Below are 72,089 nucleotides of genomic sequence, written 5' to 3'. Positions count from 1 at the left end.
TTGCGGAAAGGAAAACTTTAAAGAATAGCCTGTTAAGTTATCTGCATTGTAAACTTCGCATGGGAACAATGTACATCCTAAATTCTGCAATGTGTGATACTGTGAAAGTAAATAGATAATAACAGTGGAAGGAGATGTATATTAATTTAATTAATTTAGTAATGCTGCTTGATCATTTATATATATATAACTACCATCAGTCTGCTTGTCTCATCTAATTTTAATAAAATAAAATAAATAAAATAAAATAAAAATTTCGTCTATAATGGGTTAACCTATTATAGTTGTGTAATATTTTATTGTTTGGACAGAAGCCTGGCATTATGAGGACGAGCAAAGTGATGTAATGGACCCTTTCGTGTTTGGCTTTGAATCTGTGCAAGACATGCACCATTTTATGGCAGAGGTGCTTGACAACTTGTGAATACCAATCAACTGTAAATTGAACAGTGTTTAAAGAGGGTAAGCCACGGGGCTTTTGCAAAAATAAAGTTCTAAATGGAAATCTTTTGTTTGTGTTTTCATGTATTTCTACCTGAATTTTATCTGCAAAACATTAAGTTTAATGTGCATTGAAGTTTTCAAATCCTTTGCAAACATCCTTATAATGCCATATGGGATGTTTCGTAAATACAAAGAGTGAAGGTATAACTAGTATATGTAGTTATTTATGTAGAAACGGTAAATGTGCTAAAAAAAAATATATATATATATATATATATATATATATATATATATATATATATATATATATATATATATATATATATATATATATATATATATAATACAATTTTAAGGTTCTCATTTATTACTTTTATTTTGAAATTCCTATCAAATTACGCGATACTATAACGGAACTTCACCAGCGCGGTGCAGCCAGGATGAGAGAGCCATGGTGAGAGAGTCTCCCAGTCTCGCGCCGTATAAGCCCATTCCCATGTAAGTGAACGGGCCGGACGAGAAACTTTGAATTATTATTACACGTAAAATAAGTTTTTTTGAGCAATTATATTTTGTCAATTCTATAACACCTCATTGCGTTAGTACTTCTCCGAGTGTTTTTCTCTACGATAAACAGATTTTATAGAAGTTATTAAGTGTTACTTAAAAGGGTGTGGCGATAAGGTGATTGACAGTTAATAGCTGCGTTGATTGACATCTAATTCGCTCTGTGCACAAGGCGGAGCCTCCTAACTTCCGGGTAGCGAGGGGTAAGCATACTTGTTTCCGGTTGTAGTAGTTTGTGTAGAGAAGTAGAGAGTGATAAGAGAGTGATAGCGATCATGAGTGTTTTTAATAATAATAATAATAATAATAATAATAATAATAATAATAATAATAACAAGTTAGACTTATATAGTGCCTTTCTAGTACCCAAGGACACTTTACAAAAATCCTATGAGAGAGAAAAAAATAAAAAATCAGGAAAAAATAATTAGAAATAATTAAATCACACTATGACTAGGGGGAAGGGAGAAAATACTGAGAGAAGAGGTGAGCTTTAAGCTGAGTTTTGAAGGAGGAAAAGGATGAACAGAGGCAAAGGTGTTGTGGGAGGGCATTCCACAGTCTTGGGGCCATTACGCAGAATGAGCGCCCACCAGCAGTAACAAGTTTGTATTGCGGAACCACCAGAAGACCTGTGTCTGCGGACCTAAGTGTTCGGTTTGGGATATAGGTGTGTAGAAGTTGCGCTAAATGATCTGGAGCCAGACCATTAAGGGATTTATATGTGAGGAGCAGGATTTTAAACTGTATACGCAGGAGGATGGGTAGCCAGTGAAGCGTGATATAGGCGTGATATGAGCCGATTTTTTAGTGTGTGTAAGGATACGAGCAGCTGAATTCTGAACATATTGGAGAGACTGTATGGATTTTTTAGGGAGGCCAAGAAAGAGTGCATTGCAGTAATCTAAACGAGATGAGACGAAGGCATGGACCAGGATTTCATCGTCTTTATCTGACAGCACAGGACGCAAGCGAGCAATGTTCCGCAGATGGAAAAATGAACTTTTAACTAAAGACCTCATGTGAGGTTCAAAGTTGAGTGAGGAATCAAATAAGTAAACTTTTTAAAGTAAAGGAGAAAAGATTAACCTACCAGCATCAAGAGAAAATAACGTCTCTTCATTGTTATGTGCCTCTGTGTGCTAATTCTTCACGGTACAACTCGGAGATTAGCTTCCACAGATTTCCAGCAGATCCAGAAGTGCGAGGTCAGTGGCTTATAAAGATCCGTAGGGACAACTTCAGCCCCATTGCAAGTACTCGTGTCTGTAGCAGGCATTTCAACATGAGTGACTTTGTTGTGACGGCCGCGGGAAAGAGAAAGCTCAACAGAGGAGCGGTGCCTTGTCTTTTTGCCTGGAACAATTTTAGCACACCCGCGCCGAGGCTTAACGTTTGGAAACGCCGGCCGAGATGCCCTTCCACGGCTTTAGCAGCGCCGGACTCCGACTCTGAGATGGACGTGCAGATAGCGCCTGATCACGACTACTGTCTTACTCCAACCACCTCAGCAGCGGCAGATGCTTTAGCAAACGAGAACGAAACACTGAGGAAAAGAATACAAGAACTGGAACACCGGCTTGAAACGTTACAGCTGCAGTCCCGCTTTGGGCTTCATCGTCTTGCAGGATCAGATGAAGACATTCGTTTTTACACAAGGTAGGTCCATGTTTTTTGAATAGTATTAAATTAACTACTTTGTGTATCAGTTCTATTTATATATCTTTTCAACTTAATAAGAATGTGTATGAATGTGTTGTCATGTCTTGTGCATTAGTCACAGTAGTGTACAGTACCGATAAGTCAACAGTGATTATCATTTTATTTTTAGATTTGCATCATACAAGCATCTCCAGGCCTTTTGGCAACTGGTGGAGCCTGCTGTGAAAACCAGGATGGTCCGGATCACCAATTCCTGTGCTGCCTCTGCCAACGTTGGTGAGCCAACTCAACAAAAAGCAACAGTCAGTTATATATTCAAGATCACAAAAAAGTTCAAAATGTAATGTGCTGCAGTTCTCACACACACGTGAAGTAACTGCAGTGCACTTCAGATGTTTTACATGTAGAACAACTGAAGTACACTGCAGTTATTTTACTCACACACACACACACACACACACACACACACACACACACACACACACACACACACACACACACACACACACACACACACACACTAAAGAACAGTGTAAAATAGATTAAATATGCACAGTGTACCTAAAATAATGCCTACTGATAAATTTATCTTATTTCTTTTCACAGAAACTTGCACCGATAGACGAACTACTGCTCTTTCTGATGCACCTGTCTGTGGGCCTACCTCTCAGGGATCTTGCCAACCGCTTTGGTATTCACCGGACCACAGTCAGCAGAATTATTGCAACATGGACACACTTTCTGTACCATCTACTTGGTTCTGTTCGCTTGTGGATTCCAAAAGAAGAAGTGAAGGCTCACTTACCACCCAAATTCTCAGCATTTCCTGACACACAAGTGGTGCTTGACTGCACAGAAATTTTTTGCCAAACCCCCTCCTCTCTTGTTTTGCAGTGTGAGGTATTTTCCACTTACAAATCTCACACCACATTCAAGGCCATGATTGGCATTGCACCCCACGGTCCCATCACCTTTGTGTCTGCATTATATGCAGGCTCTTTGAGCGACCAGGAAATCTTTAAGCTGTTTGGAATCACCAAACTCCTCACTGCCGACACTGCAATTATGGTGGACAAGGGTTTTCTCGTGGAGTCTGGAGACACCATGGAGAGCGATCTGCTGCCTGCAACATCCTTCAGCATGACCGGTTTGGCAGTGGGTCAGTAATGGTGTGGGGTGGCATTTTTTTGGAGGGCCGCACAGCCCTCCATGTGCTCACCAGAGGTAGCCTGACTGCCATTAGGTACCGAGATGAGATCCTCAGATACCTTGTGAGACCATATGCTGGTGCGGTTGGCCCTGGGTTCCTCCTAATGCAGGACAATGCTAGACCTCATGTGGCTGGAGTGTGTCAGCAGTTCCTGGAAGATGAAGGCATTGAAGCTATGGACTGGCCCGCCCGTTCCTCAGACCTGAATCCGATTGAGCACATCGAGGACATCATGTCTCTCTCCATCCACAAATGTCACGTTACACCACAGACTGTCCAGGAGTTGGCGGATGCTTTAGTCCAGGTCTGGGAGGAGATCCCTCAGCAGACCATCCGCCACCTCATCAGGAGCATGCCCAGGCGTTGTAGGGAGGTCATACAGGCACGTGGAGGCCACACACAATACTGAGCCTGATTTTGACTTGTTTTAAGGACATTACATCAAAGTTGGATCAGCCTGTAGTGTGTTTTTCCACTTTAATTTTGTGTGTGGCTCCAAATCCAGGCCTCCATTGTTGTTAGCACATTCAACTTTGTACAGAACAAAGTATTCAATGAGAATATTTCATTCATTCAGATCTAGGATGTGTTATTTGAGTGTTCCCTTTATTTTTTTGAGCAGTATATACAGTGGGGAAAATAAGTATTTAGTCAGTCACCAATTGTGCAAGTTCTCCCACTTAAAAAGATGAGAGAGGCCTGTAATTGACATCATAGGTAGACCTCAACTATGAGAGACAAAATGTGAAAAAAATTGAGAAAATCATTTTGTCTGACTTTTAAAGAATTTATTTGCAAATAATGGTGGAAAATAAGTATTTGGTCACCTACAAACAAGCAAGATTTCTGGCTGTCACAGACCTGTAACTTCTTTTTTAAGAGGCTCCTCTTTCCCCCACTCATTACCTGTATTAATGGCACCTATTTGAAGTCGTTAACAGTATAAAAGACACCTGTCCACAACCTCAAACAGTCACACTCCAAACTCCACTATGGTGAAGACAAAGAGCTGTCGGAGGACACCAGAAACCGAATTGTAGGCTGGGAAGACTGAATCTGCAATAGGCAAGCAGCTTGGTATGAAGAAATCTACTGTGGGAGCAATAATCAGAAAATGGAAGACCTACAAGACCACTACTAATCTCCCTCGATTTGGGGCTCCACGCAAGATCTCAGCCCGTGGGGTCAAAATGATCACAAGAACGGTGAGGAAAAATCCCAGAACCACAAGGGGGGATCTACTGAATGACCTGCAGAAAGCTGGGACCAACGTTACAAAGGCTACCATCAGCAACACACTACGACGCCAGGGACTCAGATCTTGCAGTGCCAGACGTGTCCCCCTGCTTAAGCCAGGCACGTCTGAAGTTTGCTAGAGAGCATTTGGATGTTCCAGAAGAGTATTGGGAGAATGTCATATGGTCAGATGAAACCAAAGTAGAACTATTTGGTAAAAACACAACTCGTCGTGTTTGGAGGACAGTGAATGCTGAGTTGCATCCAAAGAACACCATACCAACTGTCAAGCATGGGGCTGTTTCTCTGCAAAGGGACCAGGGTGACTAGTCCGTGTACATGAAAGAATGAATGGGGCCATGTATTGTGAGATTTTGGGTGCAAACCTCCTTTCATCAGCAAGGGCAATGAAGATGAAACATGAGGAGATCTGCATGGAGGAATGGGCCAACATACCAGCAACAGTGTGTGCCAACCTTGTGAAGACTTACAGAAAACATTTGACCTCTGTCATTGCCAACAGAGGATATACAACAAAGTATTGAAATGAACTTTTGTTATTGACCAAATACTTATTTTCCACCATTATTTGCAAATAAATTCTTTAAAAGTCAGACAAAATGATTTTCTCAATTTTTTATTTCACATTTTGTCTCTCATAGTTGAGGTCTACCTATGATGTCAATTACCGGCCTCTCTCATCTTTTTAAGTGGGAGAACTTGCACAATTATTGGTGACTGACTAAATACTTATTTTCCCCACTGTATATATATATATATATATATATATATATATATATAATATTAGTGCTGTCAATTCCAGGTGCCGCGATTAAAAGTCCTCACCAGGATTTTGGGATTTTGCTCAGGCTTCCTGGATTGTGTTGATTCCACTAATTTTACCTGGATTGCTAATTAGAAAATCTAGCAAGCTTGAGCAAAATCCTGGTGAGGACTTTTAATCGCGGCACCTGGAATTGATAGCACTAATATATATATATATATATATATATATATATATATATATATATATATATATATATATATATATATATATTCATATATATATCAAAAATCGATTCTCATTTACTACGATTCAGAATCGATTTTAAATGTCCCAAAATCGATTCTAAGTCGCGTTACGTAATTACAAAATTATGCGAGACTTTACGCAGCAGGTTCTGGGACACACTCGTGTGCGGAAAGGTTTCAAGACAGATGGAGGAAAGAGATATTCAACCTGTTCCATCTTCATATAAGGCAAAAATATGGGTTCATTTTGGTATTTACAAATGCCAGGGAAGACCGAACTTCACACAATGTAGCTCGTGTGCAAGGCGTGTGTAACGTGGTGAGCACGGGAACGTACACACAGCGTGAAATAATATAGAGAAGGGTGGACACGAGTGCCGGCTCGCAAAAGCAAGACATTTGACACTCGTCACATGTATTAGCGAGAGGGAAACGCGCACAGCGACCCAGAACGAACAAACAAAACAACACGGGAGACTCAACGCGCAAGCGAATAGAAACCAAAACCGTGAGGGCATGGAGCAAATAGAAACAAAAAGCAACGCGCAAAATACAACGCGGAAAAAATAAAAGTTAACCGTAGTGAGACGGGAGAAAGAAACAAAATAACAACAGTAACTTAAAAACAGCGCGGATAAATGCAACGCGAAAACGAAACCAAGCCCGCCACATACACATTTCTGTCGCCCCCGCCCGCAATCCTAATATGAATTGAATTAATTAGATTTAGTACTTGAAATTTTCTTATATATTTATTAAAACAGCAATATAGTGATGGATCGCGCTGTCCCATTTCTTACCACAGTCCAAACACATGCAGTCAGGTGACGTACACCAACACTTTCTGATATCAATCACAACAAGCCGATTTCCCTCTCCATTAATTACAATGGAATATGACTTCCATACATCAGACTTTCCTGTAGTTGGCTTAATTGTGGTGTATTCGCCTGTTTTAAGTGAATTTTCCACAGCTGAAACTGGTTGACCGTCTACAGCAGGGGTCGGCAACCTATGGCACGCGTGCCACCATTGGCACAAGGCATAATCACTGGCACGCAACACGCTGGACCAGCATCAGCAAAAATATATATAATTTAATATAAATTATTATATTAATGGATTATAATTTCAAGTAAAAAGTATCGCCCCCCCCCACGGTTTGGAAGTATCGGTATCGGTATCGGCGATACTGACCAGTATCGTATCGGTATCGTATCTATACCAAAATTCCGAGTATCGCCCACCCCTAATGGTTACACCACCTATAGTCTGGGACTGACTCTGGTGCCCCTAGCCACGGCTGGGGGAACAGCATCCGAGCCAGCCCTGACAGCTTGTAAAATGAAGCTCAAGAATTTTGGTAACAACAAAAAGCATTTTATTTTACCAAAGCACATTATTTTTGTTAATTAAATGTGAAATTGTGAATTTCCCCATTGCGGGACTAATAAAGGCTTATCTTATCTTAAAGACTTTGTTTTCTGTATTTGTCATTCTGTCTTGCAAAGCAGACTGTAGTAGATCATGTAGATTTTATAGACTTAAGCAGAAATTTTTATAAATCAATTTTGAATTGAATTGTGGCCCCCAAAATCGGAATCGAATCGAATCGTGAGATAGTAAACGATTCCCACCCCTAATATATATATATATATATATATATATATATATATATATATATATATATATATATATATATATATGTAGCTGGTCTAATCAAGGGCTACTTTTTGTGTCATGTCACTGATTGGGGCAATGCCGGTATTAATGAGGAGGTGTGCTCTTGCAGGCACATATAGGGACACCTGTGGGGTCCTAAGGAAGTAGCGATTTGGTGGCTAAGCTAATGTTTGGAGCAGTGTGGCTGGAGACGCTTCTATGACGGAGTACTCAGGAATTCTCAGGGGTGAGCGGCTGTGAACGGCGGTGTGGCTAAAAATAGCAACGGTCTGCGTGTTGGGCCTGATGATGTGACCTGAGAGGTAGGCAGTTTTGTTTTTAGAAGCGGATTGTTCATATTCTGCTATGCATTGATTTGCACCATTTGTTTCTTTTAATTGGTGGTTAAGCAGCAGCTTGCACAAGTTATCCTGGTTAACCGTGAGTGTGTTTTTATCAGATTAGAACCTCCATCCTGTCCACGGGCGAAGTTAGTATCCGAAGACCACTGCGTCGGTGGTTGCCAGCTGCTGTTTTCTTATTAGTTTTATATACCTTTGTGATTTCTTTTTAAATTCTACCATAACAAACATTTTTATTGGGAACTGCTCTGGGGTTTGTTGGATGACAAGATATTTTTATTAATCATTTACTCTGCACGGATTATTTGTAGTTTTTAGAGTCGAACCTGAGCTGCAGAGTAAAGTACTTTTTGTTAATTGTATTTTGGAAATTTTCTATTTAGTATTGTTACGATTATTTTCTTTTTATTCAGCTGTGGCTATGAACTGTGGCAGATACTGGGGAACTTGGGGTCAACCATAGTTGGTGTGTTCACCGGTCATTGTACTCCTGTTTAGTTGACCCCAAACTGCCTCATAAACTGGGCTCATAGCAGGTCGCTGAATAACTTATGTTTCTGCCTCATTGAATGTGGCTTGATTTAGCTTTTTTAATAAAGATTGTATTTTGTATGCACTCACGTTTTATGCTCACCTTCTTTTAGAGTTCCCTTTACTCTAAAATAAGTTATAAATCTAAGGGGTGGCGTAGTCTAGTAACCCCTGGCTAGGGGGGCGCTACAATCTGGCGTAGTCGGCAGGATCCGAACTCTTTGTAAATTGTTTTTTTATCTTTTCTGTCCATTTATTTATGAAGGTTTGAGTAGAGGTTGGAGCAGTGTTAAGTGCAATTTGTTGTGGTAGAAAACAGCAGCTGGCATTCCAACAAAGAGGACGTCACCAGCAAGGACTCCACATGGAAGGAGAGCTGCAGAGGCTACGGGAGCAAGTGGAACAGCTCCAAACCGCAAATGAGAGACTTTCCAGGGCACAAAATGGAGGTACTGGGGAACATGTTAGAGAAAATGAAACACCACCTGTACGGCAGGAACAGGCCTTTTTCCTACCTAGAGAAAAAAAAATGCCCAAAGTTCTCTGCGTCAGCAGCTGCAGGAGCCCTTTCGGTGGAGGAATGGGTTGAGGAAGCACAGAGCTGTATCAGATCCAGACACCTATCTGTTTTAGATAAAGCTATGTTTTTATATGATCATTTAGAGGGTGAGGCCCATAACGAAATAAAGTATCGACCTGCTGTAAGTAGAGAAAACCCCGAGGAGATTGTTAGTATTTTAAAGGAAGTATATGGGTGTACTAAATCTTATGTGTATTGGCAGCAGCGTTTTTTTTTATCGTAAACAAAGGTAGAATGAGTCATTGTTTGAATTTTCTCATGCTCTAATGGAACTCATGGACAGAGTAAAGCAGTGTAAAAGTGATGCTATCCCAAATTCTGATGAGGTTTTAAGAGATCAATTTTGTGAGAATGTCAGAGACCACGCTTTACGTAGAGAGCTCAAAAGACAAGACATTGCGGGACAATGGGGAACTGTCTCTTTTAGGGGTAAGGCGGGAGGCCATTAGGTGGATGGAGGAGGGCCAGCCAAGTCATGATCGGGGTCAGCGTCCTTTGTCACGCAGTAACGAAGTTCAGTGTGTGCCACAGTGTGAGGCTACTATTGCCCAAACCTCTGAATTTGCAGAGTTAAAGGAGATGGTCTTGAAACAGCAAGCCCAGCTTGATCTGTTGGTTCAGCGCTTTTGTCCCTCTAATAGCAATGTTTCCGGCCCTTCATCTAGAAGCAGTCGCTTTAGGCGTACTCCAGATGGCCAACCTATTTGTCTTAGGTGTGGTGGGCCTGGGCATATTGCCCGTTACTGCCAGGCTGCACCTCTTCCAGGTACTAATAGGCCACACGCCATAACCCCTTGTCGCAGTTCCACTGGGCAGCCGGAAAACTAGAACTCCCCAGTGTGCAGAGCCACACACTGGGACTAGAAAGGCCCGGCTCAGCCATACACCACGCTGGGTATAGTCAGCTAGTTGGAAATTGTCCAGTATTATGTGTGCACATGGGTGGGGTAGCAGTCTCCTGTTTAGTCGATACAGGGGCAATGGTTTCTACTATGACCGAGAGTTTTTTTTATGAGCACTTTTCACATCTGCAAAAGAAGGACTGTAGATGGCTAGGCCTTAAAGCAGCAAATGGGCTAGACATCCCATATATAGGTTACCTTGAGCTTGACGTTGTGATTTTAGGGCAGCACATACCAGGGAGGGGAATTTTAATAGTCAAGGATCCTAGGGATGTTGCTCTTCAGGGTCGTAAAATAGAGACACCAGGCATTTTGGGTATGAATGTGCTTAGAGAGTGCTACCAAACCCTTTTTGAACAGCATGGTCCTCAGTTGTTTTGTTCCCCTCCAGTGCAGTCGGTGGTCCCGGCGGTGCGGCAGGCACTACGCCACTGTGAAAAGACGGAAGCCATTCTGAATGCTGCCAAGCCCTTCAAGGTTCGTGTTCATGGACAACTACCTGTGCGCATTGTGGCTGGTACCTTATCAATGGTTGCTGTTACGTGCCCTCAGTTGGAATCAGTGGAATTCTTATTGGAGCCGTGGGCATGGAAGATGGACACCTGCCTGAAGGTTTGCTTTTGTCCTCCACTCTGGTTTCTGCAAAGAGGGGTCTGCTGTATGCCCCCATTGTTAATGTCAGCAATACTGATGTGTGGCTTCCCTCTCGTCATGTAGTAGGCACAGTGCAAGCAGTTTCAGCAGTACTTGTGGAATCTGAGCCAAGTATTTCTGTTGATTCTTCTTGGGAGGATGGTTCAGCTTTCATCTTCACACAAGAAGTTTGTATGTCTAATGGTTCTTCTGCTGACCAGATTAGAGTTGATCTTGAAGGGCTGACTGAATAACAGGCCTCTCAGGCCAATGTCCTTCTTGCCAAGTACAGTAATATCTTTTCCAAAGGTGATGGTGACTTGGGTTGTACTTCTTTGATTACCCATGAGATTCCCTTGGTAGATGAAGTGCCTGTGCGTCAGCCTTACCGCCGGATTGTCCCTTCCCAGTATGAGACTGTGAAAGCCCACATCCAACAGTTACTGGACAGTAAAGTTATTAGGGAAAGCTGTAGTCCTTATTCTTCCCCTATTGTGCTAGTAACTAAGAAGGATGGAAGCCTTAGACTTTGTGTAGACTACAGGCAGTTGAATTCCAAGACTCGTCGGGATTCCTACCCACTCCCTAGAATAGAGGAATCCTTGGATGCACTATCTGGAGCAAGATGGGTTTCTACTCTTGACTTGGCCAGTGGATACAACCAAGTTCCAGTAGCTGAAAGGGACAAATTCAAGACAGCTTTCTGCACTCCCTTCGGTTTATTCGAGTTCAACCGTATGCCGTTCGGACTGTGCAATGCCCCAGGCACCTTCCAATGCCTCATGGAGCGTATGTTTGGGGACTGTCGTTATCAGTCTGTGCTTCTTTACCTTGATGATGCCGTTGTCTTTTCGGCCACTGTGGAACAACATCTGGAAAGGCTGGAGGAAGTGTTTGCTCGTCTTCAGAAGCAGAAACTGAAAGTGAAACTGTCAAAGTGCCACTTTTTTCAACATCAAGTGAGCTACTTGGGGCATGTTGTCTCTGCTGAAGGTGTGGCAACCGATCCTGCTAAAATTGAAGTTGTCAAAGGGTGGGAGCGCCCCCTCCATCTTGCAGAACTTCGTTCATTTCTTGGTTTCGCAAGTTATTACCAACGTTTCGTGGAGGGTTTTTCCAAGCTTGCAGCACCCCTACACCATCTGGTCGGGAAGTTTACTGGACCACAACGGAAAGGGAAGACCCCAAAGATTTCGTTGGCTACAGCTTGGAGTGAAGACTGAACAGGCATTTCAGTTGTTAAAGGCAAAACTTACCTCTGCTCCAGTTCTGGCCTATGCTGACTTCAACAAACCATTTATTCTTGAAGTGGACGCTAGCCATGGAGGCCTTGGAGCAGTACTCTCACAAGAGCAGGGTGGGAAGGTGCGTCCAGTTGCCTTTGCGAGTAGGGGCTTAAGGCCAACTGAGAGAAACATGGACAATTACAGCTCTATGAAGCTAGAGCTACTTGCAGTAAAATGGGCTGTGACTGAAAAATTCAGAGAGTATTTGTTGGGTAACCACTTCACTATTTTTACTGACAACAATCCCTTGAGTCACTTGCAAACTGCTAAGCTTGGGGCAGTTGAGCAACGCTGGGCTTCTTAGTTAGCCTCTTTCAACTTCACGATCAAGTATCGACCCGGGAAAAGCAACCAGAATGCAGATGCCTTGTCCCGTCAGTACATGGAGCATTTTGCAGTGGGGACAGGCATTCCACCTCAATTGGCGCTGGCCTCTGGGAATGAGCAGCCAAGTGGCTCCAGAGCCCAATGTAGTGAAGTTGTCGCATTCCCAGGGCGATCACCTCGAGATCTTTCTTTGTTGCAGAAAGCTGATCCAGTGATTAAACCAGTGTGGAAGTTCTATAGTGAAGGACATCATCCAACTGCAGAAGAACGCGAAACTCTGTCCAGTACCAGTAGAGCTCTGCTTCGTCAATGGGACAGATTGACCGAGAAAGAGGGTCTATTGTATCATTCAGTTCATCCCCCAGGTGGTGGACCAGAATACCTCCAGCTGCTCCTTCCCCAGTGTCTTCAAGAAGAGGTCCTCCACAGTGTCCACAATGATCATGGAAACCAGGGTACTGAGCGAACTCTCCAACTGCTACGGAGCCGGTGTTTCTGGCCCAATATGGCCCAGGACGTTGAAAGATGGTGCCATCAGTGCCAAAGATGTATGCTGGGGAAAGCGGTCCAGCCTAGGGTTCGGCCATACTGGGGCACATTGCAAGCATCAGAGCCAAATGAGATCCTGGCCATTGATTTCACAGTCCTAGAACCGGCAACAAATGGTAGAGAGAATGTACTGGTAATGACTGATGTTTTTACAAAGTATACACAGGCTGTCCCCACGAAGGACCAGAGAGCAAGTACAGTGGCCCAGACCCTAGTACAAAATTGGTTTCATCGTTTCGGCCCTCCAGCCCGTATACATTCGGACCAAGGCCGAAATTTTGAAAGCGCACTGATCCAACAGTTGTGTAAACTCTACGGGGTTCAGAAGAGTAGGAGCACTCCCCACCATCCTCAGGGAAATGGACAATGTGAACGCTTCAACCGCACATTACATGATCTGGACATCATTCGATGCCACTACGTCGATCAACCAGAGGAGACTTGCACCACTCTCAAGCTCCAGAGGAGGAAGTGAGGCAGAGACCAAATAGCCAACTTACCTATGAGGAAGGAGAGGCCTTAGTGCCGATGCCACTATGTCGATCAACCAGATTCAATGCAGGCCAACACTCGAACCCTCACCGGCTCCCCCGAGCAGCCATAGTTGCTCTACAGCAACAGTTGCAGGCTGAGAGCCGTTGGCGAATGTCAAAATTGCACGTACATTTTGATATTTATAAAACAACATTGCAGAATTACAACAGTGAAGTGAAATCAGCAAGGAAAAACTATTTCTCTACCTTAATCAATTCATCCAATAAAACCTCAGCTGTCTTGTTCAGAAGCACAGATCAGCTAGTAAACCCCACCTCCTGTGGCTTCCCTGAGACTGTTTCAGTTGAAAAATGTGAGGAGTTTGCTATATTTTTTAGGGACAAGATTACTAGTATAAGGCAGAACATAGCAACAAGCACTAATAGACCATCAACCCTTACATCAGTTACTCAGCCTAACTTTAATATGTCTTATTTCCAAGAAGTTGACATGGTAACACTACTTGATGTGATCTCATCACTAAAATCCTCTACTTGTGAACTGGACCCTTTACCAACATGCTTTTTCAAGCAGGTGCTGAGCTCATTAGCAAATTAAGTTCTAACGATTTGTAATCAGTCTCTGCAATTGGGTGAATTCCCTAAAATTTGTTAAACTGCAATGGTTAAACCACTATTAAAGAACAGAAATCTTGATCCCACAATTCTTAATAATTATCGACCTATATCTAACCTTTCATTTCTTAGCAAAATAATTGAAAAAGTAGTGTCAATCCAGTTGAATGACTATGTCAAAGTAAATCAAATAAATGACACTTTTCAATCTGGTTTCAGAGCTCTCCACAGCATTGAAACAGCCCTAGTTAAGGTAGTAAATGACTTGAGATTGAATAAGGATGCAGGCAAACTCTCAGTCCTTTTTCTGCTAGATTTAAGCGCCGATTTTGACACCGTTGATCATGAAATACTTCTTGATCGACTACAGAGCTGGGTAGGCCTTAGTGGCTTAGTCTTAGACTGGTTTAGATCGTACCTAACTGGGCGTGATTACTATGTAGCATTAGGTACCTCTTCCTCCACACGTCAAAAAATAACTTGTGGCGTCCCCCAAGGATCAATTCTTGGGCCGTTACTATTCAACCTATATATGCTTCCGTTACCACACATCATTAATAAACATGGTATTAGTTATCATCAATATGCAGATGACACTCAACTTTATATTTCGCTAGAACCTAAAGCCCTAAAATCAATTTGCTCACTGTTTGACTGCATAGATGATATACAGACATGGATGTCTGACAATTTTCTGCAGTTAAATAAACAGAAGACAGAGGTTCTTGTTCTTGGCAGTGATTCACAAAGGAATGATGTCCAGACTTATTTAAATCAAATGAATCTGAATGCCAGACAATGTGTTAAGAACCTGGGCATCACCTTTAATAATGAGCTTAGCTTCAAATCACACATCATGACATGCAAGACAGCTTACTTTCACCTTCGAAACATCGCTAAGGTCCAAGATATGCACTCTCCTGCTGACAGTGAAAAACTTGTCCATGCATTTATCACATCAAGGCTAGATTATTGTAACGCTGTTCTATCTGCTCTTCCAAAGAGCTTTATTTCGCACCTACAGCGAGTTCAGAACGCGGCTGCAAGGGTTCTGACCCGCAGGAGAAAGAGAGATCATATTACACCTGCACTCCACTCACTGCACTGGTTACCTGTCAGCTTTAGAATAGATTTTAAGGTTCTAGTCATGGTTTTTAAATGTCTTTATGGTCTTGCCCCTCTTTACCTCAGTGAAATGGTGGTTAGATATGTTCCAGTCAGATCTCTCAGGTCTTCAAACAGAATACCAGAAAATTGATATTCTATGTCTAACTGAAACGTGGATTCAATCTGGTGACTATTTATCTCTAAACGAAGCCACTCCTGTGGGATATAGTTATATACATAAACCTAGATTGTCAGGCAGAGGAGGAGGAATATGTATAATATATCGTGATTGTTTAGAAATTCATCAGAAATACTTGGATATCTTTAATTCATTTGAGATGCTGTCTATTAATGTAATTAGTCCATCTGAAAATAAAAGTTCATTTTCCCTAACAAATGTATATAGACCACCAGGGCCTTACTCAGATTTCTTAAAAGATTTCACAGATTTTACAGCAAATTTAGCAGTTAGTAGTGACAAAATAATAATGGTAGGAGACTTTAACATACATTTTGATAATGCGGAGGATCCACTGACAAGGGCTTTTACTTCTATATTAAACTCTGTTGGCATTACACAAAACGTTGTAGGACCCACACACTATCAAAATCATACCCTAGATTTAATCTTAACGTTGGGTATTGACGTAAATAATATAAATATACTCCCGCAAACCGTAGCTATCTCTGATCACTATTTAGTCAAATTTGAGATTCATCTTAACATAAATACCCGCCCGTCTCCTCGGCAGTGTATAAAGCGCTCGATAAATTCATTAACAGCAACACAGTTTATTGAAGCCCTCCCTGATTTAACTGCTCTAGCCCACTCGCCATCCTATCCAGGAGAGTTAGATAGTCTAACCAACTGCATAGAGAATACCTGCAGATCAGCTCTAGACATAGTAGCTCCACTCAAATATAAAAAGACTAGATCTAAAAAACTCGCTCCGTGGTACACTGACCAAACTAGAAACTTAAAACAAACAGCACGTAAATTAGAGCGTAAATGGCGATCCACTAAGTTGGAAATATTCTACTGTGCCTGGAAGGATAGCATCATTGACTACAAACGGGCACTCGCTAAAGCACGCTCAGCATACCTAGCCTCACTGATAGAGAAAAATAAAAACAATCCTAGATTTATTTTTAATACTATTTCCAAACTTACAAAAAATCAAGCAGGCGCAGAACCTCAGATTCCAGTAAACCTCACTAGTAATGTATTTATAGATTTTTTTGATAATAAAATAGAGTATATTAGACAAAATATAAAACCTTTTATTAGTAATACAACTGGTATGTCATCTGGTTTGGTTGACATCGATTTAAATCGCATACTGGGAGAAAAACTTGATGCTTTTCATCCACTCCCACAATCAGAATTAGAGAAAATAATTTCTTCCTTAAATTGTGCTACCTGCACACTAGACTCGGTTCCATCAAAGTTATTAAAAGAGGTATTACCAGTGGTAACTGAACCTCTTCTAACTATAGTTAACTCATCCATTACAATAGGTCACATGCCCAAACCATGTAAATTAGCAGTTATTAAACCTCTGATTAAGAAACCAAATCTTGATCCTACTGTACTATCTAATTATAGACCCATTTCAAACACATCATTTATATCTAAGATCATAGAAAAAGCTGTTGCCCAGCAATTATGCCTATATCTGCATAGGCATCACATATTTGAAAAGTTCCAATCTGGTTTTAGGCCCCATCACAGTACTGAAACAGCATTAGTTAATGTAACAAATGACCTCCTCCTTGCTTCAGATCAAGGTTATGTATCGCTGTTAGTGCTTCTTGATCTTAGTGCAGCTTTCGACACAATTGATCATAGGATCTTGCTAGAAAGGTTAGAACGCTGGGTTGGAGTCTCTGGCACAGCCCTTTCATGGTTTCATTCTTACTTAACAAATCGCTATCAGTTTGTAGAGCTCAATAATATTCCATCCAAACGTACAAAAGTTAAATATGGGGTCCCGCAAGGCTCCATTCTAGGACCACTATTATTTACATTATATATGCTACCATTGGGCACAGTTATAAACAAACATGGTGTCAATTTTCACTGCTATGCAGATGACACTCAACTTTACATATCAGCCAAACCTGATGACAAACTCAGTTTAAGAAAAATTGAGGCCTGTGTAAAAGATATTAAATGCTGGATGTCTCTAAACTTCCTCCAACTTAATGAGGACAAAACAGAAGTTCTCCTTCTGGGCCCTAAGGCCTCAAAACAGAAAATTCCAGATCTAATGCTTAATCTCGCAGGCTACCCCATTACACCTGGCACAGTAGCCAAAAACCTAGGCGTCATACTCGACTCTGACCTATCATTTGATAAATACATAGATAATACTACTAGGATAGCTTTTCTACATCTCCGTAACATTGCTAAATTAAGAAATGCATTATCACAGGATGATGCGGAAAAATTGGTGCACGCCTTTGTTAGCTCTAGATTAGACTACTGCAATGCACTACTGTCAGGATGTTCAAATAGGAATCTAAATAAACTTCAAATAGTTCAAAATGCCGCAGCCAGGGTTCTGACCAGAACTAGAAAATTTCAGCATATCAGTCCAGTCCTATCAGCCCTGCATTGGCTCCCAGTTAAATTCCGTATTGACTTTAAAATTCTTTTATTAACTTATAAAGCATTGCACGGGCTTGCTCCTGAGTACCTTCAGGAACTTATTTCCTATTACGAACCCCCACGCCCACTAAGATCACAGGGTGCTGGTCTTTTATTAGTTCCAAAAATTAATAAGGTAACAGCAGGGGGAAGAGCCTTTTCTTGTAAGGCCCCCCAGCTTTGGAATAATCTTCCTAAATGCGTCCGGGACTCCGACACAGTCACAATCTTTAAGTTTAGGTTGAAAACCCACTTATTTAGTTTAGCGTTTGATAATTAATATCCCCCCTTAGATAAAAGTACAGATCCAGGGGTTCATCCAGGGGCGCTGGTGCTGTCGTCCTGTCACTGCTCGTGGTCACTCAAGTTTGTTGACAGTGCAGTGGACGGATGCCATTGTCTCAGAATACCCCCAAGCCTATGTTACCTTCTGGTTCTGCCTTTTTAGCTAGGCTGTAATAATTTAACTAAATGCCGGAGTTGCTGCCACACTCCGGAAATGTTTATAATTTTACCTGTCCTGTATATGTCCTCATACAGAGCTAATTTTCCCTGTTTCATTTCTCCACATGGCTGCCCGCCTGCTTGAGGAATAATGAGATGAGGAGACCAGTGATCCATCCTGAGCCAGCCACCTCCTGCCTAACCGGATGCATACATCATGATGGACATTATTACATATTTTTCCTTTTCTTTCTCTTCTTTCTGTCTAAATTGTTGTTGTTGTTGTCATGGTGACCGGTGTCGGCCAGAGGAGGATGGGTTCCCCCCCTGAGTCTTGGTTCCTCTCAAGGTTTCTTCCTCATGCAAAAAACTAGGGAGTTTTTCCTTGCCACTGTCGCCCTTGGCTTGCTCACTGGGGGCTAGGACTCGGCACTTGTAAAGCTGCTTTGTGACAACAACTGTTGTAAAAAGCGCTATATAAATAAAATTTGATTGATTGATTGATTGATAATCTACTGGTGATTCCTAAAAGCCGATTAAAGATTGGCGAGGGTGCTTTTAGCCACTATGGCCAGCCCCGTCGACAGGGGGGGGACAACCGGGTCTGTTGTCCCGGGCCCCATGGCCAGGGGGGCCCATCAAAGAGCCCAGCAATTTATTTTTTATTTAAAGTCTATAATTTTAAATAATCTTGAAATCTTTCATTAATATAAAATTCTGTACTCAAAATAAGCTCAATGGCTAAAAATATATGTTTTTTACCTATCTGCATATTTTTCCATTAAGTGCATACACCCCCGCCTCCCATTGAAAAATGGTTTGATCCAGCACTGACCTGGTACCCGCCCAACAGCAGGAAATACAGTGGTGGATAGTTAAAGAAAATACAGAAATCTGGAGCGCAGAAAAGAAAAATATTTACCTGACGAATTTTAATGTTGCATTGTGTTCCAGGTTTGAAAAGTGCTAAAGTACTTGAAAATACTTGAAACTGTAACTACTTCGTTTCACAACAAATATCTGTCTGACTGAACAGTTCTCTTGTATTTAGGGTTGCAACCTAGGTCTAACAAAAAACAAGGACACACTGTCATACGCGAACGTAAAATGTTACCGGGGGTGTAAAATGGACACAGCGAGAAAAAAAGACGGATTTAAAGTGTGCAGAAACATTCTAAACAGTCGTTTGAACTAACGTGGTGAAAACCGGGACATTAAATGATTTTTTTTTTTTTGCCGGGACCGAATGTTAAAAAATGTCCCGGCAAAAAAAAAAACCGGGACAGCGACGTGAAAACCGGGACAGTCCCGGGAAAACCGGGACAGTCCCGGGAAAACCGGGACAGGTGGCAACCCTACTTGTATTACGTTAACAAATACGAGCCTCTTGTAATTCCAGGACGAAACATGAGAGAACGTGAAGACGTGAAGATTGGGCGTTTTGAAAATGAACAACCATTAAATAATGTGATTAAAAAAGCTAATCATTTCGAGTATTGAGAACAGGCTCAAAACATTCCTGTTTAGATCCGCTTTTAGTTAAGAAACTCTCAATCTTGACCTATGGTTGACTCGCGGCGTGTGAGGGTGAAAGACCCCGCGCTGTGGAGGAAAACATATGGGAGAAGGGGATTTTCATCTAGAGAAATTTGAAATATAATCTATCGATGTGATAAAAGGATAGAAGAAACACCAGAGCATCTTCCAAGAACAAAACCGAAAGTTTATTTTTAACTACAGCCGAAACTGAGCGGAACTTCAGCGGCGCACCGGTAAAGCTGGGTGTACACTGCGATTTTTGGCCCATTTTCAGCCGATTTTTCACTCGTGCGACTATTTTTCGATCGGGCCGAGTTTCGGTTCAATCGCGTGTCGTGCATCGTATAGTTTACACAGGTAAACGAGGAGCGATTCACACCTCACGACCAACTCCCGATCAGAAATCGCAGCGTCGCAAGAATATCAAACATGTTTGAAATTCAAATCGCTCCTCGTGAGATCGCATGAGAGCGTCGGGTCGTATAGTGTGAGTATATGAATCGTGAGCTGTGAATTTTTAAACCCTGCGATTTAGTCGTACAGTTTGAGCTGGAGCTGAGTACACGATTTAAAATATCGTACAGTGTACGCCCAGCTTAAGGCAGAGCAACGGCTCTGCGTTTCTAACGGCAGCGGAGTAGCGGCGACCGGACAGTTGTTAGCAAGTGCTAACACAACAAAACAACAAAAACAACAAAATAACGGTGCCGATACATACAACTGACAACAGACAGACAGATGGTTAAGGACAACATCACCCAAAAATGAAAAAAAAACGGTTTCCAACGGCCATTCGTTAAGTAGAACTTGCTTCCCTACCTACCAAACCAATGAGACTGTAGTGGAGACAGCTAAACGCCATTTCACTGTGACACCCAAAATGGAATCCTTTCCCACTGAACTGAGAAACTGACTCACATCTCTTTGGTTGCATGTAAATTTAAAGACTGATTCTTTACACAGCAACAGGCCCCAAAGGACCCACATCCATAGTGGTGTTTACCTCCCAAAAGCCTACAATGCTGACCTTATGATCTCCTGAGCTTGGGAGAGAGGCCATCTAAGAGAGGCTGGTCAAAACCAACCTTCGTCGAAGGACACTGGGACCACAGTCAGGAAGGACCATAAAACTCTAAATTCCAACCTTATCTGATCACCCACAGTTTAAACCCACTCTATGTCCTGTGTTATAATCCAGAGCTGAAGATACAAATATTTCAGAGATCTCTGTAACTCCAAATCTGATCTGTACACAGAATTGGGATTCAGCCTACAGGAACCAGCTCGGTGAATGCAGTCTAGAGACACCGAACTTGACTACCTTCCATACAAGGAAAGATTAATTATTCTTGAAACCAGTATTCAGCATTCCAGCCTTAAGAACAAAGGACCACAAGACCATTTAAATGTGAACACTGTGCCATGTGGTTGATATAAAGACACAACTTATGATCTTTCATGTATTCAGTATTAAGTGATCTTATTAGAATACGTGTTACTGTATAAACACACCACATTGATGCATATCTATGTATTAGTTTGTATGTTACTCATCGAATGTAATCATTCTCATGTGTACGTATGTGACCTCACATTTATGCCTGTCTGTGCATTATGTCATTTGTTGTCCAAAAGTGGAAATTGAGAATGGCTCAATGTGTAGACTAATAGAACCAAATTAGTTCTTGTTTAGGCAGAGTATGTAAGACAATTTATTTAGGATTAGTTTACTTTGTCTTCGAATTGTGTTAATCTGTCTTCTTTGGTTAAGTCATTAACTAGACCTGGAAAGACGGGCACTCCTCGCTCTCCCCCCCTCTCTCTCTCTCTTTCTCTCCCCTGTCTGGGCAGAGGTCATGAATATTCATTAATAAAGGCCAATGGTCAATGGCCTGATGAACATGAAAGCGCCTTACAATTACGCCCCTAAAACTTGTTTTAAAAGCCCTAGCTCGAAGCGAAACAATGAGCTTGGCAGCCTGGTAATTTGGGAAGACTTGGAGAACTTCGCCAGAGTCGCCGAGACTCAAAGACTCGAACACGCCAAACCATCGCGACTGTTCGCTGGACTCACGCCGAACACCCCAGTGTCCAGAAGAGCGATGCCAAAAGACCGCAACTAACGCTCTCACAGAGTCCAACGGAAGATTCTTCTTTATTTTCTTTTATTTTCTTTATTCTACGTTTCGTCGTCAAAAGTACTTTTATTTCGTCTAGTCGTTCAAGTCAAGCTCATCTTCTTTCTCAGTCAAGTCATCTGCACAAGTTTGTCTGCGCCCTCAAGCTTCGACTGTGACGTCACCGCTAAGCCTCCGCGACCCGAGCCGTCTCACGTGACCTGCTCCGCAGACCTTAGCCGCCTCAAGAAACGAACCGTGAACGCGCACCGGTTGGTCCGCGTAACCACGTCTCTCCTTCGAAGTAAGACGCTCAGTTCATATGCTGTTTTGGGGTTGCCAGCTGCTATTTCTCCCGGAGTCCAAAATAGTAAATACTGTTACCATTAACCTGCCCAAACTTCCTCTTTCTTCTTTTCTATTCTCTCTCTAAAGACCTCGTGTCCGTCCCTGGGTCCTACGCTAGTTAGGCAAGCCTTAGGATAGTTAAATAAATAAATCTCATGATCCGACAGTTGTTTATCACTCGCTATTGTTGTTTAATTTTATATTCTTTGTTGTTCACTATTATATCCCTGGTTTAAATTAGTAGATTCACATATAGGTTTAGTTTCAATTTGAGCCAAATCATTCATATGCTTTGTATCAATTGTAATATTAACCATTTAATAAATGTGGACATTTATTCATCTGGTCACGGTGGTAAATGCATATTTTGGTCGATGGTATTAGGTCACTGCGCGGAACCAGAACTTAACCCTTTAGTAATGAGACTGATCAAACCATATTCCACCTAACTCCGTTATCACAATACTGGTTCCTGAGCAATCAGGATGGTGCCCCGTTCATAATCCATAAACTAACATATGTATCCGCTACATATAATGGTGCTGCCCGTGTGAGGGTTCCGTTGTCATATCTAGCTATTGGTCAGAAATGTACTGCTACCGTTATTAATTATTTCCATAATCCCGTGTCTTTACTGGTTGAATGTGAGCAAATGACTTGTGTTTTATGTTAAATGTTTCACGTCGTGTTTATGTCAGTGAAGCGTCCTTTAAGATCAGCTGCCCTAGTGCAATTCTGTAGGAAATTTGAAATTTTCTGTAGGAAAAGAGGTAGAAAATTGAAGTTGCGGTTACCAACTTTAAGTTTATATCTCGGTCATAAGCTGAGTTTACGCGGGTACCGTAAATTCTGTCTGAAGTGACCAAGCTCGATATTTCGGGGACAAGGTTCGGCCCTAGCCTGACAACGGACGAACCTTGGAAATACGAGTTAAAGGCGAGAGATTCTTCTTCGCGTTTATCCGAAGTTAATATCTTGTCTTGACGGACAACTTGAGAGGGCTGCGTGTTCCAGCATCTCAAGTCAAAGCCCAAGAGCCACAAATTGCAATTTAATCCTTTCAGGTGGCGCTTAGGCGCACGGTAAATTGTGTATTTGTGAATGCCACAGCGCGGTCGTTGCTCAACGATGAACCCATGGCAAATTAAATATTTATGAGTCTTAATTAACCTTTGAACAAGTAGTTGATATTGTGAAAAAAAAAATTAACTTTGATTGTAATTGTGGAAACGCAGCGGTGCTATTGCTGTTGCTGTTTTTTTTTAAGTGCTTAACTAACGAAAAGATTAAACTAAACTATTGCATCTCTAGACGCGGTCGTCTGAGATCAGTGTACCTCCTTCTGAGGTTAAGTTAAACTGAACGCAAACTGAAGCAGCGCAGAGACCAGCTTGGGTAGGCGGTGCTAAAACACGTCACCTCTGACGTTACTCGTTGCCTAGCGGAAAGGGAACCTGTTAGCTGAACTAGCTAGCTGGCCTGCTAAGGCTAGCCTACTGTGTTGTGAAAGCGAACTCTTTGACTCCCTCGCGTGGAAAGCCACACATTGTTAATTAAGTATAATTGTTTAGACAACGTGTAGACACGTCACTGTTGACACGCTCCCCAGTAGGGAGGAAACAATAGCTAAACTGGTTAGCTTTGGAAAGCTAGCCCTCGCCTTTTGAAACGTAGCCTTGTGTCTCCATCGTGCGGCTGCACATGGAATGTCAATACAAGTGAAGTGTTGAAACCGAAATTGCTTTAAATATTTAAATGCCACATGCTGTTTATGTACCTAGTTAAAGTAGTATAATGTATTATACTGTACCATATAAAGCCATTGTATAGAAGTGATTAATATTGAGTTATTAATATTATTGTTGTTTAGATCCACTTTTACCAATTAGTAATAAAGTGACTAAAGTTAATCAACCCCACAATCCTAGACCAAAGACAGCTCAACAGTTCTTGTTTTATAGTATTAAGTGAAATTTTAATTTTAATTTAAATTGGAACTTACATTAAATCCCATATAACCAAATACTTCCCACTTATCTAGTCTTTTAAATAATTTTCTTTTTGTATACACATTTTGTCTTATTTGTTGTTTTAATTCTTTTACTTTTACTAAGTATTACTGAAACAATCATTTAAAGCACATTTAACCATACTTTTATAATCCTCTATTTAGTCTTATACACATATCTGTTTTCTTTTGTTTGTTTTGTTATTTACATACGGGTCAGACCACTACCCACATACGCTAGAAAATCTTGCAATAACTACCTTCAAACACCATCAGATCTAGCTGACCCAATTCAAACTCTAGCAGATAAAACTTAACTCACACACCATGAGTAAGTCAGGTCAGGCCAGCGCCCCAAAGAGAGACGACACCATGAGAGATGTAGAAGTCACCTTGCAGGAACTAACCAAAGACATAGTCCCTGGCTACTTAGAGGAAGCTCAACAAGCTGAACCCACTAGACTAACTGACCTCATGACTGACTGCATAGCATCACACATAACTAAACAACTCAAGGGTCGAGAGCTCACCGAGGTCATAAGCAAGATAGCCCTCCTGACCATCACACAGTTGAAAGCCGCTTATAATGAAAGAGATCAAATGCAAAAGAAGCTCAACAATGCCGCCCAAATAATTCTCAAAATTGAAGAACAAAACACCCAATTAAAGAAAGATGGCATTGAAGCAGCCGAACTCAGAAATCAGATGCAAGCTGAAATGGATCTTGAGAAACAACAACTCATGTCAGAATTGTCAAAGACCAAATATGATTTGTTAGTGTCACAACAAAATCAGCGCAAACAAGAGATCGAACTTGCAAGCGCTAAGTCTAAAATATGGAATCCACCCCAACCAAGGGGACCCCCAGAGAGAAGTTCCACCGCTTACCGGAACGAAAGACATCATTCCCTGAACCCTGAACAGAGCAGAAGACCTGAGTGGGAAAACCCTTACCCGGAGAAACAGAGTCCCGCGTCCAGCCACCAAGGTAGCCCAACAAGGCATACAGGGCTGCCTACCACACATGCTTTCACTTCAGGACACCCCTCAGTCCCTCCAAGCAGGCCTGGCCACACAGACCTAGCCAGCCTCGGGTCCTCCATAGAAGGCCAGTCGCCAGGAGGCTACCTGCCTCTAAGACCCTCTGACAGAGAGCTGGACAAAATAGCGCGTAACATCATCCGCTTCGAACCAAAGCCCAATAGTGATAACGATGTCAGCATGTACTTAAAAGACATTGAATACTACCTGAGAAAATTCCCCTGCGCCACTGTAGATGACAAGGTGTACCTCATAAAGGTGACATCTAGCAGGGAGGTCAGTAGCTTCATCGAACGTCAGTCTCTCCAGATAAGAGCAGACTATAACCTGCTCTGCCATGCATTGGAAGACGAATTCTCCAACCATTTACATCAGACGGGATTGATAGCCGCTATGGAAACAAAACAGCAAAGGCAGGAATCACCCCAACAATACTATTCCCGCCTCCGTCAGGCCTACTTTGGGTCTCGCAATGAACCTGAAATGGAGGAAGACATAAACTTCAAGACATTATTTGTCCACAACCTCCATCCCAATACTAGCCACCAGCTAGGAGTGGCAGCCTGTCCCCAAACACTATCTAGCCGACAGCTTCGTAATCTAGCCATTAAAGGTTTCATCAAACATACCCAAAAGCGGTCCAAACCTCCAAAGGTCCAGAACTCAGATTCCAAACTCCCACGGTTGGAGCTTGAAGAGGCCCCAGGTTTGGAGCCCTCAGGCTCGACCCTGACCCATGAGGCCAGAGGACGCCCCCAATTCCGAACACCTGACGAAGGCCACGGACACTCTCAATCCCGCTGGAGGGATCAAAACAGAGACCGGTCCAACTCTACTACCAGCCGAAGCTCCTCCAGAGAGCACCAAGCTATGTTCTCAGACCCTCAGAACGGAGAACAAACTCACAGCAACTACAGAGGGAACAACACCCTTCCAAAGATGAAATCATATTCACCCTACAAGCCACAATATGATAGTCATCCAGGTCAAACTGAGGAAAGGCATGGTAAAACTCACTGCAAAATAGATCTCCAGCCCAGAGATAAAGCCACTGACAACACCACCCTTGGAAACATGAGCCAAGAAGACCTAGAGTTCATCAAACGAATAGCGGGAACCCTTCAAGCCACTAAAGCCCCTAAGGTTGACCCACTCTCCGTCACAGCGTTGAATGAAGAAAGTCCCAGACCACAAATTCATCCACAACGTCAGAGAGCAAAACAAGAACTCTACAAAAATTCCAGTGAAACAGAGATCAGGCCTTATTGCTCACCAACTCCATACGGTGGGGGGAAGACCACTAATACCCCCCCTCAAGAAGAGGTGAACTCCACCCCTCATAAGACTAATTGTATTAGTTGTACAATTAGACCCAAAAGAAAGACTCGGCCAGGAGGATCCCTCCATCATCCAAGATGAACCTCCATTCCATCAGTTCCTAGGCCATCTCAGTGAGAAAGGAGCTGCACGCAAACTCCACCTGTCAGTGAAGTTAGAAAATTCATTAACTCAGGAAGCTCTGTTAGACACAGCATCTGACCTCACCTTGATGTCCACCACTCTGTTCCATCAGGTTAAAGCCATAACCAGGAAAGCTAACAAAGAGCTACAGCCTCAAAGTTACCCCCTGAATGTCCAACCCTACTCACATACAAGCATAGCAATGGACAAAATAGTCTGGATTCATCTGACTATTGGCCCAATGAACCTCGTTCACCCAGTTCACATTTCTCCCCTGGAGACCATCCCCTTTCTCATTGGCAAGGATCTCCTTAACCGATTCAAGCCACTGATTGATTCCAAACAGCTAAAAATCTGGGCACAAGTCCGGGAACCATTACCAGCTTCCCTACCCAGTCCCTCGTCAGTGTGCCACACATTTGAGATACAAGCCACAATACCTGGCCACCTCTGGGAGCCGCCAGGCATCACAGATATAAAACTGACTAAACCGAAGCAAGACACTCCACAGCCTACCTGGCCCCCTAACAAGTGTCTCGCAAATCAAGACACCTTTCCAGGTGACCTAAAGACAACTGCAGGAAAAGAAGAACACTTGCAGCAAATCATCAATATGGTTCCATCTTCAACAGAACTTACAGGGGGGTCCCTAGAACATCCATGTAGTCCAGGGCAAGACCTAGACGCAGATGCCACAGACTTTTCCCTCCCTCCCGACCCATCAGTACTGGTGGGTACGAGGTCACAAACAGAACCATCAATCCAACTCAAGTCTGCATCAACTCAACCTGCATTGTCAGATTCAGATCTCCTCGCCTTACAGGCCCAAGATCCGGCTGATCACAAAATGGTTCTTTACCTCTCCGATTCCCTGACACATGACATTCTAGAACCTGACAGTAAGACTGTTCCTGACCGTAGTGACTTGTTTAGTGCTCGATCCTCACTCTGTCTAGTCAAGGGCCTGCCTACGTATGTCTCCGAGGCCCTCACTTCACCTGCGCTCGTGGTCCCTCGAAGCCAAAGGGGGGAAATGCTGATCCATGCCCATGACTCTCCATGTGAAGGCCACAAAGGAGTTAAGGCCACACATCAAGCACTGCAACAAGTCGCCTACTGGCCTGGCATGATAAAAGATGGGATAAACCACATCAAAGACTGCCTGGTATGCCACCAGTTTCAGCCCTCAGTTTTGACTCACAGAGCCCCAAGACAAGAACAAGGACTAACCTCTCCGTGGTCAAACCTCCACAAACGCCGCAAGGCTACATTCACATTTGCACAACAACATCTCAGAAAGAGTGCTAGAAGACGCAAAGCTTATTATGACGTCAAAGCATCCCAACATGAGTTCCAAGTGGGGGACAAGGTGCGGTCCTCTATGTTCGTCACACCTACAGGCAGGGCCAGACAATGCACAGAGAAATTAGCTCATAAGTCCTATTCAAACTACACAGGGCCCCACACCATCACTGACGAACTCCTCCACCGAATCAAAGTTCCTCCAGAAAGGGGGGATCCAACTTTATTTGGGCTCACCACGATCAAATCAAAGCCCATAAGACCACCTTAGAGAACAAAATCTAAAGAAAGAAATCCCATAGAGCTATCTACAACTCTTCATCCATACTCTACTCTGGCCATTATGTCACCCACAATGTGTGCTAACCAAGCTGTCTTTGTGCTCTAGACACTTAGTGGGGGTGAACCCTAAGGTGACCCTTAGCCCAACATGTAGTTAAATAGTTAAACAACGTATGATATGCATAAGCTTAACGATGTACAATTATCTCAGTAGGATGACCTGGCTGAGTGCAGTCCTGAAATTCAGCTTTATAACGACCTCACTGTCTTAGTGCTTAACACCTACAGCATCGTTTTAAATAAGACCATATGAACAGCTAATATGCTTCTCTCTGTCCTACATGTTGATGATGCTCACACCCAACTGGTAAACACACTTATTTCAGACATGTGGCGTGGAATCCGCACTTCCGTTGATAGCTCTGCTAGGGGAAGAACCCCTCCATATTTAGTACCTCTCTTTTTGGTACAACACAATTTGACCAAAGCTACTAAAGGAACCTCCACAGATTTGTGGGCTCACTTTGCCTATACTTTAGGTGGTGTGGTTCTAATATATGGCAACCCTCAAGATAGGGAACCAATCTCCCTAGTTAACTTACCCATAGTGTTTACAGAAAACCTCTACCAAATTTACTCTTCCAAATTATGCATGGGTACGTAAGTCAAAGACATCCACTACCGTCCAAATCGTTTATACGTGATAGTATTAATGGTATTCGTGGCCTCTGATTTTTGATGAACAGTGCGCAGTGCCCTGTCACCGTCACCTCTAAAGCCTCCAAAGCTATACTGCATGTCGGAGATTTGGCTCTGTATCAGTTAAACCCTGATCAATATGAAAGTGAAATAGAAATAACTGACTTCTTTGCGAAACACCGCCTAGAACTAGAAACACATACCCTTACATGTATGAAGGTACCCAAGTGATTGACTTGACCCCAGTAGGAAATGTATTGAAGGAAATCGCGTCCCTACCTATCGCCCCTTCTCAACCTATCTCCTATTCCTGGTCAACCCCAGACAACGTACTAGCCACCGTTGTGGGGTTAGGATACGTGTTAGTTTTAATATAGCCTACTTCTACCTAATGCGAACTCGGATCCTGCAAACCCAGTTAGACGAATGTACCAGCCACCTAGTCAAGTTTGTCAGACGCAAAGATCCTTACCCTGGCAGTGACCAGGGGGAAGATGAGCTGGATAAGGACCTAGTTCTCCTAGAGTTACCCTTGTAGTGCAAGATAAGGATAATGTCATACTAGTTAGCCCAACCTATTACTTATATGATTTCTTTATCTTTCTCTTCTCTTCATGAGGCAACCCCAATAAAGCATGTGAATGTTGGTGTCATGTTATGCTCTGCATCCTTCAGCTCTCTCCATCTTGTGGCATGCCACCCACTATCGTGGATGCCCTACCAAGTGGGGGATATGTAGTGGAGACAGCTAAATGCCATTTCACTGTGACACCCAAAATGGAATCCTTTCCCACTGAACTGAGAAACTGACTCACATCTCTTTGGTTGCATGTAAATTTAAAGACTGATTCTTTACACAGCAACAGGCCCCAAAGGACCCACATCCATAGTGGTGTTTACCTCCCAAAAGCCTACAATGCTGACCTTATGATCTCCTGAGCTTGGGAGAGAGGCCATCTAAGAGAGGCTGGTCAAAACCAACCTTCGTCGAAGGACACTGGGACCACAGTCAGGAAGGACCATAAAACTCTAAATTCCAACCTTATCTGATCACCCACAGTTTAAACCCACTCTATGTCCTGTGTTATAATCCAGAGCTGAAGATACAAATATTTCAGAGATCTCTGTAACTCCAAATCTGATCTGTACACAGAATTGGGATTCAGCCTACAGGAACCAGCTCGGCGAATGCAGTCTAGAGACACCGAACTTGACTACCTTCCATACAAGGAAAGATTAATTATTCTTGAAACCAGTATTCAGCATTCCAGCCTTAAGAACAAAGGACCACAAGACCATTTAAATGTGAACACTGTGCCATGTGGTTGATATAAAGACACAACTTATGATCTTTCATGTATTCAGTATTAAGTGATCTTATTAGAATACGTGTTACTGTATAAACACACCACATTGATGCATATCTATGTATTAGTTTGTATGTTACTCATCGAATGTAATCATTCTCATGTGTACGTATGTGACCTCACATTTATGCCTGTCTGTGCATTATGTCATTTGTTGTCCAAAAGTGGAAATTGAGAATGGCTCAATGTGTAGACTAATAGAACCAAATTAGTTCTTGTTTAGGCAGAGTATGTAAGACAATTTATTTAGGATTAGTTTACTTTGTCTTCGAATTGTGTTAATCTGTCTTCTTTGGTTAAGTCATTAACTAGACCTGGAAAGACGGGCACTCCTCGCTCTCCCCCCCTCTCTCTCTCTCTTTCTCTCCCCTGTCTGGGCAGAGGTCATGAATATTCATTAATAAAGGCCAATGGTCAATGGCCTGATGAACATGAAAGCGCCTTACAATTACGCCCCTAAAACTTGTTTTAAAAGCCCTAGCTCGAAGCGAAACAATGAGCTTGGCAGCCTGGTAATTTGGGAAGACTTGGAGAACTTCGCCAGAGTCGCCGAGACTCAAAGACTCGAACACGCCAAACCATCGCGACTGTTCGCTGGACTCACGCCGAACACCGCAGTGTCCAGAAGAGCGATGCCAAAAGACCGCAACTAACGCTCTCACAGAGTCCAACAGAAGATTCTTCTTTATTTTCTTTTATTTTCTTTATTCTACGTTTCGTCGTCAAAAGTACTTTTATTTCGTCTAGTCGTTCAAGTCAAGCTCATCTTCTTTCTCAGTCAAGTCATCTGCACAAGTTTGTCTGCGCCCTCAAGCTTCGACTGTGACGTCACCGCTAAGCCTCCGCGACCCGAGCCGTCTCACGTGACCTGCTCCGCAGACCTTAGCCGCCTCAAGAAACGAACCGTGAATGCGCACCGGTTGGTCCGCGTAACCACGTCTCTCCTTCGAAGTAAGACGCTCAGTTCATATGCTGTTTTGGGGTTGCCAGCTGCTATTTCTCCCGGAGTCCAAAATAGTAAATACTGTTACCATTAACCTGCCCAAACTTCCTCTTTCTTCTTTTCTATTCTCTCTCTAAAGACCTCGTGTCCGTCCCTGGGTCCTACGCTAGTTAGGCAAGCCTTAGGATAGTTAAATAAATAAATCTCATGATCCGACAGTTGTTTATCACTCGCTATTGTTGTTTAATTTTATATTCTTTGTTGTTCACTATTATATCCCTGGTTTAAATTAGTAGATTCACATATAGGTTTAGTTTCAATTTGAGCCAAATCATTCATATGCTTTGTATCAATTGTAATATTAACCATTTAATAAATGTGGACATTTATTCATCTGGTCACGGTGGTAAATGCATATTTTGGTCGATGGTATTAGGTCACTGCGCGGAACCAGAACTTAACCCTTTAGTAATGAGACTGATCAAACCATATTCCACCTAACTCCGTTATCACAATACTGGTTCCTGAGCAATCAGGATGGTGCCCCGTTCATAATCCATAAACTAACATATGTATCCGCTACAAGACTGTGTCTGGTAACCGTGGCAGACATAGGAATAACAGGGCGATATGTTTTAAAAATCAAATTAAAATTAAATTAAATAATCAACATGAAGTGAGCAGCAATATTAAGCTAAGGCTAGGACTTCTAAACATTAGATCGCTTGCATCAAAAGCTGTGATAGTAAACGAAATAATCTCAGATAACAGATTAAATGCACTCTGTTTAACAGAGACATGGGCTAGAGTAAACGAATATGTAAGTTTTAATGAAGCAGCTCCTCCTGGATACAGTTATGTTCATCAGCCCCGTATCACAGGGCGTGGAGGTGGAGTAGCCACAATATATGACACAGATAGGCTATAGGTTTTACTGTAAAACCAACCACCTCTATTAACTCATTCGAAGCTTTGATAGGTGAAATAGGCAATAATCTCATAGGCAATAAAACAAAGTGACCATCTATCGACCACCGGGTCCTTACTCAGAATTTCTTAAGGAATTTGCTGAGTTTCTTTCGGAATTAGTCCTAACAATTGAAAGATTTGTAATTGTGGGTGATTTCAACATTCATTATGAAAATAAATCAGACCCATTGAAAACCGCGTTCGATTCCATCCTAGACTCAGTAGGTATCAGAGGTGGAAAGAGTACTGAAAAATACTCAAAATTTACTCGAGTAAAAGTACAAAATTACTTCATTAAAAATGTAATTTGAGTAAAAGTTACTTAGTTACTTTCAGTTATTTAATGCATGGATGAATCATGAACCAAATTCAGCACAAGTTGTTTTAATCGATTTCAAAGCGTATTTAAGTGCACATCCACACTTGCAAAAAGATCAGCTGGGCTCAGGAACATACTTCCTCACAGCACAAGGACAGTCACAACCTGTACCATAAAGTGCAAACAATTTTCAGTCCAATTGTCCGACGGACAACACTATGATAAGAATAAAGAAATTTTAATTACAAATTATTCAAAAAACAAAATGCACACAAAATTAAGTGCCCACAAGATGCCACAAATCAAACTAAAATGCAACAGGATTCCACTACTCACAATAAAATGCCCACAGGATCCCACATCAAAAATTAAAAAATGCTCATAGGATCCCACAATTTAAAAGTAAGTGCTCACAGGACCCAACTATTCAAAATACAGTGCCCACCGGATCCCACTATTCACAATAAAATGCCCACAGGTTGCCACAACTCAAAATAAAATATAAAATGACCACAGGATCCAACATCTCAAAATAAAACAAAATGCGCACAGGATTACACTATTTAAAACGCTCACAGGATCCAACTATTCAAAATACAGTGCCCACAGGATTCCACTTTTCACAATAAAATGTCCACAGGATCCAACAGAACCTGATAGATAGAAGATTTAAAGGTAGAACAATCTCATCCTTTTGGAAAAAAAAGTGCACCAGATTACGACCTGATTATGAGACAATGGAAAGGGCGCGCGCAAGGCAAGGCCACGTAATTGGCCTTCAGTTCTGGGACTCAGAAGTTTAAATTTCTGCCTGCATTTAATTTTTCACCATCAATATTTTTTTACTCAGTAATGTGAGGGCGTTCAAATGTAGTGAAGTAAAACTACTTGGGTCAAAATGTACTCAAGTAAAAGTAAAAATTACATATTTCAAAAACTACTCAGGAAATTACAAATTACTCATAAAAAGTACTCACTTACAGTAATGTGAGTAAATGTAATTAGTTACTTTCCACCCCTGGTAGGTAGGCCTATAGCCCAAAATGTGACAGGACCTACTCACCGCTGTAAACACACCTTAAGCCTGGTTTATACTCGACGCGCCGCGAGCGGCGCGAGGGTCCGCGCGGCGAAAATGACGTAATCGCTGTGGCTCCGCCCGTGCGCGAGGGCCTCGCGCGCTGTCGCGGCGCGAGGTCGTGCACCTCTCGAATTTTGTAACTTCGCGCGCGCGCCGCGCTGCAGCGCGATGGACAAAGTCATGTTTGCCGGGTTCATACACCTATACAAGGTGGAATTAAAGCACTTGTACGTCACTTTAAAGGTCCATTTCAATATTTCCCAGCACGTTAAACTTAATTAAGTTAAATATTTATACATATACTCGAAATGAATCGAAATAATTCGCTTTTTTTATCACATTAGTTTATGGTTGTTTATTTTCAAAACGCCCAATCTTAACGTCTTCACGTTCTCTCATGTTTCGCCCTGGAATTACAAGAGGCTCGTATTTGTTAACGTATCGTTTCGGACAACACTGCAAAGCCATATTTATGTTTGATGCCTGATGTGTTTAAATACGCTCTCTGGTCAGGTAAAAATGTTCTTTTCCCGGTTTTGCAGGGGGTTTTTTATTCTCCACTGCCACCTATCGCCACCTATCGTTTCGGAGAACACTGCAGCGACGCTCGCGAAAGTATAAACGCCTACACCGCTCGCGCAGGGTCGCGCGAGGTGGGCGGAGCCGCGCGCTACAGTCACTCGCGAAAGTATAAACCAGGCTTTAGACGTAATACTTACTTACGGGTTAAACATAGAACATTTGGCAATTATCCCCCAAAATGACGCCATTTCAGATCATTACCTACTGATATATGAAATAGCTTTATACGATTTACATCAGATGCGCCATATAAAAACCACACGCACCATCACATCCGACACCGCAGCAACATTTATTAACATACTACCAGAGCTACCGAGCACTATGCCATTGCAGCCCAATGAATTAGAACAGGCAACACAACAGTTTTATTCCACACTCAGCAATACCTTAGACAGTGTAGCTCCAGTTAAAACAAAATTAATTAGGGAGAAAAAGCTTGCACCACGGTATGACGACCACACTCGTCTTCTAAAACAAGCAGCTCGAGCAGCGGAGCGCAAATGGAGATCCACCTCAATAGAAGTGTTTAGAATCGTATGGAAAGACACCGTAGTCAAATATAAACATGCCCTAATAAAAGCTAGAGCCTCATATTATTCGACACTAATAGAAAACAACAAAAATAACCCTAGATTTCTCTTTGCGACTGTATCAAAACTAACAAGAAATATTAATGACGCTAGTTCTAATACGGCACTTACACACACTAGTGATGAATTTTTTAACTTTTTTAGTAATAAAATAGATATTATCCGACTACAGAGTCATAATACATCACAGCCTAACCTCCAATCCAACCCCAGTAGTATAGATATTAGTAACTACGCATCCGAAAATATTACTGAGCTAAATGGCTTCGATCCTATATCACAACACTAATTCATTCGTCTAAGCCTACATCATGTATATTCGACCCAGTTCCAACCCGTCTATTCAAAGACCTACTCCCAACTATTGCAGGGCCCTTACTTAATATGATTAACAGTTCCCTTAACCTAGGATATGTGCCCAAACAATTAAAATGCACCGTAATTAGACCCTTGATTAAAAAAACAGAATCTCGATCCGCAGATTCTAGCCAACTATAGACCAATTTCTAATCTCCCATTTATCTCAAATTCTAGAAAAAGCAGTTTACAATCAGTTAAACCATTATCTCCAATCAAATAGTATCCATGAAAAGTTCCAATCAGGATTTAGACAGAACCACAGCACTGAAACAGCTTTACTCAGGGTAGTGAATGACTTACTAATATCGTCAGATAATGGGCTCATCTTGTTCCTTATACTGTTAGATCTTAGCACAGCTTTTGATACTGTAGACCACAACATTTTGCTGGATCGACTAGAAAACACGGTAGGTATTAAAGGAGTTGCACTCTCCTGGTTTAGATCATATCTGACCGACCGCTTCCAATGTGTAAGTGTTAATAATAAAACATCTAAATCTGTGCAGGTTAAATATGGTGTCCCACAAGGGACAGTCCTAGGACCACTTCTATTTACACTTTACATGTTACCCTTAGGCGAGATTATGCATAAGCACGACATCAGTTTCCACTCCTACGCAGACGACACCCAACTATATTTATCAGCTAAACCCGAGAAGTCGAGAAGTGTGTAGAAGAGATAAAACATTGGATGGCGTGTAACTTTCTAGCACTAAATCCAGATAAAACAGAGCTAATAATAGTTGGGTCTAGGGCAGCAAGAGACAAGATACGTAATGTAGCATTGAATCTACATTCCTTTACTATAACCCCCAGCGCAGAGGTAAAGAACTTAGGTGTTACAATAGACCCAGATCTTTCGTTCGATTCACACATTAATAATATAACTGGTAGCGTTCTTTCACTTATGCAACATTGCTAAAATTAGAAATATATTAAATACTAGTGATGCGGAAAAGCTAATCCATGCATTCATATCCTCTCGCCTAGATTATTGCAATAGTCTTCTAGCTGGATGTTCTGGTAAATCGATAAACAAACTCCAGCTGGTTCAGAACGCAGCAGCGCAAGTTTTAACGAAAACTAAAAAAATTGATCACATTAGTCCTGTACTATCGTCATTACATTGGCTGCCAGTTAGATTCCGTATTGACTATAAAATATAAAACACTGCATGGCTTAGCTCCAGTGTATCTTAGTGAACTTATTGATCATTACAATCCAGCACGTTCACTTCGTTCACAGGACGCAGGCTTATTAACTGTTCCTAGGATCAAAAAGATCACAGCAGGTGGAAGAGCCTTTTCTTTTAAAGCTCCACAACTGGAATAATCTTCCTGCCTTTATTCGGGATTCAGACAGTCTCAATGTTTAAAACTCAACTAAAGACTTATCTGTTTAGTTTGGCCTTTGAATAATCTGTTACATATTTACCACATCACATATCTTTCTTCTCCGAGGTTCACTTGGGGAGTAACACTGCAGTTGGAGCCTACAATACCAGTATCATCGCTCCGACATGGAATGAAAACCTGGCGTTCATCATAAGACATTTACATTGACAATATCAACACCCAGAAATTTCATTCTAGTTACCTTATACTTAGCTTAATTGTGTGATTTATTTGTAACTTGTGTATTAGTCTGTATAATTTGTTTTTGTGTGTTAACGGGCCGCCCAATGGAGGATGAGTTCCCTTTTGAGTCCAGCATTATGTCTGCACATACCGCTTCAGTCAGGAAGTCCTTGGAAATGTTCAATTCTGTCAGGGCATCAGGTAGAAATTTCAGTCTTTTCAGTCCGTGAGCCAGAGCGGATATTGGTACCATCTGGGTGGGCACATTCTAGTAGAGAATATAATAATAATAATAATAATAATAAATCTGTTTTATATAGCGCTTTTCTTAGTACTCAAAGTCGCTTTACAGTAATTTCACACAGAAATTCACGTACAATCATACAGACAAAAAAAGAAAGAAAAACAAAACGGAAAGATAGGGTAATGACTTAAGTGTTATATGCAGACTGGAAAAGGTGGGTCTTGAGGTTATGTTTGAAGGAGTGCAGAGAATCAGAGTTTCGGATGGTCAGGGGTAGAGAGTTCCAGAGGGTGGGGGCAGCAATGGCAAAAGCCCTGTCCCCAATGGACCTGTGTTTGGTAGAAGTAGTAGGAGTGAGGAGGTTGGCATCTGCAGAGCGGAGTTTGCGGGTGGGGGCGTGACGGTGCAGGAGATCTGATAGGTATGAAGGGGCAAGGTTGTTGAGGGCCTTGTAGGTAAAGAGGAGGATCTTGAAGTGTATGCGTTGTTTTATGGGAAGCCAGTGAAGTTGACGAAGGACAGGGGTGATGTGTTGTCTGGAGGGGGAGCCGGTGAGGAGTCGGGCAGCAGAGTTTTGAACATATTGTAGTTTTTGAAGAACAGAGGAGGGGAGACCATACAGAATGCTGTTACAGTAGTCGAATCTGGAGGTGATAAAAGCATGAACTAATGTCTCTGCAGCAGAGGTGGGAAGAGTGGATCGCAGACGCGCTATGTTGCGTAAGTGGAAGAAGGATGTTTTGACTACATGGTTGATGTGAGATTTGAAAGAAAGTGTGGGGTCCATATAAATCCCAAGGTTTCTGACTAGGGGGGAAGGAGTGACAGAGTGGCCGTCAATATCGAGAGTGAGATTTTGGCAGGTGGGGAGGCTGGATTTTGGACAGAAAATAATGATCTCTGTTTTATTACTGTTTAGTTTGAGAAAGTTATGAGTCATCCAGTTTTTGATGTCTGTAAGGCAGCAGGTGAGGGTGGTGAGAATGGCAGGAGAGATGGTTTTTGTGGTGATGTAGAGTTGAGTATCATCAGCGTAGCAGTGAAATTTGAGGCCATGGCGACGTATGATGAGTCCGAGAGGAAGTATGTAGAGAATGAAGAGGATGGGACCCAGAACTGAGCCTTGAGGGACACCGTGTACGACAGGGATGGTGTGGGATTTGTGTTGGTTGATGGTGATGTATTGGAATCTGTCAGACAGGTAGGATTTGAACCAGGCGAGGGCGGTGTTGGTGATGCCGATCGATTCGAGTCGATTCAGAAGGATAGAGTGTTTTACTGTGTCAAAAGCAGCACTGAGGTCAAGGAGGAGGAGGATGGTGAGAGAGCCAGAGTCATAGGAAAGCAGAAGGTCATTTATAACTTTCAGTAGGGCCGTTTCGGTGCTATGGTGGGTGCGGAAACCGGACTGGAATGTTTCGTACAGGTTATTTGAGAGAAGGTGGATCTTGAGTTGGTTTGCAACGGCTCTTTCCAGTAGTTTTGACAGAAAGGTGAGGTTTGAGATGGGTCTGTAATTATTGAGGTCCTCCGGGTCAATGCCGGGTTTTTTAAGAAGAGGAGTGATGGCTGCAAGTTTGAGAGGTGAAGGTACTGTGCCAGAGGTGAGGGAGGAGTTTATGATATCTGTGATTAATGGAGCAAGGGGAGTGAAGCAGTCTTTGACGAGTTGAGATGGCATAGGGTCCAGGGGAGAAGTAGAAGATTTCATAGTGGAGAGTATTTTGGATAGGTCAGCAGAGGTTATGGGTGAAAAAGTAGATGGCTGAGTGTCAGGTGGAGAAAAGGAAAATGTGGGTTCCGGTTGTAGGGTAGAGGAGGGTGCAAGCAGGTGGTGGATGGTTTCTGTTTTTGAATTGAAAAATGCCAAGAGCAAGTCACATTTCTCAGGGGTGAATGATGATGGAGTGTTGTCGTGGGGTTTTAGGAGTTTATTTATGGTAGAAAACAGGGAACGTGGATTTGAGGAACCTGAGTGAATAATGGCAGAATAATAATTTGAGCGGGCTTTATTTAGGGCTAATTTGTAATGTTGCATGTGATCTTTGTAAGCGAGGGTGTGGACTGCGAGACCAGTTTTCTTGCATAATCGTTCTAGCTGTCGGAGATGTTTCTTGAGTTTATGGAGTGCCGGGTTGAACCAGGGTGCTGAATGGGAAAAGGTGACTGTTTTTGTTTTCAAAGGGGCCAGTGTGTTGAGGGATGTAGACAGAATATTGTTGTAAGTGTTTACGAGGTCAGTGGGGGTAGGGTTTTCAGGGAGAGTGGAGCAGGATAGATATGCAGGATAGATATGTTAGATATGCAGGTGGAAAGAGTTACTGGGCAGATGGATTTAAGGTTGCGAAAAGTGATTTTGCGGTTTTGTTTTGGGTCAGGGGTGGGGATGTCAATGTCAAATATAATGGCTAAGTGGTCAGATATGGTGAGGTCAACGCTGGACATGTTATGGATGTGAAGGCCAGTGGAGCAGACCAGATCCAAGATGTGTCCACGATTGTGGGTTGGGAAATTTGTGTGTTGGGTGAAGCTGGAGCAGGTTAGGAAATCCAGAAAGTCCATTGCATGTTTACAGTCTGGGGAGTCAATGTGCAGGTTGAAGTCACCAAGAAGCAAGATAGATGATGAAATAGAGAAAAGTGCGGTGGTGAAATCTGAAAGGTCAGATAAAAAGGATAGGTTGGGTTTAGGGGGTCGGTAAATAATAGCAGTGATAAGAGGTTTAGGTCCAGGGAGTTTAAAAACCAGATGTTCAAATGATGGGGCATTACTTGTTTACAATATATTATAGACCTCTTCTGACACCTATGCATTGTCACGGTGGGTCGACCTGGACACCACCAGAGGGCGCGCAAACGCACTCAGTCTCTCTCACGCACGCCCACAAACACACAGAACACACCCTTGCGCGCCCGGTCACTCCCCCCATCGCAGTCACCTGAATACTGACACCTGCACCTAATCAGTTAGGGCTTGTATTTATTCCCACAGGTCGCGCTGTCCAGTGCTGCGCATTCAGCCTGCACCCTCGCCTCTCGCCGTGGGAATCCTTGGCCTGTCTGCTACGCGACTCACCTTTTTGCATCTCGTCTCCCATTATACTTTGTGTTGTTGTTCTTATACCGTTTCTGCCTAGTGGCCCGAGTTTTTCTGTTTATTCGCACTATGGAGAATAGTCATGCTCAGCCCGTGCCTCCGGCTGTTTCTGTCATGACAACCTCGGCGTCACATGCATATGTTTTTGTAGCCTACCTGTGGAAAAAACATTATTACCATACTTACATTTCATAGCCTGTGAGGAAAAATGGTTATACAGTTTCCATACTTACCCTCAGAAGATATGTCTTTGATGACTATGACTGTCCTCATTAAATATCTCTGTAATGTAAGTGTGCAAATGTTTTTGATTTTTTTAGGAGGCTGGAATAACAATCCCACTGCAGGGCAGTTCCAGGGCATTTTCCGTCGTCTGATGGTCTGCTGAGGTGTCTCACCAAGTGTATCAGGCAACGTGGCAGCACAAGATGAGACTGTATCACTATCGGCTGCAGACATGCACTCTGCTTTAATGGTAGAAGAAGAGCTCCCGTCCCCATTTGCAAATATTTCTGCAGTAATATATGACCACAGATACCTGCCCACTAGGGATGGGGAGATTCACTGATTCACATCAGTGAATCAGCACACATGTCTGCGATTCGACTGCACCGGTAGATTCTACGTGCATCGGGTTTAATTTGCGGGCGAATTTACGGTGCATCTACGGTGGGGGGTGTGTGGCGAACGTACGTAAGTTGTTGATGAGGGGGGGAGGGGGGGTGTGTGTGGCGAACGTAAGTTGTTGATGAGGGGGGGAGGGGGGGGAGTGTGGCGAACGTAAGTTGTTGAGCGGGGGGGGTGGCGGCGAATGTAAGTTGTTGAGCGCGGGGTGGCGAACGTAAACGTAATGTAAAAAAAAAAAACAGATTTAAAGTGTGCATAAACAGTCTGAATCGTGGTTTGAACTAACCTAGTTTTTTTGCCGGGACCGAATATTTAAACGACGGAAAACCGGGACAGCCCGGGAAAACCGGGACAGGCACGTGAAAACCGGGACAGTCCCGGGAAAACCGGGACAGGTGGCAACACTAGTTGAACTATAGTAAGTTGTTTTTACCACACTACTATTCCTGCTCTTCCATGCCTGCTGTTTAACTCGCGGCGGCTTTACTCTGCTCTAACTGAGCTGGATGCATCACTCCAACTGTACTTTGCTCTGAATGCTGGCTGGACTTGGCTACACTATTGTGTGTGGCGACCATGTTTATATTACATCTGAGCATAGCTGCTGTAATTCTGCAATGCTTGCCAACTGACTGAGTGATTGTGGCTCTCATCATATCGCTGATATTTGTACTCTTCTATGCTACGATGTTGTCATTTATTACCTTAATGTCGCTAGCATGTTCCCAACTCCTGTTTGGCTACGTGCACCCACCGTACTGCTTACTGCTTCCTTCCTGTCCCCAGTTTTTAATCTATATTGCTAATGAATTGTACAATTGGGACAATTTCTACCATCTCCCTAAAACCGCTGCTAGCGCTACTGCTAGCGCTACTGCTAGCGCTGCTGCTAGATCTGGAATATTACACCGTTGTCGTTATGTTCACCGTGGCTCAGGTCATCACCGCAACAGAACTGTTTTAGTAGGATTACTGAATGTTCGCTCCCTATCCAGTAAATCATCTGTGCTACAGGAACTCACTCTGAACAATGGCATTGACATTCTCTTCCTTACTGAGACCTGGCAACAAGCCGGTGACTACTTTGCTATAAATCAGGCAACGCCACCGAATTTCAGATATATCTGTAAACCTCGTTCTTCTGGACGAGGAGGTGAACTAGCTGTGATTTTTAATAGTAAAGTCAACATCACAGAAGTTAGTCTTGTACTTGTAACATCTTTTGAATATATTGCTTTTAAATTACCTGGTTCTGTAATTGCACTGTTTCTCTTCATCCTCCTAAACCTACTGTTTGATTCCTTCTTCTACTGAAGCTTATGCACTGAGGTTAAATGAAGCTCCCTCTGTGTCTGTAAATGCTCTAGCTCCCCTGAAAACCAAAACTGTTTCCTTTTCCACCTCTGCTCCGTGGTTTACTAGTGAGCTCCATACTATGAAACAGGTTGGTTGTCGTCTGGAGCGACTCTACAATAAGTCGAAGCTAACCGTCCATGCTGAGGCTTATAAACAACACATATCCTCTTATAAAGATGCCTTACCTACCTGCCAAATCAACCTATTTTTCTAGCCTTATTAACAATCATCACAGCACAAACTCCCATCATCGCTTTTCTATGGTCACCAAGCTTTTTAAATGCCCTGACAGCACTTTTGCTGCTTCTTCTGAGCTCTGCAATATATTTCTACATTTCTTTAATTCTAAAATTACAAACATTACCAGTTCCCTGGGGGCCTGTACTGCTGTGATCCCTTTCCTACCTTCTCCTTCTCACCCTCCTGACCTTAGTCCACCATCTTCTTTGTTTTCTGCTTTTAACATTGTTGGTCATCTCTAACCTGATTACCTCATCCAAGAACACAACTTGCTCTCTTGATCCTCTCCCTACAACCTTAACAAAATCCTGTCTGCCTGTCTTGGTCCCTCATCTCACTATCCTTATTAATCAATCACTGCTCCTTGGCCAGGTTCCTTCTACCTATAAGATTGCTGCGGTTACGCCTATTCTTAAAAAATGCTCTCCGTCAGTAGCCCCAGTAGCTCACTAGCCATGCTTTGCACGTGGTGAATCCTTCTTGTCCAGACTTGACAAAAATGCTGGCGTGCCTCGCGCAACCGATGTGTAAAGTCTTAAGGACCACACAACTCGTCGCCAATTTTATGTTATGTAGCTCCCTTTAGTGTCTAACTTACAACAGTTTGCACGACACATAGAGATGTAGGGTGCATCTCAATTCAGGGGCTGCAGCCTACGTAGACCGCAGCCCACGGAGGCCACACACTTTTGGCGCATTTCCACTAGGGCCTGCTTGGCGCGGTACGGTTAGATACGGGTCGATTCGGAACGGTACGGTCGCGTTGTGTTTCCATTACTACGGGTTGTAGTGTCGTGACATCATTTGTATGCAACCACAACACCGTACAACAATGGACGAGATGGCGATGGAAGGACTCGTGTACCTTGTGCTAGGGCTATTGCTTTTATTCCGGAAACGTGCAAATGAAGCGAGCAAGAGAAGGCTTCAGTTAGCGAGACGCACAACACAAGAAAAGGAGCGGAGACTTCTTGTGACCATACAGCAGTATCAGGCCGAGGACAACAGGAGAAGGAGAAAAAGACGTAGGCTGGTAAGCTAAGCTAACGCTAGTTGACATCGGTCTTTCTACCCAAAATAAATGTGCAAAGTGTGTAAAGCTAACGCAGTAAAAATTCTGTGTGTGTGCGTTTCAGATGGCTTTGTTGTTGGCTAATGGCCGTCGCAAACGCTCAGTGTGGACATTCCGACAAGCGTCTCAGTGGTGGGACGTTATTGTTCCTGAGTTCACGTGCACACAGTGGCTACAGAACTTCAGGATGTCCCGTGACGCGTTCGACTCCCTCAGCAACAAATTGCATCCAGCCCTGGAGCGACAAGACATAACTTTTCGAGAGTGTGTGCCCGTACACAAAAGAGTGGCAATAGCACTGTGGAAGCTTGCTACGGGCTCGGAGTACAGAAGCATAGGCCATCTGTTTGGAGTCAGCACTACAACTGCGTGCAGGTGTGTGCAGGATTTGTGTGCTGCAGCAGAGACACTACTGGTACCTGAGCAGATTCGTTATCCAGACGAACGGCGATTCAGGGATATGGCGGAGTACATACAGACTAGATGGGGACTCCCACATTGCGTGGGTGCTATTGATGGCTCCCACATACCCATCATTGCCTCACGACTGTGTCACACCGACTACTTCAACCGCAAAGGCTGGCACTCAATAATCCTCCAAGGTGTAGTTGACGGAAAGGGCCTCTTCTGGAATGTAATGGCTGGACTGCCCGGGAGTATGCATGATGCTCGAGTGCTGAGACTGTCCATGCTGTGGGAGTTGGCCACCCGGGGAAATCTATTTCCAGCAGGTGTTAGGACAACCAGTGCCATGCCCGCTGGCTATTACATCCTTGGAGACTCTGCCTACCCCTTACAAAAGTGGCTTTTGAAGCCATTTCAGGACACCGGAAACCTCACAAAAGAGCAGCAGATCTTCAATCAACATATCAGTCGCACACGTGTTGTTGTTGAGAATGCTTTTGGCAGACTTAAGGGTAGATGGCGCTGCCTTCTGAAAAGGAATGACTGTGAGATTCAACTTGTGAAATCAATGGTGTTGGTATGCTGCGCTCTGCATAATTTGTGTGAAAGTTATGGAGAGACATATGACACTACATGGGATGTGCCAGCTACTGCTGCACAGCAGCCAGTGGCAGCAATGGCACAGGGTGTGGAGGAGTGTGATGGTAGAGATGCTCGCAATGCACTGATGCAATATATCTGTCATAACAGTTAAATTGTTGCCCTTGCCTGTTTCATGTACACAAAGCAATAAAGCTGTGATTGTCAAACTCATTATCTGCTGCGGATTGTTTGTTAAGACAATGAACACACCCGGCATAAAAAGCATCAGTCATACAATCAAATGAAATCAAACTTTATTAAGAAATATATTAATGTTGATATTTACAAAATATGTAAATATAGTAAGAAAAAAGTTTTAAAAAGTGCAAAAAAGCAAATTACCCAAAAAAAAACTGTTAAAATGTTTTCACTGGTGTCTGTCTCGCAATGTTTTTACAAGTTCACCAAACACCCCGAGGAAAGCCCGGTTGAATGAAGCATTTTCCGCCAACTCCGCTCTCCTCAGCTCGGCTTCTTGTTCACGGGCCTCGCGAGAATCACGGAGCAGCAGCTGGATGTGCTCCTCGCGCTGCTCATGCATCTGTTCATGCATCCGCACATCCTGCGCCTGCATCTCCTGGAGATGTGCACAGATATCGAGGTCAGTCTGGGTCCTTTTTCGCTTGCCTAGACAAAAAAGGGTAATGGGAGTTGATTAGTAAAACTGAAATGCACTCGGTACTCGTGCTACTCCGGTGCTTCACATGTTTTTTTTTGTGCTCCTCACCTGTGTTGGGCCGACGGACAGGCGTTTGAGATCCAGACGGTGTAGAGACTGCTGGTTCCGTGTATGATGCGGGGGAGGCGGGAGGTTCCAAAGGGGTGCTCGCCTCGTCAGTGGAAGGGGAATCTTGAACGTAAAAAATAACAAATATTAAACATAAGCATTCCCGTGAAAGCAACAACAATATAGCGTAACTGCACAAAATGTGTAGCACGTCATCGCTGCTCATGCTTTGTTAATGGCTACAGCTAACTAGCAACTAGCTAGGCTCCACGCTGTGGCCAAGAGCTAGCTATTGTACAGTAGGGACTGTGGTGGTAACATTTACTACAAACACAGCTCTAAATTCCTGCGTTTACAATAGATGCGTTCATATTACGTTTATATTACATCTTTTGTGAGCCTAGTAGTAAAACATAAATCACAATACACTCACCATTCTCCGTGGCCTCCAGCACCGACATCGCCGTGTCCAGCACGTTTTCTCTGCCGTTGCTGGCTGGCCGGTGACCGTATATAGCATCCATCTGCTGGAACCACTTCCAATCTTTGCGGTTTGCACCGCTGCGTGCATTGTGATCCTTCACCGCCCGGTAGTCACTTTTGAGCTTTTTAAGCTTGGACCGACACTGTATAACGGACCGCTGGTAGCCATGAGTGGCCATTAGCGCGGAAACCTCACTAAAAACTTTTACGTTTCTAGTGGCCCTGTCCAGTTCGCCCTGGATTTTTTGATCGCCTATTATTTGCAGAAAGGTCTGTACCTCGGCGTTCGACCAGGGAACATTCTTGTGGTCCTCCATTCTTCTCTCCTCGGGTTTTAAAAATGGCTGAGGAGTCGATAGTGGATAGCGGAGGAGTCGCTCTCCTGACGCAACCTGTGACGACACTCCCTGGCCAATCAGTGTCATGCTGTTCCTCCACGTCACAGAACTGTACCGCTTCGGAACGGTTAGAACCTCAAGCGAGTCGGTACGAAAAAAGTACCCAAAGGGGCCGGCTCACAGGGAACTGGTACTAATGGAAACACTCACAAACCGACCCGTATCGAACCGTACCGCGCCAAGCAGGCCCTAGTGGAAATGCGCCATTTGAAGCCCGGGTAGGCTGCATCTCACGGCTGTTAAATGAGACAGTCTAGTGTTCGCAAGACGTATGTTCCCTCTGCCTTGTTACATGTGTTAGCGAGCTGTCCGATAAAATGGAGCCAGAAACCGCATTTTTTCTGTTTTTATTGTTTATTTTTATTTAACATGTATTCACATGTTTGGCGGGAAGTATAACTTCATAACAAAATTCTATGCATTTTTAAAAATGTTACACTTTAGTAAATACTCAAAGCACATGTTTACCTGCAATATCATTAATAATTGGCATGTTATTTAGCATCTTATTGCAGTGTAGCGCCCCCTTTCCTACATTCATGGGTTAAAGCAAGAAATTTTCATTTGACTGAAAATTTTTCCTGGCAAAAGACAATGCCAGCAATTACTGACAATGTGGTGTAGTTGGGACAAAGCCTCTTTTGCCTAATTCTACACAATGAACACATTTATAAAGCATATTTATCTAAACAGCCTGTGTAAGGAGAGAAGAGATAATATATGAAGCAACAAAATGCAACACCTGAGCAATAAATGTACATAAATGTTTATATAATGGAGTTATCTGGGTGTGCTCTTCCAGAAAATTATTTAAAGATAAAGTCAAATTTATTGAATCCTGGTGAGTTTTAAAAGGTATGAAGCTCTCTTGTTTTTATCAGATTCACTATCGCAAAAACATAAGCCATAAGATTATGTTACAAAAAAATTAAATATCCAAAAATGGCAAATTAAATCACACCACTAGATAGAGCTTTTAAATACAAACAGAACAACACCATCCATGTTAAATTGGTTTAGAAATTGTGACGCTGGGCGGCGACAGACGGACGAGACACAAAATCCGTATTTGGCTTAACAGACGTCACTTTTATTGCTACAAGTATTGCGCAATCAGCGCACGAATAACAAGCATGTACACACAACGTGTAGACTTAGACAACGACGAGCACAGGACACTGCATGAGCGCACATTAAATAGACAAACCACATTAGCCCCACGTGATCACGAGACGATTCACGGGTGAGACTTATTAATCACACGACAAAACCCTAACCACGGATATCCTCTGACGCAGACAAAGCACGTGGACAACGTTGACACACGCCCAAAAGGGAGGGGCCGGGGTCCTCAACGTGACAGACGCCCCCTCCAAGGGCACTACCCGTCCCGGGGTGCCAACAGGACCGAGTGCCCCAAACCCACGACGATGGGCGGATCCGATGCGCTCAGTCCTGCGTCTGGGAGGTGACTGCCCTTGGCGAAGCGTCCGCTACGAATCGCCTAGCACACCCTCCCTGGGAAGACGGGGGAAAAGACGTTAGACACATTAAACGGCACAGGAACAAACACACAAACAGGCACGCTTACACACATCGACACAAACGGGAAAAGGGGGTTTGGTATACAAAGGGGAAGACTGACAAACACTGGAACACACACACACGACATGGGCGCCAGGCTTCGCGCCAGGAGGAGAGCGAGTAGGGGAGAGAGATCTGGCGCTGCGTTGGGCAGTCCCCCTCCTGCCTTCGCTGCGAACCCTCCACCGGGTGCAGCGCGGCGGGCGGACGCGTCAGATCACAATTGACAAAATCACAATTGACAAAATATGGCACATTTACATTTTACATTTATTTGACTTTGACATCCCTGGTTTAAACGATTCCTCGCCATCACAGCTAGTATTGTTATACTGTGCATAAATACTGCATTGTACCAATACGTTTCATAACATCAATAAAAACTTCAATACTTTACCAGATTTTTTACCATTAAAGTGCAGTAGATAGATTTCTTATTTTATGTACTTTCATATTTTTTTTTTTCCAAAATAGAAATGTGACGAATACTCCCTTTTTTAACAGAATTTGTATTCTTTTGTTTTCTTTATATTTTAATTTCCCAATAATATAAATATTCTCACTCATTCCTATTTCCATGTTTGAATATTCTCAGTCTGTGTGTAGGTTGTGATTTTGGGTTTATTTTTGCTTAGCAATAGCATTAGCTACAATAATATTTTGCTTACCATTAACATAATATAGTAATTAAATATAACTACTGCATTAGATGTGTTTAAGCTGTAAACCCTAAGAAGGGCCTTAGGAAATCATGATGTGTAAGGAGTTTCAAAGGGAAGATGACCCGGTCAACGGGAAGTTGAGGACCGCAGTGTTAGACTGATAAAGGAGAAGTACAATATACCGGTGTAGGACAGCATCCCTTTGAACAGATATTCTAATATGTTGAAACAAATGGAAAAGTCATGTCTGCTTGAACAGCAAAATCATGTTTGCTCGAACAACAACACCATGTAAGGTATAGAAGAAGATCTAAGCGTTTGGGGGCGGAGAAATCATATATAAAGACAGCATGTACAAACACTTGTTGGGTCTCTCTGATGTGAATGTTAGGATGTGAGATCCCCAGAGATATCTCTGTTTTAATAAAGGCCTTTTTGATATTGCTATAATTTTGGTATGGTTGTTCCTGCTATCTCCTTCCCATCAAACGAACGCGCTGGGCTACAGTGGTAGGTAGAAGTTTAAAGCCCTCAACAAGGTACATTTGTCAGCTTTGACTTAAATTTGTATTAAAGCCTTTCAAGAAATAGAGTTGTTCTATTAGTAATGGCAATTTAATTAAGGGGGAGTATTGAAATTAAATACAATTAGATAATCTTTGTTCTCCATTTACATAATCAACATGTATATTTTAATCATTGTGTTTTAAGTTTTAAGTTCGAAAATGTGCATTTTTATTTCTTTACCTAATACATCACTTTAAGCCAGTATCAATAGTCATCATTCATGCACAAATCAAGCCTTGAATATATTTCTGGCTTCATAAACATGACTATCAACATGCCCCCTCATTATGTTTTACTGCCCCCCCCAAGCAAAGCAGTCCAGAACCGGGGCTGCTACAACCCCCTACTTGTTGGAGTGTTCTGGCAGAACTCTCGCAGCAGATTCTTCCCCATAGCCTAGGAAAGTTGGGTTTAGCATATGCTAACGGGAGTAAACAAACGAGCTGGCTGCCTCCTTCACCTTCCTCCGACAAACTCTCTCTCCCTCCCATCGATTGCGCACAGTTCAGTGGTCAGTGTCCTCGCCCAATCAAAAATAAGGAAGATATTTTACAAATAGAAATAAAATACAAAATATACAAAGGCATTTGATCTAATAATAATAATAATAATACAAGAGCTTAGAAATTGCATTTTTAACGTTTTAAACATTTTACCCTTTTAAACCATAATGAACTGAAACCATCCCATGCATGGAAATGAACCCAAAATATAGCACAGGGCTACAGCAGTATAAATTTCCATATTTAAAAAAATACCTACATTTAAAAACTAATTCTTAGGCCCGTACACTAGACTCCGCCATGTTGCCTGTTTATTGTTCATAGAGCAATGAATCCTGGGATATGGTAGGACGTGAAGGATACTCAGATGCATCCTTCGTTTGCTGGGTTTTGAAGGCTACATTCGTCGGCCGCATAAGAAGGAGCCCACGAATTGGGACAGCCTTTGGCGCGGCGCAGTGACGTAACCGGCCTACAAATGAGCACTTCGTGGGCTGCAGCCCCTGAATTGAGATGCACCCGTAGACTGATTCACTTCTCATTTCTTTATTGAACAACTGCCCAACTATACAGCTTTCACAAGCTCTCACTTTGCTTGGTGCCCTTTACTGGAGGATACTGTATAGATTACTTACGAACTAGGTTCATACATAACACAGTGGGTCCATACGTCCCCCACCTAAGGTCACCCTGGTATACAACGTTTTCTAGACCTGCTCTGGCAGAGATACTGGTGGCTGAAATGACCCAGGATGTCACCAGCTTTGTGGAGGTGATATATACAAAATATATTTTGTACTTTCTTCTGTTTTAAAATGTGATGTGTGTGCTCAGAGCAAAACTCCCAGACAACTGCCAGCTGGACTGTTGGAGCCTCTGCCCATAAATACACGGGCTCTGTTCAAAATAGCCTACTACATACTACTGGCGTACTGCTTGGGCCTCAAATCAGTATGCAGTATAAGGCTAAAATGAATTTTTCCAGTATGCAAAATTTCCCCGGTTGACATGCTTCTTCCACAAAATATTCCAGTATGCAGACAGAGCTATCTTTGTGGTGTACTGCATCCCATCATGCAATGCGGCTACTTTTATACTCTCTGTAAAAAACAATGCAAACAATGTGGAGCATGTAGCAATGTAGTGCGAGCATACATGTAAGTATATTTTTCATAAAAATCTGCTAGAGTAAAAATATATTTTGTACTTTCTTCTGTTTTAAAATAAGAAAATCCACTAAACAACAAATAAATCATTATTCAGCTAGCTAGTTAATGTTATCGTAGCAGCCTCTAACTATTGCTTTAAAACCTGTTGACTAAATTCCCTATTAGACCACTTTGTAAAAATAATAATCTGTATTAAAGTTCAATATTATTTTATATTGTAAACATATTAATGGTGTATTACTGCAGTAAATTATGTTATCGGCTCTTGTGTGTTGGTAGGGACAGACCATATCACTGAAGCCCTTGTAGCCTGGTGAGCCTCTAACGAGGCTTTGTTTACTGGGAGACACAAAGTTGCCCAAAAGCATTTGAGCTTTTTTACTTTAGATCCACGTTTAGTTTAATTCATCTTTTTTTTCAGAGTGGTAAAGTATTCACAGATTACAAGGCAAAATGGACCCATGAAAGTAAAAAAAGACAGGGAATTCTAAAGCAAAAAGTAAGCTTACTTTCGCTATTTGTTTTTTTTTAAGTTTAGGGTTAGGGTTCCATTGATTCCATGTAGCATATTGAACATGGTGTTAGCACCACATACGGATGTGCGATCACTTTGGATAAATGTATATACTTAAAGAGTAGCCTATATTACACTCAAATTTCCCATTAACTTATCAAAAAAAAAAAAAAAAAAACACAGATGTAAAAACCTATCTGTGCTTATATGTGCATTATTATTTATAATTTCATTTTGGATTATTATTACATTTAGAAGTTTTGTATATACTCCCCCTCAAGAGAATGGACAAGGGAATTAGTAGCTTGTCACAGCTCTGCATCACTGAAAAGGACAGTCATGACAGATAGGGATGCACCGATTCACGTTTTTCACTTCCGATACCGATTCAGATATCTGAGGCATAGTATCGGCCGATACCGATCTGATAGAGTAAAACAGTGCTGAATCGACAGACATACTGAATTACAAGTTTATTGAAAAAAATTTTGAGACTTCAAAGCAAGCACTAATCGCTGGTGGTTACACATTCACATGACCCCGTAATATGTTTTGATTTTGTTGCAAACTGGAAACTGTACTGCTTACTACTACGAGGACCAGTATGCAGTATCCAGTATATACTGAGTGCAGTATGCAATATGTAGTAGGCTATTTCAAACACACCTCTGTTTGATATTATGACAAGTTAATGGCCTGAATTAATGTATTGAGTATGTTTTAAGTTTTTAGGGTGACTTGTTACCTTGTTAAACTAACTTGCAGATATATCTTGCTCATTTTCTTGTACTTTTGTATGTTTTTATCATCTTGTATCAATGTACATTTTATAGATATATAAAGCCATACTTTGGCAATACAGTGCTGTTAAGTCGGACCCAGAGGCGGACCCAAGTGCCGGTGTTACACCAGATTCTGTGACCGTCGAGTTTTGTGACCACAGAGGTCGCTATATCGCAGTTTCTGTTCACAGGCACGAGCACTTTACCAATGCTATGTACACTACACTGATGTTCTTTCTTTTCTCGTTTTGTTGGTGTCCACGAGCCAAAAGGTGACAGATGTTTATATTTACCTTTTATCGTCTCTTAATTACATAAATGTACTTAAACAAGACAAAGAAATCATAAATGGGATGGACAGATGAGCCGTTTAACTGGGGTCACCAATTTTGAACTGAAACTCAACTGTAAATAATCGGGAGAAAACAAACAAAAACGATGCGGAAAACTCACGTATGAAAAGCAAAACTCACCCGTAGCGAGAGGGTGGAAAAAAGTAACAAAGGCAACTAAAAAGACGCGGAAAAAACTCGACGCGTAAAACCGAAATAAGAACACCAGGGGAAGAATCTAGCTACAGGCAAAAACACAGCAACAAAACAAAACCTTCCCAAAATAAATGAATAACGGATAGGAAGAGAAACAGATGGAGGAAAACTTGATAGGCCAGGTAGCGGCGCAGGAGATAGAAACTCAAATAAGTGACAGGAGTAGCAAGAGATACAAGAGAGAGAGAGAGAGAGGAAGGTGACGAGACACCTCACAAAACAGCACAACGGCAGAGAAAGTAGAGAAGGGCTGAGGTCGTACTGGCATGACCAAAACAAATCAGCAATGATCCGTCTCACAAGCTTCCTTAAGAAGCCATGGCAACAGGAGAGGCGGATCATTGCTGATTGCGCTGATTAAGTCTAGGGCAGGCGTTTAGTTAGTGGTGAGGTTGCAGCCGTTGACCTTGTGCACTGTATTTTGTTTTTTAGTGTGTGTTTTTATTTTTATTTTATTTTTTGTTGTAAAGCACTTTGTGGCTTGTGCCTGTGAGAAGTGCTATATAAATGAATTTTACTTTACTTTACTTTACTTTAGGGCTGATTCGGGTGCCCCTTGTGGAGGTAGATGGTGTGGCATCCGAGCCAGCCCTGACAAGGAGACATCCAAGGACATCAGGAAGAAGGTGGTGACAGCCCATCAGTCTGGGAAAAGCTACAAGCCCATCTCCAAAAGCTCATTCCAGCTATATCCTTCTATAAGAAAAATCATTTACAAATGGAGGGGACTCAGCATCACCGCATCTCTGCCCATAAGTGTACGGCACTCAAAATGTACACCAAGAAGCACCAGAGAACAACAATCCAGGAAAAGGCCAATCCACACATCATCTCCAGAGAGGTGCAGACCTCTTTGGCAGCATCTGGGATAAATGTACATTTACAATCATGTGAAAAATCGATGGCATTTAGGGGTGAGTTGCTAAAAGGAAGCTTCTGAAAAGAACCTCTTCCTAACTGTGAAGCATGGTGGTGGAAATGTGAAGTTCTGGGCCTGCTTTCCTGACTACAGACCTGCATGACTCCATATTATTCAGGAAACCATAAATTCCCAGGCCTAAATTCATGACAAGAATCTCCTGTCAGTCAGGCATTTGAAGCTGGGATGAAAAAGGTTTATGCAACAAAACAAATGACCCAAAGCATTCCAGCAAAACTACTAAGGAATGGTCTAAGAGAAAAAAGATTTGCACTCTTAATTGGCCCAGTCAATCAAGAGTGCAAGTCTTTTTTTTTACATCCAGACTTCAATCCCATAGAAATGCTGTAGTAAAATCTAAAGTGCTGTGGTACATGCCAGATGTCCCTCCAACATCTCTCAACTGGCAGAGTTCTGCAAGGAGTGGTCAAAAATTCCCAAAAGCAGATTAATTTAAATTAAGCATAGAAAACCTTGAAATCAGATTAATGAAGAGTTTGTTACACTCATTGAAAAAATATATATTTCTTATTGTAAGAAGCACAGTTTTCTTCAATTTATTAATTTACACTCGTTTGTGGTTACAAAAGACATTTGGCTGCAAAAGGAGGCGCCACAAGCAAATAATTTAAAGATTTCATTTAAATTAGATTATCATTTTTTTAAGAGAGAAATTTCTTCTGTTCAATAAATAATGAAAATGTATATATTGTTTCTGCATCTTCCTTATTTGGAAGGTATGCTTGAGATTTGGACATTAATTTTATAAGATTTTTTAAAGCCATGACCATGTTTTGGTGGTTCTCAAACTTTCAAGCAACACTGTATATATAATGTGTGAGTATGTGTGCCTGTAAACAATATGTCTAATATTTTTGTCATGAAGAATTATTAAAACCCAAAAATTGTCAAGTTCATTAGCGGTGAGCTATGCAGGAAATAAGCTTATTTGTTCTCCCATTCTCAGTATGTGAATTTTGTGTCATTGCTTCACTTTGTCATTCATCAACATCCTTCCTCTTGTACAACAGAAAAAAGGATGCAACTCAACAAATTTCTTGTAAATATCTTGCCATTTCTCAAACAGACCCTGCATTATCTACTCCCATGATGCATGACTGGCACCAATCCCTAAGCTTTCTGATTCTTCTGCTGTTCTCACTTGCTTTCAGAACAACCACAAACCCATTTTGCGATATTGTAGACAAGGCATTCATTGAGGCTTGCCTGAGAGAGCACAATGCAGGTAGATCGAATGTCTCTCCCCCTGCTAGCAACATGCGTTACATGGTAAGCAGAAGTCTTTTTAAAGCAACAGAGTGTAAGATTATAATCATTTGTACTTTCTTTAACAAAACTGCTAATATAAGTGACACAAATGCTAAACAAAGCACCAAGACTGTAATGATATTTGGCTTGTATCTGCTTGCAGACATGGGATGAAAGCCTCGCAATCACAGCAAGAGCATGGGCAAGAAAATGTGTCTATGAACACAATATTTACCTTGGTGAGACAGGCAGGGTCCATCCTGTTTTCACCACTGTGGGGGAAAACATCTGGGCAGGAGCACCATATAGCACGTTTTCAGTAAAGAAAGCCATTGAAGACTGGATTGCAGAGTATCATTTTTATGAGTACCACAGTCTTCACTGCAACAATGTCTGTGGGCACTACACGCAAGTAATTCCTCCAAAGATAAACATTCCTTAAGCACAAATTTGTTGTCTTAAATAATACTTTACTGTGGCACAATAACATCTGTCCTGGGTAAAAACATCAAAAGTAATTTTATTCTATAACAAAGCATTCTTCCAGCCTGACTTCAAACTTTATTTGTGTACTTGATTCTAAGTTTTTTTTTATGTTCACTAGGGTGTAAGGTAGACTTCAAACATAAATCTTCACCAGTATTTATTTTCTGTCATAGTACAGCCCCTCTTGCCTCCTTTTGGGCATGTGTATGAGTAGTCTGTGTCCGTTCATGTCCATATATGTACGTCCATATATGGGTGTGGTTTTGTGTGTGTGTTCATCGGTTGCCAATTGTCTCATTATTGTAATTATTGCTGTCTGTGTGTGTGTGTGTGTTTGTGGGTGTTGTTCTGTGTTGTGTGTTCATTCATTGTACCTGTTACTTATCTAATTAATTATGTGTTCACTTGTTTGGTATTTGTGTTAGAATATTTAATGTGTGTCGATGTTGTGCCTGTTGCACGTCTTTGTTCTACCCCAGTCCCTGTTAGGTATACATAAGTGTTTGTATAAAGTCAAGCATGTTTGTTTTGCGTTGTGTGCCATTGTCAATAAAACATGTTTGTGCTTAAGCAACACCTCAATATCGGTATCCCCCCAAACCCTTGTTGCACATAGAACTAATGTTAAAACTGTGTTTTATTAAAGTGGGCTTTATGTACCTTACAATTTCAACTGTTATTATAATAACTTACCACAAATAATTAACCCTATAAGACCTGACATGAAATAATCATAAAAAAAATTCCAATTTATTTAAAATCATGAATTTATTTTTAACCTTTAAGTAAAAATCACAATTTTTATTATTTATTTTTTTGGATAACTTATATCCCTAATGTATCACATATATGATACAGTAGGAATTTGCGTTTACGTATGGAATCTATTTAAACATTCTATAAAACTGTGTCTGTCATTTCTGTGATGCTGGACGCTGCATATATTCTCTTTTATTCATTATATCAGTTAAAACGTTGTTTTTAATGAAAACAGATTTCATGAAGTTAACAAAATAATTTTCAAACAAGTCTTTTTCTTTCAAAACGTAAAATCTGAGCCAACACATCCTGTACACTGAATATTTTGGACATCTAAAGAAAAAAAATAGAATTTCTGTAATATAAATAATAGTTAAAAACCTTGCCTAATGTGTATTACTTTTTTTCTAATGTATTATTTGTATTGGCATAATATTTATGTATTTATTTATCAACATTCAACAAATAACTAATTGCAATAATACCTGGAGTATCAAATCTGATACGCATGTTTTCAAACTCAAATTAGGATAATTTGCGTTTTTTACTTCTTGATATTGCCTTCCACCTTGCAAATGTTTCGCACACCTTCATACTGAATGTAACCCCAGACCATGATCTTTCCACCACTGAACTTGACTGTTTTCTGGGTGAATCTTGGATCCATACGGGCTCCAGTAGGTCTCCTGCAGTTTTTGCGGTGGCTGTGGTGTAATTCAGCTGAAGATTCATCTGAGAAATTCACCTTCTGCCACTTTTCCAGTGTCCATCCTTTGTTTAGTGCTGGCTTCTGGGCACTGATTCGACCATGGAGGTCATTTTGAGACAGAATCCTACAAACTGTTCTAGTTGACACAGGGACTTGAGGTGACCAGGCCTGGTGGAGCTCTGCTGCAGTGGAAGAGGGACTGGCTTTGGATTTTCTAATCAACAAACGTTCCTCCCGAGCAGTTGACTTGTGGGGTCTGCCGGACCTGGGCTTGTCAAAAACATCCCCAGTCTCTTCAAATCTTTTTTTAATTCTTTGTACTTGACGCTGAGACACATTAAAGGTGCCAGCCACCTCTGCAGTGGATTTGGTCTTCAGCATCTTGATAATCAAAGCTTTGGTCACAAGATGGAATTTTGGCATGTTGTCAGAGGTCAAGATGCAGTGCAAGTGAAGGTCTGGGGTGCTGGAGTTCCTTTTATACACACCCGCTAATTAACCAATCAATTAGTGAGCACAGGTGAGGCTGTAAACTAGGATTGGGTGCATCATATGACAAAGCGACAAAACTTTTGTCTTGCCAAAATCTGACCTTTCTGTGTTCATTAAATGATCAAAATGATCAAAATTTGCAGTGAAGCAAATTTATTTTCATAAATTAAATCTCATTTGGGAGGGTTTCAGCTTTCATATGAGTCATTTCTAAAACCAATCGATTAATTTAAAGTCAGGTTATAAGCTTTTGTTTCCACAACATGGATCAGCGATATAACTTATGTCATGGACTGTATATATGTATATATGTACATATATATATATATATATATATATATATTGCTCAAAAAAATAAAGGTAACACTTAAACAACACAATATAACTCCAAGTCAACCACACTTCTGTGAAACCAACCTGTTCAGTTAGGAAGCAACACGGATTGTGAATCAATTTCACCTGCTGTTGTGCAAATGGACAACAGGTAGAAATGAGAGGCAATTAGCAAGACCCCCCCTTTAAAGGAGTGGTTCTGCAGGTGGTGACCACAGACCACTTCTCAGTACCTATGCTTTCTGGCTGATGTTTTGGTCACTTTTGAATGTTGGTGGTCCTTTCACACTCGTGGTAGCATGAGACGGACTCTACAACCCACACAAGTGGCTCAGGTAGTGCAGCTTATCCAGGATGGCACATCAATACGAGCTGTGGCTAGAAGGTTTGCTGTGTCTGTCTGTCAGCGTAGTGTCCAGAGGCTGGAGGCACTACCAGGAGACAGGCCAGTACACCAGGAGACGTGGAGGAGGCCGTAGGAGGGCAAGAACCCAGCAGCAGGACCGCTACCTCCGCCTTTGTGCAAGAAGGAACAGGAGGAGCACTGCCAGAGCCCTGCAAAATGACCTCCAGCAGGCCACAAATGTGCATGTGTCTGCACAAACGGTTAGAAACCGACTCCATGAGGATGGTATGAGGGCCCAACGTCCACAGATGGGGGTTGTGCTCACAGCCCAACACCGTGCAGGATGCTTGGCATTTGCCAGAGAACACCAGGATTGGCAAATTCGCCACTGGCGCCTTGTGCTCTTCACAGATGAAAGCAGGTTCACACTGAGCACATGTGACAGACGTGACAGTGTCTGGAGACGCCATGGAGAGCGATCTGCTGCCTGCAACATCCTTCAGCATGACCGGTTTGGCAGAGGGTCAGTAATGGTGTGGGGTGGCATTTCTTTGGAGGGCCGTACAGCCCAAGATGAAGGCATTGAAGCTATGGACTGGCCCGCCCGTTCCCCAGACCTGAATCCGACTGAGCACATCTGGGACATCATGTCTCGCTCTATCCACCAACGTCACGTTGCACCACAGACTGTCCAGGAGTTGGCGGATGCTTTAGTCCAGGTCTGGGAGGAGATCCCTCAGGAGACCATTCGCCACCTCATCAGGAGCATGCCCAGGCATTGTAGGGAGGTCATACAGGCACGTGGAGGCCACACACACTACTGAGCCTCATTTTGACTTGTTTTAAGGACATTACATCAAAGTTGGGTCAGCCTGTGTGTTTTTCCACTTTAATTTTGTGTGTGGCTCCAAATCCAGGCCTCCATTGGTTAAGAAATTTGATTTTTGTGTGATTTTGTTGTCAGCACATTCAACTTTGTACAAAACAAAGTATTCAGTGAGAATATTTCATTCATTCAGATCAGTTCCCTTTATTTTTTGAGCAGTGTATATGTGCAGACTTTATACACCAGACTACACTGTGATCTGTGATCAGGACTCATGAATATGCAATTACTTTGCAGGTCGTATGGGCAGATACATACCTGGTTGGTTGTGCCGTGCAGGCATGTCCAAATGGGGTGGCTAAAACAAGTTTCTCATCCACTCCAGGAGCTATATTTGTGTGCAACTATGCACCAGGGTAAGTGAAATGAAATGAAATGTGCCATATTTTGTCAATTGTGATTTTTTACACCCCAATCAAAATTTGTCCTCCGCTTTTAACCCATCTGTGCAGTCAGAACACACACACACACACTAGTGATTACTAGGGGGCTGTGGATCACACGTGCCCAGAGCGGTGGGCAGCCCTAGCCCGGCACCCGGGGAGCAGTTGGGGTTAGGTGCCTTGCTCAAGGGCACCTCAGTCATGGCCTGTCTGGGAATCGAACCCACGACCCTCCGGTCACAAGACCAGTTCCCTAACCGTCAGGCCACGACTGCCCCCAAGTATGCCTGACTATATGTATTATCCTTGTGTGGAAGCTATGGGAATCCACACATGCAAAGAAATCAAACATAGATTGCTTTTACTGAAATGTATTTCATACTTTGTATATGTCGCGCTACAGCTCCGGACCCCTCCCCTTTGGGCGTGTGTCTACATAGTCTACATCTAGTTATGCCTGTCTATGTATTTCTGTGCGTGTGGTTGTGTCTGAGCATGTTCATTGGTCTCACTTGTGGCTCGTCTCATGATCACTCGGGGCTTAAGTGGTTTGTCTATTTAAATGTGTGTTCACACAGTGTCCCGTGCTCGTCTTTGTCTGAGTCTCGCATGTGAGTGTATTTTTGTTATATGTGCACTGTCTGCGCTACACCACTTAAAATAAAGGTAATGACAATATGTTGCAGTTGGACTTCGTACCTTGTCCTTCCTCCTGTACCCATCGTTACAGTACAAAGATTTTTGTTGGTAAACAGCTTCAAATAGTCTCCCTATTCCAGTGGTGGACAGTAACTAAGTAAATGTAATTTGTTACTGTACTTAAGTAACATTTCCATGTATCTGTACTTTACTCAAGTACTTTTATTTGGTAAGACTTTTTACTTTTCACTTCGTTACATTTACAGAAACATCTTGTTCCTTTTGCATTTTTAAATCAACGCTTAATAAAATACTGAAAGGTTAAAGTGTACCGTGTCACAGACTATAACCAATCAGTGCTCAGTAAGAGATTAAGATTTGTACCCTAAATGGCTGTGGATCTGACATGGCTGCAACAGATGGCTTCCCCCAACACCCCTGGCCTTATTTAGCCCAATTGTTTGAATTCTTCGAAAAGAAAAATGATTCGTATTCCTCCTCTGCATTCCAAAGAACACATCGCTGTCATCATTTATGAACTCACCATCAAACTTGAAAAAACACATCGAAGTAAGTTCGCCATTAGATGAGTACTACCAACAGGGTGGTTTATATACCCCGGTTAATTATATCACATCGAAATACACTACATTAACAGATGCTTCTATCCAAAGCAGTGTGCTAGTAACCAAATTGCAATCTGTGGAGATGCTAAGCGCCAGTTTAACACAGGAGACTCCCACATCAAACGTTAAATTACACACAAATTAAGACACAAATTAAATATTATATCGCGATCGATCGATCGCCGGTGGTTGCCGCCAGAGCGAACTAGTAACTCATTGAATCATAGATGTAGATCGGAGGTAAATAAACTAGATTTTTTTTCATTGTGAGAAATCGGATGTATGTCATGTGAGCGTGTGAAGACGGTCTCTGGTAAAGACGTCTCTGGTTAATAATGTGGCAAGAAGATTTGCTGTGTCTGTCAGCGTATTGTCCAGAGGCTGGAGGCGCTACCAGGAGACAGGCCAGTACACCAGGAGACGTGGAGGAGGCCGTAGGAGGGCAACAACCCAGCAGCAGGACCGCTACCTCCGCCTTTATGCAAGAAGGAACAGGAGGAGCACTGCCAGAGCCCTGCAAAATGACCTCCAGCAGGCCACAAATGTGCATGTGTCTGCACAAAGGGTTAGAAACCGACTCCATGAGGATGATATGAGGGTCCGATGTCCACAGATGGGGGTTGTGCTCACAGCCCAACACCGTGCAGGATGCTTGGCATTTGCCAGAGAACATCAGGATTGGCAAATTCACCACTGGTGCCTTGTGCTCTTCACAGATGAAAGCAGGTTCACACTGAGCACATGTGACAGACGTGACAGTGTCTGGAGACGCCGTGGAGAGCGATCTGCTGCCTGCAACATCCTTCAGCATGACCGGTTTGGCAGTGGGTCAGTAATGGTGTGGGGTGGCATTTTTTTGGAGGGCCGCACAGCCCTCCATGTGCTCACCAGAGGTAGCCTGACTGCCATTAGGTACAGAGATGAGATCCTCAGACCCCTTGTGAGACCATATGCTGGTGCGGTTGGCCCTGGGTTCCTCCTAATGCAGGACAATGCTAGACCTCATGTGGCTGGAGTGTGTCAGCAGTTCCTGCAAGATGAAGGCATTGAAGCTATGGACTGGCCTGCCCGTTCCCCAGACCTGAATCCGATTGAGCACATCTGGGACATCATGTCTCCCTCCATCCACCAATGTCATGTTGCACCACAGACTGTCCAGGAGTTGGCGGATGCTTTAGTCCAGGTCTGGGAGGAGATCCCTCAGGAGACCATTCGCCACCTCATCAGGAGCATGCCCAGGCGTTGTAGGGAGGTCATACAGGCACATGGAGGCCACACACAATACTGAGCCTCATTATGACTTGTTTTAAGGACATTACATCAAAGTTGGATCAGCCTGTAGTGTGTTTTTCCACTTTAATTTTGTGTGTGGCTCCAAATCCAGGCCTCCATTGGTTAATAAATTTGATTTCCATTGATGATTTTTGTGTGATTTTGTTGTCAGCACATTCAACTTTGTACAGAACAAAGTATTCAATGAGAATATTTCATTCATTCAGATCTAGGATGTGTTATTTGAGTGTTCCCTTTATATATATATATATATATATATATATATATATATATATATATATATATATATATATATACAGTGGGGAGAACAAGTATTTGATACACTGCTGATTTTTCAGGTTTTCCCACTTGCAAAGCATGTAGAAGACTGTAATTTTTATCATAGGTACTCTTCAACTGTGAGTGATGGAATCTAAAACAAAAATCCAGAAAAATACATTGTATGATTTTTAAATAATTAATTTCCATTTTATTGTGTGAAATAAGTATTTGATCACCTATCAACCAGTAAGAATTTTGTGTCTCACAGACATGTTACTTCTTCTTTAAGAAGCCCTCCTGTTCTCCACTCATTTCCTGTAACTGCACCTGTTTGAACTCATTAACTGTATAAAAGACACCTGTCCACACACTCAATCAGTCAGACTCCAGCATCTCCACAATGCCCAAGACCAGAGAGCTGTGTAAGGACTTCAGGGATAAAATTGTAGACCTCCACAAGGCTGGGATGGGCTACAGGACAATAGGCAAGCAGCTTGGTGAGAAGGCAACAACTGTTCAATTATTAGAAAATGGAAGAAATGCAAAATAATGGAAAATCTCCCTCAGTCTAGGGCGCCATGCAAGATCTCACCTCGTGGAGCATCAATGATCTTGAGGAAGGTGAGGAATGAGCCCAGAACTACACGGCAGGACCTGGTCAATGACCTGAATAGAGCTGGGACCACAGTCTCAAAGAAAACAATCAGTAACACTCTACGCCGTCAAGGATTAAAATCCTGCAGTGCACGCAAGGTGCCCTTCCTCAAGCCAACGCATGTCAAAGCCCATCTGAAGTTTGCACATGACCATCTGAATGATCCAGAGGAGGAATGGGAGAAGGTCATGTGGTCTGATGAGACAAAAATAGAACTTTTTGGTTTAAACTCCACTCGTCATGTTTGGAGGAAGAAGAATGATGAGTACAACCCCAAGAACACCATCCCAACCGTGAAGCATGGCGGTGGAAACATCATTCTTTGGGGATGCTTTTCTGCAAAGGGGACAGGACGACTGCACCGTATTGTGGGAAGGATGGATGGGGCCATGCATCGTGAGATTTTGGCCAACAACCTCCTTCCCTCAGTAAGAGCACTGAAGATGGGTCGTGGCTGGGTCGTCCAGCATGATAACGACCCAAAACACATAGCCAGGGCAACTAATGCCAGGTTCACACTACACGACTTTTCAGTCGTCAGGTTTTTGTGCCATTCGCACTACATGACTGGTTGTGCTGTAATCGCGAGTCTTTCAGTTGTTGTGGCTTTCACACTACATGACTGATCGGCGACGCGGGCTCACAAATTAAACGACTGGGGAATCGCCGACTCATCTGGCTGCCGTCCAAAAACACGAGAACACAAAAACGAAACTCTCCCAGAACCAGCAACACCACGTAGAAGAAAAAAACAATGTACATGTACTCCAAATTTTCATTATTATATATATATATATATATATATTTTTTTTTTTTTTTTACCGTTTAAACACTCCATAGTCCCAAGTTGCCAGAATTATTTAATCTCTCCGTTGCAGTGAACATAGATATAATCAATCGCACTATTTCTCCAGTGCTGTCACAATAACTTAAACACAGTGTTGTAGTAAAGTTGTAAGAAAGGTGAGGATTTTGTGTGTTTGCTGGGTTACTGTTTTGAAAGCATTCTTGAAAGTTTTTTACATTCTTCAGAGATATCTTCAGCGGTGCCGCGGTTCTCTCTCCGCGTTCCCATTGGCTGTAGCTAGCCGCTGTTCCCATTGGCTGTAGCTAGACGCTGCTGCCGACTCCCAGTCGCCGACTGCTAGATATTAAACACGCTAGATATCTGCCGGTCGTCTGCGATGAGTCGGCGAGCGTCTTGGCGAGCGTCTTTCAGCAGTTCACACTACACGACTGAGCGAGCGATGAGTGATCGCCGATTTGCCCCCCGACTATCGGCGATCTACAAAAAACTGTCGGCGACTGAAAAACCAGCCTAAAATCGTGTAGTGTGAACCGGGCATAAAGAGTTTCTCCATAGGAAACATCTTAAGGTCCTGGAGTGGCCTAGCCAGTCTCCAGACCTGAATCCAATAGAAAATCTTTGGAAGGAGCTTAAAGTCCGTGTGGCCCAGCGACAGCCACGAAACCTGAAGGCTCTGGAGGAGATCTCTATGGAGGAGTGGGCCAAAATCCCTGCTGCAGTGTGTGCAAACCTTGTCAAGAACTACAGGAAACGTCTCATCTCTGTAATTGCAAACAAAGGTTTCTGTACCAAATATTAAGTTTCTTTTTCTGGTGTAACAAATACTTATTTCACACAATAAAATGGAAATTAATTATTTAAAAATCATATAATGTATTTTTCTGGATTTTTGTTTTAGATTCCATCACTCACAGTTGAAGGGTACTTATGATAAAAATTACAGTCTTCTGTGCTTTGCAAGTGGGAAAACCTGAAAAATCAGCAGTGTATCAAATACTTGTTCTCCCCACTATATATATAGATTGTCCGAGTCCCCCATACCTGGGGGCCTGGAGTTGCTAGTATTGTGATCTACTGGATTGAGACTGATTTCTGGGATCTACTGACTGCTCCTGCACCTATTGCCACTGGGACAACTTTCCAGATTCTCTATTTTTTATTTTTTGTTTTCCTATTTAACATATATTCCAATCCCACAGAGGAAATTACCATGGTCATTCTCCCTACATGAATGGAGTGTCCTGCAGCAGTTGTGGCAATGAGAAGTGTGATAACCAACTTTGCCGTGAGTACATTTTACATTTACATTTTTGGCATTTAGGAGATGCTCTTACTCATAGAATATGTCCTAGCCATTACATTAGGTTAGCATCAAAGGGTACTGAACTAGAATACTGCTAATATACAGGAATACCAAACAATATATGCATCAATATATATCAAATGTGTTTCTGCAGACAATGTCACTCGAGAAGCACCTAGACGTAAGTGTTTCTATTTTGTAATCATTTCAATGTCACAAGTATTTTAAGCGTTATACACTTCTGTGTGTTTCTTATTGGTGTCTTATTTGTGCATATTTGTAGGATATAACTGGACTCCTGACTGGGATCCTGCTCTGTTTTTGTGTGGGTCATTCTGTAAAACTGTACTCATCATCAGACCCATTTCTCTGTTTTTTATCTTCAGCTACATATACTTCCTTCAGCATCGCTATACAAATCTCTTTGCTTACACTTCCTGACAGAAGAATGTGGTTAAACCACAACCTTCCACCCATCCATCCTTCCTAAACGTTTTACTTTTTGCTTGATAAAATTTGAAATGTGTGCAGCACAACTTCTATAAACTAAAGATAAAAGTACAAGATTGCTTGAGAAATTGTGTGTGTGTTTAACAATGATGTTGAAGCAATTATAAAAAAAAACTAGAAGTAGAGGAAGTGAAGCGTCACCATGAAGTGTCAAGCTTACAAAACAGCCTTCATGCTTATTTTTGTTCAGGATTTCCTTTGCAATTCCATTTACTACTGACTTCATTAGAATCTGTACTTTATAAGAAATGACTTGGCACATTTACACAATTTGTCTTTGTGCCACAAGGTCACTATTGGCATGTACATTATTTGGTGGCAGACTGCTCTCAACAGTAACACAGACAAAACTCCCCCAGCAATACTGCTTCATCTGATGAACTGGCACTGACTCAAAACCCAAGGACATGTAACAGTGTTACTGTTGTGTTGAGGACACCAGTTGTGCTTTGGGTAGAATCTTAACAGTGATGGGTGGGGAGAAGTACAGGATGCTGGAAGAACTGTGTGATAGATGCATAGATGTGTTGCAGTGTGCAATTGTACACTTACAAAATATCAGACAGGTATTGCTACAACAGATGTTTTTTTTTAATGTAATGGTGTTACACACAGTTGCCCATGTGCAAATCGTGTCCACTTTCTATAATACAGCACAGCTTGTATCAATTCATTTGCTTGTTTATTGTGGTATTGACAATAAAATGAACAGTTACTTATTTGTCCCTTTTGTTCTAGATAGTCGAAGCTAAGTTTTCTGTACTGTCCTTCAGAAGATAGGTGTGTTTTACATCAATAACTACATGAGACTTTCATACTGTTTTTGCAGCAGGACAATGTGTAGCCTCTGGAGCTATATGAACTCTGGTGAGTCCTAATGAGTGCACAGTAATATTTCATTCCTATTATCTGCAACCATAAATAAGAGCTTTGAGTGAAAATGAAGGAAACGGCAGAAGAGCTCACTACCTCAGGCGGAATGAGACTTTGCAAAATCTCCCTGCACTATAAAAATGTATCTGATCCTACTCACTCCATCACACTCACTCAAACTGTGTCTCAGCACCGTACCTGTTGGATTATACCTAGTGTTATAAATTTTACATTTCTTTTTTTGATTACCTTTTGAGCAAATATGTTCTCAACATATTTGTAAAACAGTAAAAACAAGATGTGAATGATATTTATTGATATTTATTAGAATTAAATGTCACTTTCAATAAACGCCTGTTACTTCCTTTTTGACATCTGTGAAATTGTACACAATCCAGAAACTGTCATTGCAGCTCAGGTGTTTGGAGGCATTTCTATTAGTGCACCGAAAACCGGTGTTTATTTTTGTTATGATAAGAATTTTTCATATACCGGCCACACCAGTTTAAATAGCCTAAATGTGTCTGGAACGCAGCACAGTCGTTTTTTCTCAAGGGATGCTTTTTATTGCTGAGCCACTAAGCACACATACAACAGAGCGCAAATCTAGCTTGCTGAAAACGAGGGATATTCTGAACCACAAATTCTACCAGACATTGAAGTAAAAGATGATGCCCCAAAGGAACTTTTGCCAAAGAAAGGAGCCGTGTCTGTTGTCAAAGTACATAGGGTTTTAAATGTCGGACATGGACAAAACAGCCACTTACTGCAAATACTGTCAAGCAAAAGTTGTCAAGGATGGTGGTAACAAGAGCAATCTGTTGCACTACCCATATAGCTGCTTATACTTGACACGTCGCAACTGGCACAAGGGTCCGTGCGGCAAAAATGATGCAATCACGATGGCTCCACTATCGCATTGCGAGGCCGCTTTCCGCTCTTCAGCGCTATGTTTTGCGTTATGTTTGCAGGGTTCATACACCTTTACAAGGTGGAATTCAAGCACTTGTACGGCACTTTCAAGGTCCATTTTCAATATTTTCCAGCACCTTCAGCTTAATTAAGTTACATATTTATACAAATACATATATGGTCGATTTGATTCGAAATAATAATAATTTTTTTTTTTACATCACATGAAAAGAGATGCTACCGTCTCCCAAGTATTCGACCACTGTTATATTTATTGTTTAAATATTATGTTATTTAATTAAAGGTAAGATATTTGGGACTTTTCAGAATCAGAATATCTTTTTTGTCATTATACCAGGTATAACAAAATTAAGGTGCCTTACTTGTGGTGTAAAGTGTTTAAAATATTTTAAATAAACTATAAATTACAGTAATTTACAAGAAAGTATTTAACAAATAACAAATAGCTTTAGAAGCAAAGGTCTCTACAAGACCAACTTGTAACAATAAGAAGCAAATGGGAATAGTCAACAATTACGAGTTATTTAGTGTCCGAATAGCAGTAGAGTAAAAGCTGTTTCTGAGCCGATTTGTCCTTGTTTTAATTGTTCAGTACCTTCTACTTGATGGTAGCAGCTCTAGGTTGACCGGGTGAGAATTGTCCCTGATGATTTTATGGATTTTTTGAAGACAACAAGAGCTGTGTAGATTCTCCAGGGTGGGTAAGGAGACCTCACAATCCTCTGTATTTCTTTTCTGTGTGCTGCAGTGCAACTGGAGAACCACACACAGAGTCCGTGAGTGAGGATGCTCTCTATGGTGGAACGGTAAAAGGACACCAACAGCCTCTGATTAATGCTGTTGGTCCTGAGAATCCTCAGAAAGAGTCTCTGTTGTGTCTTCTCTGTAAGTTCCTTGGTGTTCACACCCCAGGATAGGTCCTCCTGAATATGAATACCCAGGAAGCGAAAGTCTGTGACCCTTTCTACACAATCCCCATTGATGGTGATGGGTTGGATGATTTATTTTGTCTTCCTAAAATCAATGACAAGCTCCTTTGTCTTTGATGTATTCAGACATAGATTGTTGTCTGTGCACCACAATGACAGCCATTGTACCTCATCCCGATAGGCTGTCTCGTCGCAGTGATCAAGACCCAAAATGGTTGTAACATCGGCAGACTTTACTATCGTGTTGCTGGTGTGAACAGTGGTGCAGTCATGGATGTAGAGGGTGTAGAGCAAAAGACACAGCACACAGCCTTGAGGGGCACCTGTGCTGAGGCTAATGGCTGAAGAAGTGTGAGGTCCTACTCTAACCCTTTGTTTGCCCCTGTCATGAAGTCTTTGATCCAAAGACAGGTGTGAAAAGGAAGACCCAATACAGTACAATACAGCCATTGACAAACAGCCCTGTCTACTTTATGTCTAAATACCTCTTACTTGTTATTAACAAACTGGTGTGCAATTTATAATATTACGTGTAGCTGGTTCACATAAGTTGTATAAACCTACAGTGGATGTCTGAAAAATGTTTTAAATAAAAAGTTTTGCATGCTATATGATTCTATCACTACTTTAGTGCTACCATTTGAAAACTGATCATGTGGGGCCATGCAAATCTGTATGGAAGCCTCCGTGAGTCAGTTGCTCTCTAGGATCACTTCCTGCTTTCCTCCTGTACAGATGCTTTTCTGCCAGCTCTGCCTGTCATTCACTGTTTTTTTCATTTATTTGAGTTATATCTACAAGTTAAAGTTATTTTTACAAGTTAAAAGGATCCATTACTCGTTACTTCACTTGGTAAGCTTTTTTACATTCATCTATAAAGGATAATTTAGCATTTTTGACATTCCGACAGTCCAAACTGTTTTTTGTGCCTCAACCTTGTGAGTTAGTGGTTTTGTGCACTGTTTTATCAGCAGCTGATATTGTTTCCAGCTGTGAAATACCTGCCAGAACTTTTTGGGTGTTAATTTTGCACTTTGGATTTTTAACTTGGATATTTGAGCCTTGTGTGCCCGGTGCTTTTGCGATTATGGCTCATGCTTCCACATCATCTATTTGCTCTGAGTGTATCAAACTGTCAGGAAAGAATCCATACCTTACATTCTATAAGGGAGAAGGAAGAATATCTGGACTCGATTCTCGCCACACAAACTGCCGATAAAACCGTCCCCTGTGACTGACAAAGAAAGAGACATTTTTCTGCATTGTCGCTGGGATGTACTGGGGGCAAAGCCTAAGCTCATCTTGGCCTCAACTCCTAATCCCGTTAACAACAACAATGATAAGGGCTGGACTCTTGTTCGGGGGAAGGAACGTAGCAGAAACCAGCATAGCAGCGGCGGCAAGCAGCAATCTTCAGAACATTCTTTTAGATAACAGATATGGAGCTCTCGCCTCAACTGAAGTAGCAGAAATTGAGCAGTCTCATCACAACACACTGCCTCCCTCTCCAGGACATCAAGGACATCAAGCACACCCCAATCAGCATACCAACCACTAGGCTGCCAACTGTGTTAGCCAGCAGCATGCTAACAAGCATGCTAAGAGTCGTCCCAACAACCAGCCATCGGGGGGGGGGGGGGGGGGGGGGGGGGGGGGGGTTGGGTAACGTAAAATGTTACAGAGGGCGGGTGTAAAATGGACACAGCGAGAAAAAAAGATGGATTTAAAGTGTGCAGAAACAGTCTAAATAGTCGTTTGAACTAACCTAGTGAAAACTGGAACATTAAATGAATTTTTTCTTTTTTGCCGGGACCAAATATTAAAAAGAAGGAAAACCGGGACAAACCGGGACAGCGACGGGAAAACCGGGACAGGTGGCAACCCTAGAAGTGATACCCATGATTCCACACATTTTGCATGATCATCCAGCTACGGAAAGACTGATTGTACATGTCGGCTCTAGCGATGTTTACAAACAACAGTCTGAGATTTTAACCATCTGCTCGACATTCTGGAGTTTTCCCAGTGTAAATTGTTCATTTCTGGACCGATACCAACTGCACGTCGAGGCAGTGGTCACTTTACCAGACTGTTGGCTTTAAACAGCTGGCTCACTACAGCTACAGCCTGTGCTCATCGGAAGGTAAACTTCATTGACAATTTCAACATCTTTTGGAGGCGTCCTGAGCTTTTTAAACCTGATCAGCTTCACCCTAACAGGGCTGGGACTCAAATGCTTGTGGATAATCTAATGTATGGAATCACTCATATGCGGAACCTGCACCCAACCGCCAGCAGTAACGTCAGTAATGTCAGTCAAAGGAGCCCACCATCTCCTGTCAGAGAATCTGTCCACAGTCTCAGAGGTAAACTCCAGGAGATTGAAGAGGTTCTGCAACACTACAGTCTGCAGTCCTGTAGGAACTCACCTACTTCTCCTGCACACTCAGTGAATTCTCAGGTCTGACACACTGGAACCCATTCTCCTAGTCCGTGTTACATTCCAGTACTTTTAAATAGCCGGTGGCATGGCTCTCAGAATCGAAATAGAAATGTAATCAGAAGAATACATAAGGGTACAAAACATTGTAACAAACAACATTTGATCCCAGTGAAATGCACAAGTGATGTAGGTGATGCTGATCAAACACATCAAGTCTTCAAAGTCTCCCTACTAAATGTCCCCTCACTCACAAACAAGTCTTTTATAATAGCAAAATTAATTGAAGATTATTGTCTGGACTTTCTTTTTCTAACAGAGTCTTGGCTTGATAGCAATGGAGCAATAGTGCTAAATGAAGCTTCGCCTCCCGACTTTAACTATTTTAATGTCTCTAGAGTAAATAAGAGAGGTGGTGGTGTTGCATGTCTTTACCATAAAGCATTCCGCTGTAAGCAGATCTCATTAGGGGAACATCCTACGTTTGAATATCTGGCAGTACAACTCAACAGTACTTATTCAGTTCTTCTGATTGTTATCTATCTGTCACGGTGGGTCGGCCGAGTGGCCACCAGAGGGCGCGTGTACCCGCTCGTGCACGGACACATCACACACCCCCTAGCACTAGGCCACTACCACGCTCACAATCACCTGATTACTAACACCTGTGCATGGTTGGTGTGCTCCCTTTATCTTCCCACAGGGCGTGCAGTCCAGTGCTGCACATTCCTGAGGACAACGCGCTTCCTCCGCGAGTTACACGTCGCACGAGAGGAGTCCTTCGTTTTTCCTTTTGTTTTGATGGTTCTCTGCTCTTCGTGAGCCTAAAGCTTCTGTGTGTTATCGCTGCTGGTCATGGATAATAAAGAACATGACGCACAGCCATTGCCTCTGGCCGCCTCTGTTACCCCGTCACAGAATGTGCAGCCTGGAGCGGCCGGAGGCAGCGAGACGTCGCCTCTAGAGGTAGTGGCCTTTCAGGGCCAGGCCATAGGAAAGCAGCAGCAAGAACTAAACGAGCTGAGGAATGTGATGTCCTCCATAACGGGTTGTCTCCAGGCTCTTTCTACACAAGTAGAAGCAGACCGTAACACACGGGCTGCCCAGAGAGAGAGAGTGCCCATCTGCCCTCCTGAGGCATACGGAGGAGAGCCAGAGGGCTGTGAGGGCTTCCTGGTACAATGCCGGCTCTATTTCACGTATCAGCCACAAATGACGGACCAGGCCAAGGTGGCGTACGTCATTTCTCGCCTCAAGGACAAGGCGCTTACATGGGGTGCGGCGCTTATGTCAGGGGACTCGCCCCTCACCCTAAACTATGACTCGTTCATTCGAGGACTCCGTGAGGTGTTCCATCATCCTGGAGTTCCGTACCCTGGCCGTGGGGACGGGATGGAACGACGCGGCCCTCACGGACGTATTTTTGTATGGTTTGAAGCCTGAGTTAAGAGCCGAACTGTCCTGTCGTCCCGAGGAACAGTCGCTCAATGAGGTGGTGAGACTGGCGATCACCTACGACCGTCTGCTGCAGGACAGAGCCAAGACTTCCACGCCTACGCCTATGCTGCCTGTTCCGACGCGGGAGCCCACCCAGGAGAGAAACCAGGTCGAACCTATGCAAGTGGGAGAGACGACGGCCCCGGCCCGAGACCCTGGCTCTCGGGGGGATCGCCCCCGGGTGAGTATATCCCTGACTGGTAATTTGCTTACCTGGCATGTTCAAATCACTTACGGGGA

At 42.5% G+C, this 72,089-nt stretch overlaps 2 protein-coding genes across 2 annotated transcripts; one reads left to right on the top strand and one right to left on the bottom strand.

Annotated features, from left to right (window-relative positions):
- Positions 1–44,140: 44,140 nt before the first annotated feature.
- Positions 44,141–48,204, bottom strand: LOC143514859 (uncharacterized). The gene is made up of 3 exons (XM_077006551.1): positions 45,724–48,204; positions 45,291–45,413; positions 44,141–45,190 (listed from the first exon to the last, which is right to left on the bottom strand). The coding sequence occupies exons 1-3, from the start codon at positions 46,196–46,198 to the stop codon at positions 44,931–44,933; spliced, it is 858 nt and encodes a 285-aa protein (XP_076862666.1). The 5' UTR covers positions 46,199–48,204; the 3' UTR covers positions 44,141–44,930.
- A 6,275-nt stretch (positions 48,205–54,479) lies between these two features.
- glipr1a (GLI pathogenesis-related 1a) lies at positions 54,480–66,295 on the top strand. The gene is made up of 6 exons (XM_077006550.1): positions 54,480–54,709; positions 54,852–55,100; positions 58,937–59,055; positions 64,564–64,649; positions 64,822–64,848; positions 64,951–66,295. Exons 1-6 carry the CDS (start codon positions 54,527–54,529, stop codon positions 65,106–65,108), a joined length of 822 nt encoding a protein of 273 aa, XP_076862665.1. The 5' UTR covers positions 54,480–54,526; the 3' UTR covers positions 65,109–66,295.
- Positions 66,296–72,089: the final 5,794 nt, after the last annotated feature.

The sequence above is a fragment of the Brachyhypopomus gauderio genome, chromosome 5, assembly GCF_052324685.1.
Source record: "Brachyhypopomus gauderio isolate BG-103 chromosome 5, BGAUD_0.2, whole genome shotgun sequence".
In the NCBI taxonomy this organism is placed as follows: Eukaryota; Metazoa; Chordata; class Actinopteri; order Gymnotiformes; family Hypopomidae; genus Brachyhypopomus; species Brachyhypopomus gauderio.
The sequence above is the reverse complement of the archived record's forward strand: the minus strand, read 5'-3'. Positions and strand labels throughout refer to the sequence as shown.

Bases quoted from the DNA above. Each gene is read 5' to 3' on its own strand.
- glipr1a (XM_077006550.1), top strand. From the start codon at position 54,527: ATGATGCATGACTGGCACCAATCCCTAAGCTTTCTGATTCTTCTGCTG. The intron at 64,650-64,821 runs GTGAGTACATTT...GTGTTTCTGCAG, and splicing joins GTGTGATAACCAACTTTGCC to ACAATGTCACTCGAGAAGCA. The intron at 64,849-64,950 runs GTAAGTGTTTCT...GCATATTTGTAG, and splicing joins CACTCGAGAAGCACCTAGAC to GATATAACTGGACTCCTGAC.
- LOC143514859 (XM_077006551.1), bottom strand. From the start codon at position 46,198: ATGACACTGATTGGCCAGGGAGTGTCGTCACAGGTTGCGTCAGGAGAG. The intron at 45,414-45,723 runs GTGAGTGTATTG...TTTACGTTCAAG, and splicing joins GCTGGAGGCCACGGAGAATG to ATTCCCCTTCCACTGACGAG. The intron at 45,191-45,290 runs GTGAGGAGCACA...TTTTTTGTCTAG, and splicing joins TGTCCGTCGGCCCAACACAG to GCAAGCGAAAAAGGACCCAG.